This window comes from Podarcis melisellensis, assembly GCF_964234715.1.
Source record: "Podarcis melisellensis genome assembly, chromosome: 5".
NCBI lineage: Eukaryota > Metazoa > Chordata > Lepidosauria > Squamata > Lacertidae > Podarcis > Podarcis melisellensis.
This window is the reverse complement of record NC_138537.1, coordinates 26057225-26118172: the sequence shown is the minus strand read 5'-3', so window position 1 is coordinate 26118172 and position 60948 is coordinate 26057225. Positions and strand designations below refer to the sequence as shown.

General features: G+C 43.2%; 1 protein-coding gene across 3 annotated transcripts; it reads right to left on the bottom strand.

The window, feature by feature from the left end:
- Window positions 1-4890: 4890 nt before the first annotated feature.
- Window positions 4891-34274, bottom strand: PLSCR5 (phospholipid scramblase family member 5). 3 transcript variants are annotated; one of them, XM_081912248.1, is made up of 10 exons: window positions 34241-34274; window positions 24960-25199; window positions 17979-18010; window positions 14473-14624; window positions 10491-10533; window positions 9912-10132; window positions 9052-9213; window positions 7810-7971; window positions 5111-5193; window positions 4891-5022 (listed from the first exon to the last, which is right to left on the bottom strand). In XM_081912248.1, the coding sequence occupies exons 2-9, from the start codon at window positions 25160-25162 to the stop codon at window positions 5155-5157; spliced, it is 1014 nt and encodes a 337-aa protein (XP_081768374.1). In that variant the 5' UTR covers window positions 25163-25199; window positions 34241-34274; the 3' UTR covers window positions 4891-5022; window positions 5111-5154. The 3 variants fall into 3 exon arrangements, with proteins under 3 accessions (XP_081768374.1, XP_081768375.1, XP_081768376.1); XM_081912249.1 differs by lacking the exon at window positions 34241-34274 and having other exon boundaries at window positions 17979-18045; window positions 24960-25032; XM_081912250.1 differs by lacking the exons at window positions 17979-18010; window positions 24960-25199; window positions 34241-34274 and adding an exon at window positions 18315-18403.
- Between the last annotated feature and the right edge of the window lie 26674 nt (window positions 34275-60948).

The following is a 60948-nucleotide window of genomic DNA, read 5'->3' as shown; positions in this document are numbered from 1 at the left end:
TTCCACAGCCTATTCAAACTTCAAAAATATACACAACAAATTATGTAAATCTTACATCCTGTTTTCAACTGCTGGGTGGATCTGGTATCCACAGTTTGCTGGAAATGTGTGGAAGTATTCCTATTTAATACTCTCACACTGCCACCTCGTGGTGCCTTTAAGCTATTTCTCATGTTTTACATTCCTTTGGTACTTCAAAGCTTTTATTCAAGGCCACTTACAGTGCAGTCCTACACACGTCTACTCAGTTGGTAAATAACCCAGTGAGTTATATTATGCATACTCCCAGGTAAGTGAATGCCTAGGATTGCAGCCTAGATATGTTTTGTAACACAGCCTTGGGCAGTTCCAGACTGTTTGCCATTTTCGAGTGGGATTCAGTCAGATACCAGCAAATTCAGGACCCACATTTATAGTGAATTGGGAGGCCTTGTGTAGCAGACCCACTTCCTTCCAAAAGACTGAGCTTTGCATGGTAATGGAAGTAACGGGGGGGGGGGGGGGGATGACTGGAAATTGTGGGGTGACACTTCGATACAACGTCATCTAACTCCCCTCCAAACAAATCAAAGTGGATGTGCATGAAACAGCCCAAACCATCTAATCTTCCTGAAAACAAATTAGGATGAATACTCAGTGAGCAGATCAACTGGACATTTCCCTTTGCCAACCAGCCCCAGCCAGTCAGCTCAAACACTTTTTTCTGTAAGGTAAAAAGTGACCAGTCACGGCGACTCTGGGGTTGCGGCGCTCATCTCGCTTTATTGGCCGAGGGAGCCGACATACAGCTTCCGGGTCATGTGGCCAGCATGACTAAGTCGCTTCTGGCGAACCAGAGGAGCGCACGGAAACGCCGTTTACCTTCCCTCTGGAGCGGTACCTATTTATCTACTTGCATTTCATGCTTTTGAACTGCTAGGTTGGCAAGAGCATGGACCAAGCAATGGGAGCTCACCCTGTCGTGGGGATTCGAACCGCTGACCTTCTGATTGACAAGTCCTAGGCTCTGTGGTTTAAACCACAGTGCCACCCGCGTCCCTGTACTGCAGGGATAACTATAGAAACCTCAGGGACTCCAGTTACCCGGTCCATATTTCCATTGTGTCCATGGAGGGATGAAAATAAAATGAATTGTTTAGCCATCTTCAGAGGAGAAGCAGCCAGCTACAGTTCATACCATGTACACACACAGTGCACTTTGTGGCTGAGCTGGGAGGTTCCTGGTTGAGGCAGGCTACGCTGGCATACTTCCCTCATTCTGCAAACTGCATAAGCCCTGAAAAAGGGGCTGAACTCTGGCTCCTCTCACCCTGACCCTTGGCCATGTTGTCTGAGGCTGATGGGAATTGCAGTCCAACAACATCTAGGGGGCTACAGGTTCCCCCATCCCTGATCTGTAGCAGTCATAAGCTATCACAGCTCTATTTTTTCATTTATTGGTTCTCCTCCCCTTTCTCTACCTTTCTGTCCTGCTCTCCTCTTCTTTGTTGAAGCAGGTTCTGGAGGAATTTTACCCTTATGCTTTTCATATAATCAGTTATCTGTTATCAATATATTCACATATAACCAGAGATTTTAATATGATTTTATAATCCATGTTTGAATCATGAAAGCCTCTGCTTAGCCTAACAGCAAATTGCCTGAATCTGCAAAGTCTTAAAAGAACTTTGCCCTAGTATTTTCTTGCTCTCTCTACAAGAGAGGAAGCGATAAATCTGGTATGCTGGTACATATCCCGCCCCCCCACCCCGTCCAGACTAAGTCTGTACAGAGAAACAGGAAGGTGCTAACCGCAAATGTCCTTAAATGAACAGATGGTCACTGGGAGTACAGTTAGAGTTACTCCTTGCTTTAAGTTTCTATTCTTCTTGCAGTAAATCTAGGAGAAAGGTCAAGTCTGCCTCAAAACTGCATGTTCAAACTAGAAAAAGCAGAAGTTGGGAGAAGAACTCTTAGTATGGCCAGGAGCAAGGCTTGAATGCGCTCATTAGCTTATTTTGCTGCTGTTTGCATTTGCATCCTATTATGTCATGATCTGTGATGTATGTACTCAGGTATAAAAGCCCCTGGGCAATAGGGCTCGAGACCCAGTCTTTTGGAAAGGATTCCAGCTGGGTCAATTACTGCTCATCAATAAAACCTCACCTTCTTTTTCTCCAATTGCTGCGTCTGTCAATTCTTGGACTCTATTTGAGTTGGTCACTGGTACCTTTATCAAAATCTTTGCAACATTCTGACTGTTGCTGTGTTGCAGAAGTACATGCAACTAGTTGGCTCTGGAGAAGGACTTTTATCAGCTATCGTAGCAAATGTTCTGTGCCTAAGCACTGCCTTAGGAAAAGGCTAGGGTCACTTGGCTAACTGTTGGCTGGATCTCCTTTTCTTCAGCAAACAGTGGAATTGCGTAAAGGTCAGGTATACACAATGATAACTGATGAATCAGGAAGAGCTTTTCAGACACTCCAAAACCTGTGCCAAAATTTCAGTATAAAGCAGCGATAAAACAATTTCACATTTTCCCGCCAGCTTTGTATGAATTCCGGACCCCATATTGATAAGAACCAAATTTAGGTTGACACTGGGTTTTTGCTGCTGTTTCTTAACGCTGCTAGCAGAGATCCAAGTGTACTGACATAGACAATATTGCAGTCATGAAGGTAAGCTGCCGCCTGGTGGTCATGCTCAGAAATGCACACCACACTGTTAGATAAACATATGGTTATAGATTTGAACCTTTGGGTTGTTTCTGTGTGTTTATTTGCAAAGACAATTCTCTGTCATGTTTTCAGAAGTCATTGTTAAATAAATAAATGCCTTGACTATTTTAAGGCTTTTTCCCCTGAATTTTGTTGAAATTGTCAGTCATACTATTTCTAGCTGCATTTTAGTTTTTGAGGTGATGGGACAATAATTAATTGGCATGCAAACCATGTCCAATATTTTTATACATATTTAAAATCTTCTGAGGCCTTTATCTGGGTAGACTCTTTATCAGCAGTGTGCTATTTAGTTTAGGGCTGGGGGAGAAATTTGGTGTAGTTCGCCTTTCTGAAACAAAATGGGAAGTGAAATTCAGCCTTTGAAATTCGTACAGATGTGAATTTTGTAATGTAGTTCTCCAGTCAAGTAATGTGCCCAAAATTGCATATATATACAAAAGTATACATAAAAATGCATATCCCATTGAAAAGACCATACAAAATACATTACATTAGAACTGTGTAAAAATGTGTGTATTAGGGAAGTTCCCTGCCAATATATATGTATCTGTGGATGTATGTCATATGAGGAGAAATTTTCACTGAAATGACTTTTAGGAGCACTTTTTTAAAAAAGAAAAATCAAACTGATGCAGAAATGTGGAGAACTGAGCAAGATTGGAAAAATGAGAGACTGAGAGAAACCATAATTGACCAATTTGCCCATCCTTAATTCAATCACAAGGGAGAGGGTTGTTGTTTTTCTAAAGTACTTGAGCCTCATATATAGAAGACCTTCCCTCAGATCACCTGCAGTTCAATCTTCCTGGAGCCAGGCATCCCCCCCCCTTACCCAGGCATTTTTGTTTACATTTTAAACTCTGCTTGTATTTTCATAAAGGAAATAAATGCCTACAGGGAGCACACAAGAAGGATGTGAGGGCAAAATCCCTCTACCACCATCACTGTCCATTAACTGGTAATTCAGAGGTCTGCTGTCTACATAATACGGTTTAGAATTTGGTCACTTGTTATCACTATATATCTCTGTTCTTCAAACTCCCTTTTTGAGGAGGTCAGGCCCAGGGATCTAGCCTGCATCTTCCACAATGGAAGGAATTTACCCAGCCAGATGGGCGAGGTATAAATAATAAATTATTCTTATTATCAGTGCTTTTTTCAGGGGGGGATGCAGGGGTACACATACCCCTAAACATTTTGTGAATCTAATGAGAGAAGAAACTAAAACATTTAAAATTTCTTCTCTACCACAGTGAATTGTCAGTTCTGTTGCTACCCCCAATGGCAGCCGCATTTCATGTCATGGTGTTTCCTGAGTCTCAGGTGGAAGAGAGAGTTTAATGAGAGTACCCCTAAACATTTTTAAAAAGAAAAAAGCACAGATTGTTATTGTAATATTATCATCACTCAGCTTTTCTGCAATCTCCTTATTCTCCTTTAGCAAAACTTTAATGCCTTTGCCATAGTCACTGGAAGGAAATCTGTAAGGTGAAGCCCAGCTAGCCGTTAACCATAGCTAACCTCTTTCATAATGAGGGAAGAGCTGCCCCCCTAACTTCAGAGGGCCTAATCCAGCCATAAATATCACGTGCAGGTAGCCCATGAATGCAAGTGGAAGCTTATTTCAGACTCCCAGCTTTAAAATCAATCACGGCTGTATGCATTTCAAAGGATTTGGCTTGGTATGTTCTGATACATCACCTGTTGCAGGAAACAGACAATTGCCATCAGTGAGCCCATAAATTTTAACTATGTTGTTTAAGTACCTCTTAAATCTGAACAATTAACACCATCACCCACAAGCGTCCCTTCAGACATCTCTCTTTAGCTTTCCCAGTGGATGATGTCTCTGTTAGTTACTGTTAATTGAACTCTAAATCTGAAAGCTTCTTGGGATATAATAATAAACCTCGTTCTTTCGCTTTTTCCTTTTCAGCTAATAGCTGGGGCCAGCGTTTCCCAAACTTCAAAGGGCTCTGTAAGTAAAGACTTTTCATCAGTGGCACTGCAAGTCTTAGTTCTAATCTTTCATGCTTTCTGACGCAAAGACATCAAACGAGTCCAAAGAGAACTGCAATACTCCAAAGCAATGTTGAGTGTGCGCGCCCTCTTTCTCTCTCTGTAAACAGTATATTTAGCAATCATCTACACAATAAAAATGAGAAAATAATTATTTACGTAACTTATAGTTTAATAAACATTGGTCATTGCCTCCCCCGCTTTTTTCTTCTTACAAAAAATCCCCCCAAACAAAACATAGGATTGTACAGTTCAAAAGTAATATCCAGAGCTCAAGGGACTGCTGGAAGAAAATGAAAAAGAATTAGAAAGTGTCTTATGTATAAGTCTTCAAAGCAAAGGCGACCAATTTATGTTTCGTTCTTACTTACTGAACTGTAGTTTGCATATTTTATTGTTCCTATCATCTTCCTTCTTACAATCCATCCAAGGAGTTCTCAAAGAACATTAAGTCCTACAAATAAATAAACTGTGAATGATGAGGAAGATACAAAAAGGCAACAATTAATATCAAAAGGCTGACTTGTAGGGTTTCATTAAAGCCTTTTTAAAGCCGTTCTTCTGAGGAAAGGCAGTTTTGCATCAGAAGAAATCAGACGGCTTTAGAGTATGAAGATAATTTTATTTCTTGCCTTGTCGGACTAAAGGGTTAGGCTAACAACTGAATCATTAGGCACCTTTACAATTTTTATAACATGCTAGTTAGCTTTTACCTTTAAAGCACTGAATGGCTTGGTACCATCTGCACTCATATGGTCCTCTCTGTACCTTAAGATCTAGTTCAGGGGGCTTGTTTCAGGAGTGGTCAGTGAAAGCAATTGGACAAACCACTTAGCCTCTTGTGTTTGCCAATCAGAAGGTCAGCAGTTTGAATCCCCATGACAGGGTGAGCTCCCGTTGCTCTGTCCCAGTTCCTGCCAGCCTAGCAGTTCAAAAGTATGCCAATGCAAGTAGATAAATAGGTGGCGGGAAAGTAAACGGCATTTCTGTGCGCTATGGCTTCCATCACAGTGTTCTTTTGCACCAGAAGTGGTTTAGTCATGCTAGCAACATGACCCAGAAAGCTGTCTGTGGACAATCGCTGGCTCCCTCAGCCTAAAGCGAGACGAGCACCACAACCCCATAGTCGCCTTTGACTGGACTTAACCATCCAAGGGTCCTTTACCTTTTTTTAAAGCAATGTTTTAAAAGCATGTCTTTTATCTAAGGCTTTTAATGTTTCATGGAGTATACACGAGAGTAGTTCGCTGGCCTATATCTACATTTTATGTAACTTGCTTAGAGATTTATTTATTAAGCAGCCTATAAATTTTGTCAGATAAATAAATTGGGTGAACCTCAACAACATTTCAGTTGAATTTTCCCTCTCCTCCCCACACACATGCCCCCAAATCTGTTCTAGAGGGTTGGGGGAATTACCCCAAAACAGAATTAAGGGCTGTGTAGGGGGAGAAGAGGGGGAGATTGTTTCTGTTGAGGAAGGGGAAATTTTCGCACAGATGCAACTATCGGTTTATCCCTATGTTGAATCCAACATCCATTTTATGCTGGTTTTGAGATTAAAGCGTGGTTTATATTGCTGGTGCTTTTGCTTATCATTGGATGTGTTTATACCCTTCCTCCCTAATTGGAGCACAGGATGTCCACAAAGGGGAAGCCTTCCTGTACATACAGGAAGACTCCCCTTGGCAGATGTCTGTGTCAATACATGGAAATGGAAGTTGGGTCAGCATGGGGTGGAACATGGAGGCATGGCTAACTAGCATGGTCCCACTGCCAGCTCAAGCACTGATTGGGCACTTGTGAGTTCATGTATGAAGGGTTCGCATTTAGGGCAAACCTGTACAAACATGCATGTGAGAACTAACTCCAATGGACTGCAAGTTCTCATCAGAAGTTGCCTAATAAATGGTCTGGAGCCACTATGCTAGCATCTAAGGAGGTGGGCTGTGGTTGCTTATCAGAAGGAAGAGCAAAGGCAATGAGGAGGTTAAAGGTAAATGGACCCCTGACCATTAGGTCCAGTCGTGGCCGACTCTGGAGTTGCGGCACTTATCTCGCTTACTGGCCGAGGGAGCCTGCGTACAGCTTCCAGGTCATGTGGCCAGCATGACTAAGCCGCTTCTGGTGAACCAGAGCAGTGCACGGAAACATCATTTACCTTCCCGCCGGAGCAGAATTTATTTATCTACTTGTATTTATCTACTTGTACTTTGATGTGGTTTCGAACTGCTAGGTTGGCAGGAGCAGGGACTGAGCAACGGGAGCTCACCCCATCGCGGGTATTCGAACTGCTAACCTTCCGATTGGCAAGCTCTAGGCTCTGTTGTTTAACCCACAGTGCCACCCGTGTTGGTGCAGGGCAAATGATGCTCTGCCTCCCTCAGCAAGCTGCTTCTGCCTCATACGATTCTTTAGATCAAAAGATACTATGACTACCCAACACAATCCAGAATGAGGTAAGGTCTGAATTTAAGATAATGAAAATCCTTGGCAAATTATACAACATACTAAGAGCAGGTGAGTGTTGCCTTAGGCTTTCAGTAGGTTCTGGGTGTGTGGTGGTGCCACTTGTGGGAACTACCCAGAGAGCACTGACTCATGACAAGGTCTTTTTGGTGTTGGCTCCCCATTTATGAAATGCCCTCCCTGGTGAGGTGTCTCTGTCTCCATTACTAGCGTTCAGGGGGGATTTAAGAGCATTCCTGTTCAACCAGACTTTGATAGCTAACAGATACTGTTCCCAGCAACCTTGAAATGATTAGCTAGGAAGATACTTGACTGGTTTTAGACGTTTTTAATGCAATTAGTATCTAAATAAATGTGTTGCATTTTGCTGCTCTGGGTTCCTTTGGGAGGAAATAATTGTTTTTCAATGCAGTTGTGTGCCATACACAGAATTGCCTGTGTGAGTAGAGAATTTGATGAATCATAAACAAATGTGGCATGGTGCAAGATTCAAGTTTCCGTTCAGCCCAGTCTCACAGGACTGCTTCTAAAATGTAGGCATTTAAGGAAAGAAGGATTGGACTGAGGAAAGAGAGGGCTTTGCCTTTGCTGGTATACTTACTAGGAGGAAACAAGCACCAATCATTACAGCCTTGATTTTTACGTCAAGGTCTACAGGAACCTGAATACCAAAGTTGGCTGTATTGGTAAAGATGTTATTGACAAATCCAGACCAATACTTGGAAATCTTGCCAATAGTTGACATTCCGTTTAGAGATTTTACCTGCAGGAAAGGAAAAGAACATATGAGAACTGAAAGGAATGCAGGGAGAACATTCCTCAAATATTTGGAAGTGTGGGTGAGTGGGATTAAGTGGTGGTTAACTATGACACTGGAGCTATTTAAGAGAGCAAATGAATTTCAGAAATGAGAAGCTGCGTATAACCGAACATCAGAAAAGGAGAGTTCAGTTAAATGTCTAGTGTTTAATCGCCAGCTGGCTTAAATTCAATATAGGTATTTTATCTCCAATGAAACCTTATCAAGTAATACAAACCACATTTTAATCTGGGCTGAAACTGACATAGCCATTTAATACAATAAATACATTGATTCTAGTGAGTAAGAGAGAGAGAGGGGGGGGAGGGAGGGAGGAAGAAAAACTTCCTTCTATCTGCTTTCTTCAAATCAATGCACAAAATTCTTTTTTATTGACAGAGCTGATGGCGCTGATCATGTAATGCATTTGTGGTGTGAATACCATGGAACCCTTATCCAGTTGTCACCACTACCTGCCCCCTGCAAGAGCCGCTTATGGAAGCAGTAGAAAACAAGGCATATAAGGGAGTGAAGCACAAGCCAATAATTTAAGTGACATTCAGAGGCTGCAAACTGCAGTCAGCTTAGTTTAAATATTTTGAAAATGTGAACATTAAAAAAAGCAAACCTCATAGATAGTTTTATAGCAGATTTTAAATGTGTTTTTGTTCTGCTTGGCACTTGATTGATAGCTTTCATGATTTTAATTGCTGCTGCTTTAGTTCTTAATTTACTGGTCTTATTTTTAATGCTTTTCTGAAATATGGGTCTTACAGCACGTTCAGAGTTCAGTGGCGCTCAGGCACAGGACTGAAGTCTTACTGACTTTTGTGAACTGCTTTTATAGTCCTAAAAGGTGGACTAGAAAATCATTACATAAATAAATAACATTATTTTGACGTGGACATTTTCCCCTCCCTCTGAAAATGCAGCACACAAGACGAATAAATTGGTTTAGTGAGGGCTGTCATTTTAATTCATTCCACCTCTCCCCGTATTTTGCAAACTGAAAACACACAAAAATCACAATGTTATCAAAAGTACCTCAAAGTCAACATCTCCAAAACAACCGCATGTTGCACAAGGGCCAATTATCTTCAACACATCTTCATTGCTTTCATTCCTGATAGTGAACTTGGGCAGGAGAGGGTCCCATTTCTGCACCACGTAGCCAACTGTAGTCCCAGGAGGAGACTGAACTTCTAACTATTGGACAGTGAAAATAAAAAAGTTAATGTAATCAGTGGCTTTTGAAGATAATTGCTGAAGGTTTTTAATAAAATGACATCTGATGGGTTAGTGCAGGGGCAACCAATATGGTGCCCTATAGATGTTGTTGGACTACAACTCCCATAAGCCTCTGCCAGCATGGCCAATACTCAGGGATTGTGGGAGCTTAGTCCAGCAATATTTGGCTATCCCGGGGATGGCTACCCCTGGGTTAGCTCTCCCAGCCCCCTGCTCTGGTCCCAATGCAAATCATCCCTCCCCATGCCCATAATTATAGGAAGGAATATATATTGGTGTGCTTCCTAGCTATGCAATTGAAGCTATGCCTAGTTTGAACATGAATCCTGTCACCAACACCAAAGGAACCCGGAAACTGCAAGTGAGGCTGCCCCTTCTGAGTCTGAAAGACCATGGAGGAAGAAAAAAGCACACTTAGTAAAAGCACAATCTCATGCACCCATTCCCTGTGCACGATCCCCTTCTGCAGGATTCCTTTAAAGAAGGGCAAATGCAATATAAAGGGAATAAATGTGGTGCTTATTCTGAAGCACATTCTGTCTTTCAGATGAATGCACACTCAGGTGCAGTTCTAAACCGTCGCCATCAGAATGCGCATACAGATGTAAAGGAAACGTGCAAACGGATAAAAGGGGTTGCTACTAGGATTAACTAACCTTTTGCAGGTAACATGGAAAGCAGCAGCTATTACACCTTAAAGGTCTGTTCACTGTGATCACCTCTTGACCTGTGTTGTCTGTAATCCTTATGGTAAAAGACCTGAGCGGCGAGCAGAAGTTACGATCAAAGCAACCATTTTCTTCCACTGCAAAGTAAACTCTTTGTCCCAGGTGGTTTTTAATCTCATACTTGCTGCAGGTCTCTGTCCCAAGTATAACTAAATAAAGCCAAACAGGTAGAAATCCATTTAGCCTAAAAAAGAGATATTTTTGATGACCGTTTTGATTCAGCAGTGTTACATTTGAATTTGATCCAAGGCTAATTCCTTCCGGATTAGATTTTTATTTTTATTAAAAACAACAACAGAAAATACGTTTTATAAGGCGTGTTGTTTTGAGAGAGAATGTCTTCAAGAATATTGCTACATGCGGTTTTTATAGAGGTAGAAATAGACACTGCATCTTGGTGCATAAATGAGGGACCAGGTGGATGGGTCAACATAAGCAAAAGTGATATGGTTTAGAAGTAAATGGATCTGGCATCTCTAACAAGGGCTGAGCTGGAATGTGCAGTACCTTGGAGAAGCTCCACTTGCTGGTGAATAATGATCTGGTCCAACTGTTCAGAAATGAAAATAAATAAGAAAACGTGAGAATTGTGGAACATTGAAAATATCTGGAGATTTTCATACTCAACAGCATCAAACACTGATAAATAATAGTGTGTTGCATAAAATACTAGATGCAGTATAGTATAGTATTTATTTGTATCTGGCATTTATACAGCACCCAATTAAACCACAGTATGTCCTCTGGGCTGTTAATACCTTTATGTATTTAATTTTTAAAACCCAACAAAATTCAAAGACAAGCAAGACTTAAACAGTCACAACAAAAACAAATGAGTATAACCAGTACATACATCAGCAGTGTAAAACCATAATAAACTCTACATATGGCTGCAGTGTTGCTTAACTCAATCTCATTCATGTTGGGTTTCTGCTTTTAAATTTGGGCTGAAAGTAAAGGTAAAGGTACCCCTGCCCGTACGGGCCAGTCTTGACAGACTCTGGGGTTGTGCGCCCATCTCACTCAAGAGGCCAGGGGCCAGCGCTGTCCGAAGACACTTCCGGGTCACGTGGCCAGCGTGACATCGCTGCTCTGGCGAGCCAGAGCCGCACACGGAAACGGCGTTTACCTTCCCGCTGGTAAGCGGTCCCTATTTATCTACTTGCACCTGGAGGTGTTTTCGAACTGCTAGGTTGGCAGGCGCTGGGACCGAGCAGCGGGAGCGCACCCCGCTGCAGGGATTCGAACTGCCGACCTTTCGATCGGCAAGTCCTAGGCGCTGAGGCTTTAACCCACAGCGCCACCTGCGTCCCATCGGGCTGAAAGTACTTGTAGGGTAATATTACAGTTTGCTCAAGCAGGGGTGGAGAATAGAGGGCTGTGTGTGTGTGTGTGTGTGTGTGTGTGTGTGTGTGTGTGTGTAAACTGGCCTACTGTACAATTTTTTTTATTAAACAAATAAATGCTAATATGATCAAGGAAATGGAATAACTCCCCTACCAGGAAAGGATGGTCAATTGGGATATTCTTAGTTTAGATGAAAGGAGAGTACGAGGGGACATGATAGAAGTTTATAAAATTATACATGGCATGGAGAATGCACCACAGCTATGGAGAACAGAGAGGCTGCAACTGGTGCGAACTGACCTGGAGCAGCACCCCTGAGGCCAATCCTAAAGTCCAGGCACGTTCACATGGAAGCAGGGCATCCTATGCCTCTCATGGAGATAGTGGGTAGAGTTTTTCTCCTTCCCTCATAACACTACAACTTCATGGACATCCCATGAAGCTGAACGTTGGAAGATTCCAGACAGATAAAACAAGGCACTTCTTCATGTGCAATGGAATTTGCTCCCCAAAAGAGGCAGTGATGGCCACCAACTTGAATGGCTTTTTTAAAAGGATTATATAAATTCAGGAAGGACAAGGCTATTGTCCATGATGCCTATGTTCTGCCTCCTCTGCCAGAGGCAGTTTACCCCTGGATGCCAGCTTCTGGAAATAGCAGGTGGGCAGAGTGCTCTTCCACTTATGCATATTTCCCAAGTCCCCTGGGAAAAAATGAGACATCCCAGGATCTTAGCGGCTGTCTTGGGTGCCACAATCTCATGCTCTCTTGCACGACACTCTCACCCTTTAAAAAGTGCTTTGTTAGAACCACGATCTTGTGTGGTGCCGAAAGCACAAATGGGCGTTTGTGGGTGCTGTGCAAGTTCTTGCCCCCCAAAAGCAGTTTTGGGGGGCAGGAGCAAGGTGCATGTCTACATGACTCACCCCGGAGTGCGTCCCAGAAGAAGCAAGTCTTGGTTTCTCATTGGAAAAAGTTGGAATGTATGCTTTTGTCCTGTTTGTGGGCGTTCCACAGGAATCTGGCTGCTCATTGTGAGAGTAGGGTGTTGGATTACATGGGCCACTGGGATGATCCAGCAAGCTGTTCCTTTAAAAAGTCCTTTGAAATTTACATTCCTTGTCTAATTAAAATATACTTTTGCCTCTCGCACTGCCCACCATTGGCACTTGACTCCAGTAATGTTGCCCAGAAGGGAATGTGGTCTTCAGGCTGAAGAATGTTGCCCACTCCTGCCTTAAGACCTGAAGTTCTTCCTCAATGCAGTCTGAGAAGCAGGGAACTGAATTCTATCCCATTCTAACCACATATGGGACATATGAGAATTGAAAAAACACCACCACAAAAATAAGGAATTTGATGTACAGTGGTACCTCGGGTTACATATGCTTCGGGTTACAGTCGCTTCAGGTTACAGACTCTGCTAACCCAGAAATAGTACCTTGGGTTAAGCACTTTGCTTCAGGATGAGAACAGAAATCATGTGGCAGCAGCGGGAGGCTCCATTACTAAAGTAGTGCTTCAGGTTAAGAGCAGTTTTAGGTTAAGAACGGACCTCCGGAACAAATTAAGTTCTTAACCCGAGGTACCACTGTATGTCCACATCAGAACCACATCAGAATCAAACACATGGTTACAAAGAATAGCAATTCCTTTTCCAGTAATGCCCTTGGCACAAGCACTTTTGACAAGATGCAAGTTTGTGCCTTTTGTTGTCTCTAGGTTCACCCCCTGTTTCATGATACAGAAAAGGCAGGAGAAAAATTGGGGCAACCTCCAATTGCAATTCTAAAAATTTGCTCTCTGAAGCAGCTCTTGCCCTTGTTGTTGAACAGGCTTTCTATTAACAATTTTCATGGAGTATTTGGAAGTGTTTGATCACATATGATATTTCCAGGCAAGAAGCCTCAGATCTAAGTACAGTGATGGTGTGACAGGAGTTCTAAGGCTCCGTAATTTAGATTTGATTTCACCAGAGTTAGGGTCCAGCTAGAAATCAAAAGTTTTGCTTTTCAGAAAACCTCAAAGCTGACTTCTTTCATTCTACAAATCTGAGCCTGCAGCAGAATATCAGATGGAATAAGTGGGTCCTTTGCAAGACTAGCTAGACAACAGCAAAATACCTAAGAAAGATGGTTCCCTAAACGTTTGCTCAGCTCAAAACATCAAGCAAAAAGACACAAATGTAGGTAGTGGTGTTGGTTCATTAGGGGAGGGGCGAATCCTAAAATCTACAGGATTGTAATATCTTTATTAGATCAACCAAGAGCTTTCAATTTATTCAGAGTTCTTCATCAGACTAGCTGTTCAGCAAAATTGGGGAGAGAGAAAAAACAGAGCACAATCTATACCTCAAAAGTCTGCAGGTGGATTGCAGAAGGCTTGCAGACAAGCTTCAAGAGCAATCCAGGTCTTCAGGTGTTTGTGAGGTGGGGAGAGGGATAGGGAATCTGTGCCCCTCCAGACATTGATGGACATTTCCCATCAGTTCTTATTTCCCATCATACCTGACCACTGGCTATGCTGGCTTCAGCAGATGGGAATCTGGAGAGCCACAGTTCCTCTGTCCCTGGTTTGGCAACTCTAGAAAAAGTCGTATTTCAGAAAAGAAATAAAACAAAAATTTTGCATGCATCTGCACAACCTACCTACGACACTTCATCATACCAAGAAATGAGAGCGAGTGTTTAGTTACCTACTGTAGAGGAAAGGTCAAGCAGAGGATGGGATTGTCCAATAGCAAAAACACCACTCCATCCCCAGTGGAGGAAGCAACACCGGCCAACACAGTGTTCATGCTGTGTTGATGTGTGGCATCCCTGAGGCACTTGCAAAGGTAATTCATAACTACCCCAAAGGGGGGGAAATGCACCATCTGGAATTGCTATGCTTCGGAGGAGAGAAAAAAATGTTTTGAGCAGATCTGGAGTGAAATGTGGAGTAAATTCAAGGGAAGACAGATCATCTCAGGGAATCCCAAAGTGAAAATTATTATAATCTGTTGCTGCATTTTACGGAAGCACAAAAAGATAAAGGCACAACAGATCATTTTGGAAAGGTGGAAGTAAATCTAAAAGGGGACCCTTCAAACACATCTAATATATAATCTTAAAGTTACAGTAGTTGGAAGTGGAACAGGACCTGGCTGAGGTATTCCAGACCAGGAGGCAAACCGGCAGGAGGCTGGGCTTGTTTCCAGACAGCGGTAGTTTCTGAAGTCTTTGTTTGAGCTGGAGGCTCTGGAGAACCGGGAAGAGGATCTTGCATTGGTTTCTGAATTTGGCCTGAAATAGCTGCATGAAAACATTATAAAAGTTTTTAATGAAAATAGGTCCTAGTTTGGTCAACAACAACAGCCTGATTGAGACCACCTACATCATGTGAGACTCACATCCACTGATCACACACCCTCTGTGACATCTTCAATGCCCTTCTGTTCAGTTCACCTCACGCCACATTGTAGCTTTGTTGCTGAAAAGTCTGAAGCAGGGAGCATGGTCAATAGCACAGGCTGGTCCATTAGAGGGAAAGGGGCACTGCTCCGCAAACCTCAGCCAACCCCCAACTGCCTGCCTTCTTACTTACATCCACTCCAGGATGTACAGCAGTCAACTTCCTTCTCCTTAGTCTCACTGTTGCCCTCGTTGAACTTAGCAAGGAAGAGGATGGGGACAAAACCAAAAATTATTTGACTCTGCCTGTCATTTGCTCTTGCTCCATCTGCCTTTGGCCTCTCTGCCTTCTGCCCTACTAGTCAAAGGCGGGCAAAGAATCCTGTGAATCCCAGCGTTCCCTGGGAAAAGGCATTGCATACCCTCCAACATTTCTCTGATGAAAATAGGGATGTCCTATTCCATCATCATCATCAACAACAACCTATTTATACTTCACCCATCTGGCTGGGTTTCCCCACGCACTCTGGGCAGCTTCCAACATATATAAAAAACATAACAAAGCATTAAACATTTTAAAAATTCCCTATACAGGGCTGCCTTCAACCAGTGGCGTGGGAAGGGAGGTGTGGTGGGTGCAGGCAGCCCTGGGTGTAATCACTGAGGAGGGTGACAAAATGCCAAAAATGTGTTTTTGAAAAAATAACTCCTGCACCCACCACATGCCCCTTCCTATGCCACTGCAGAAGCACTCTCCTCTTGAGTGATTTCCAGAAACCAGAAGTATTGCTGCCTCCAACTTTGTAGGCAGAGCACAGCCTTTAAGGCTAGTAGCCTTTGACAGCTCTCTCCTCCATGAATCTGCCTAATCCAGAGGTGTAGCTAGGTGAGGCAGGGGGCACTGGGTGTGACATCATGGGGCCTGCAGCATGCCTGAGCCACATGTCTCTCCTGAGGGGGAGGCGGCGGGCGGACTGCCTGCAAGCTCCGCACTGCTTTTTCAAACAGCCTTGGCTTGCCCTGCCCCCATGGGTGATTCGCTCCTCCCCCAGCTGCAGGGCACTCACGCTGCCCCGAACACCCGAGCAGCTAGCTACGCCACTGCCTTTGGCTCGAGGGTTGGATAACTCCATACCTTCTAACATTTCTCCCATGGAAATAGGGATGTCCTGAGGAAAAGCGGGACATTCCAGGGTCAAATCAGAAACCAGGATAGCTTCTTTAAATCTGGGACTGCCCATGGAAAATAGGGACACTGGGTGGGTCTGGCGTTTACCACTATGAGGACTGTAGCTCTTTGATGGAAATAGGGGTTTCCTAACAACTCTCAGACCCTTACCTTGCTACAGTTCCCAGAATTCTTTAGGGGCAGTCATCAAAGTGGTATGATACTGTTTTAACTGTATAGTGCAGATGGTGCTGAATACAACCTGCATACCCTGTAAAGGATCTTTATCTTTGCCAGCCCTGCTTCATTCTATTTTCACGGCTTGACCAACTCTCTTCTATCTCCTTTCATGTCAGAGGAAGCTTCATCTCTGCCTTCTCTGATCATGCTCAGCTCGCTTTTTAGAGACGGAAGGTAGCCCATCTGAAGAAACCTTGTGTGACAATGATGTGTCTTTTACAATTTGGACATAAACCACCAAGTTACAGTTTTCGGCTGTTGTGGGTTTAGAAGAGGCCCCTTTGCGTTATTTTCCATTGTGAGCATGCCTGTTTCATCGTGTAATTGTATTTTGATCTTAATTTATCATTGCAGCCACAGCTTTCCTTCAAAAGCTCGAGACCCCAGGAAGAAGGAGGAATCCCTTTGAATTTCTATCTGGCTTTTGAAAAATGCATAACCGAGGCATAAATATTTCATATGCTCTCCTGCATCATTTTACCTCACAGAATCCTGTCGTTGGCCAAACTTGTGTTTCCTGAAATGCCGTGAAGTTTTATTGGCCAAGTACAGGTGTCATTTTTAAAGAAGGGGCTGGTGGGGGAAAGTGAAGTCTGCCCTGTCACTCAGACTTAAGCTAGAGAAAATCAAGCAGCAGGTGCACTAAATATTCGTGGAAATCTAAGGCAATTTGAGGAGTGGTATACATTATTCTGTGCATCTGCAAAGGTGGTACATGAAGGGATCCCTATTCCAGTAGTTTTCCACACACTTATCTATGCTGTAGATAAAGCATATAAATTGCAATATTTCAAACCACTGGCTGCTGATTAGATGTAGATTTATGCTTTATGTTCCTTTTCTTTTGGGATACTTTGCTCCAAATGATTTTGCTAACTCCATTAAACACCATTCTACTCCTTATCATTTAAACAGAATGTTACATTTTGCACAGTGTTTTCCTCTTGTCTTCACAATAACAATGCATTCCCCCCTCCCACTTTACAGATGGGACAACTGACTTTTTCTACTGCATCAGAAGGTACCTACATTCACACACCCCAAGATATGCACCTACTTAATTGTATGTGACAAGAAGTGCCATAAAAATTAGCCAGAAATTAAAACTATCCATATTAAAATAGCATTTCATGTATAATTTTTTGGCGTGTGATCTTGTTAGTACTTCCAGAGAACCCTCGTGCCAAATTTTTTAACACCTGTGCTATTTGAAGAGACGGGCTGGTAGATGTGAGAGAAGAATTTGACTTCATTTTTAAGTATAACATTTCATTTTTATTCTTTTTAAAGGGAAACGGTTTGAAAGGATTTCCAGTTGCTGGCAATTTTCACCTTTAATGAGGAGTTAGCTGTCTCAAACTAAAGGGAAGACATGGCACGAACTAGCCCCTTCAGTCTGATTGCACTCAATTGTCCTTCAGACGCTTGTTAGTGGGGATTTTGTCAACCATGTTTCAAATGATCAGTACTTGCTGACGCAATAATTCTCTGGTGAAGTGTGCTTGAAGGATGTGAAACTTTGAATGGAAGCACGACCTTTCTATGTTCCCTATTGTTTAATCAATAGCATGTATGCAAAAGCAGACAGGTGCCGGTGTAAGGATACAACCAACATCGCACATCTGTGAAGAAATGCATGCTGAAGTTTATATATTATAGCTGACATTCAATTTTATTCCGCCTCAGTTGCAGCATAGTCAGAGCAGAAATTACCACTCCTTGGAGTTGTCACTTTCCCATTTAATCAGGTGGCTGATTGCTATATACCATTAGGGGTGGGTTTCTTTTTTATTTCTCCCCCCTTTTTTTAGTAAACATCCTTTTATGGGTTATATATAATCACTTACCTTGAGAGGCCATGAAGCTGCCTGATTCACTTCTTCAAAGGAAGCCAGGTTAAAAGAAAAGGCTTTTCTTGTTGCAGCAAGGGAGGGGGGAAAGCACAGCATGCACAAACTTCAGAAGGTGTCTGTCTACTTCATGTCAGGTTACAAAAGAACGGCAAAGAAACACATCGCCTTTCTCGTATTTCTGATCACTGCATTTTATGGGTATGGACAACAGGGGGAGATGATGCTTGCAATCAAGATACACACACACACGAGCAAGAAAAATAAACAGAGGACATAAAGAAATTAAATTGGCCGGTTCTGTACTTTTATTCGCCTGGAATTCAAACCAACCTTTTGATTCCGTATGTTGTTTGTTTTTAGATCTCAGTAGTCTACCTCCAGAAGGAGCATCAGCAAAAGAAGCATGGTTGGTGACTTGATGTCTACCCAAAGCTAAACACAATGTTTTCAATAGTACAGAAGCATGTGGCACATATGTGCAAGATGGGAGGTTTCATCCTCCTGTCATCCTTTACGGAATGAAATTGTTTTCCAAGGTAAAAATGCCCTGCACACTGGAATTCAAGAAACTGCTATGGAAATGGCATTTAAGTATGGAGATCTGGCTTCACAATAGAGACCAAATCAAAAAGCTAATGGTAGCTCTAAAAGCATTGGGAGAGAGTAACCTTGAGTTGTGCCAGCTCGTATTTCTAACTCAAGTGACCAAGTTGCCATGGAGATTGTATCGTATCTATGTGTGAATCACACAGGCATGATTCACAACTGTTAAGTGACCACAAAAAGGGCAACGCAGGAAAAGGCTGTCATGTAATACCTGGCAGACTGAAAGCCACAGTAATTATCATTCATAGTTATCTATCCTCATATCTCTTTGTACCTTTAGCTCCCTCTCAGGGTCATTATATCTAAACTGAAGTCCCATTGCAGATGATAAGGCAAGCTCATATTGCTCTCCCCTCTTCCCGTTTATTCATAAAATAGTATGGAATTCATCTTTCTCTCATTTGCACTCAAAAGTCCAGTGCATAATTTATTTAACCTACTGAACTCATTGGCACAAGATGCCCGCTAGCTTAGGATAACAGAATGGCACATTCCTTTTTATTATTATTCACCATTCTAAGAAACAAACAAACAAACAAACAAACAAACAAAATCAGTGCAGTTTTGAAATGTTCATGCTACCATCGTGATTCAAAATGGCACCCAGTTGTGTCCCAATATAGATTAAAACTTGCTCCTTGATATCAGGAAGTACTGTGCAAAATATGGTTACGATATCTTTAGAGGTTTGCACAGCAAACAGAAGCTTCCCAAAATATTCAGCATTTCTGAATGGCCTCCATGTGATAAAAATGATGTGTAGACCAACCTGCAGCTGCCCTCCAGACAGTAGCAGCTGGTGGGGTGGTCTGGGCAGAGGCAGGGAGGTAAAGGTCCCCTGGATGGTTAAGACCTGTCAAAGGCAACTATGAGGTTGCAGCGCTCATCTCGCTTTCAGGGTTGAGGGAGCCAGCGTTTGTCCACGGAGAGCTTTCTGGATCATGTGGTCAGCATGATTAAACTGCTTCTGGCACTATGGAACACTTTAACAGAAACCAGAGTGCATAGAAATGCCCTTTACCTTCAGACTGCAGCGGTACCTATTTATATACTTGCACTGGCATGGTTTCAAACTACTAGGTTGGCAGGAGCAGGGACAGAGCAATGGGAGCTCACCCCGTCATGGGGATTCGAGGACTCTGTTGCTGACCCACTCCAAGATGTTTCAATATCATTTAACTGAAGCCTTAGTAATGGAAGATTAGCTAGAAACAGCCTTTCAGATGCTGTTGGATTGCAACCTCCATCACCCTTGACCATTGGCCACGCTGGCTGAGACAGAGCTGTTCAACCATGGAGCAGACTCCCTTGGTAAGTGGTGAACTCTCTTTCGTTTGAGGCTTTTATCAGATGGCCATCTGTCAGTGATTATTTAGTTGTGATTCCTACATTGCAAGGGGCTGGACTAGGTGACCCTTGGGGTCCCTTTCAACTCTACACTTCTATGATTTATTGGAGTAAGAGAGCTAGAATGTATACTGCAGATCAGGAAGGATATCAGCACATCTCAGATGGTGTCATTGTAGTTATGCAGCTGAGTTAAGGAAGTTGTATAAAGCAAGAGGTGTTTTTTTTTTTTAAAAAAAATGGAAGTTCTTTATGAAGAAAATTCTCAAATGAGGAAAATGCCCCAGAACTTCACTTCCTGCACAACGCAATGCCATCCATGGAATACACTCACGGTGACTTTGATAAAGTGGCTTCATCAAACAAGAAGTTGTATATGAACTTGTATAGGCTTAACAAAAACACCCAGTTCAAAATCCGACCTTAGTTTCATTACTATAATTCAAGGAACATCAGTAAGTTTGGTAAGCTTTGTTGCTAAGGCCTTTCAGCTATCAAACCATTCAGCACTGACACAGAATACTTATATCTACAAAATTTGCAGTTCAAACATGTTTTACTAATGGAGTGATTTGCTCTTGAAGTGTCAATATGATTTGTTATCATTTGTGGCTAATGTTCATTTGATTGTTTGGAAACTTGGTTTCTTTTTTTCCAGCAAAAAATAATAATGTAAAAATGAAAGCCAGCATGGAAATGAGTAATAAGAATTTAGCTTTTGCATATTTTTGCATTATTTTAGTAAGCAAAATTTGAAGCACCGGGTGCTCATTCTTTCCTACAAAATGTGCTTATTTTCTTCCTTAATGCTCACATTACCACCATACTAGGCTTGATCCTAAAAGGGACAGGGGTGGCGTTGTGGGTTAAACCACCAAGCCTAGAGCTTGCCGATCAGAAGGTCGGCAGTTCAAATCCCTGTGACAGGGTGAGCTCCCGTTGCTAGGTTCCTGCTCCTGCCAACCTAGCAGTTTGAAAGAATGTCAAAGTGCAAGTAGATAAATAGGCACCGCTCCAGCGGGAAGGTAAGCGGCATTTCCATGCACTGTTCTGGTTCACCAGAAGCGGTTTAGTCATGCTGGCCACATGACCCAGAAGCTGTACGCCGGCTCCCTCGGCCAATAAAGCAAGATGAGCGCCGCAACCCCAGAGTTGTCCGCGACTGGACCTAACGGTTAGGGGTCCCTTTATCTTTAGGCTTGATCCTGAAAAAGCAGCAGAGGATGTGGAAGCCAAGCAATATCCAAGTGGCAGATTTCTATGCATCTGTGACTGATCACTAGGTTCTACCTTTGTGCTCATGGTTGTATTAATAGGAAAAGATTCCAGGTCCCATAATGGGACTCTGTTAATGATAAAGCATGCTGTTTGTCATGTGAGCAAGAACACAGGAAGTACAATGGGAAGAACATCTGCTATGCATGTAGCTGCAACATCATGGGAAGGATGTTTTAGTACCCCACCCTTTGCCCTTGGAAGCCTTATAAGAAGCTACTGAGGGCGAGAGACTGTGAGCAACATTGTTGGAGGGGTGTTTCTAGGATTAAGGTGAAACTGTGAAGCTCCCTTGTAATTTTTGTCATTGGATGGTGCATGTTATACTTACAGTATGGAAATGTGGGCTTTATGCTATTATATTTTGGTATTGCTGTTATTCTGAAATTGTATAGTGTTTGAAATGCATCTGTGTTTCTTTGTTATAAGCCACTTTGAACATGATTTTTTTTTTGGTGGGAAAGTGACATACAAAAAATGAATGAATGAATGAATGAATGAATGAATGAAGTGACCATTGCTCAATTGAAGAGCATACAGAAGGTCCCATATTTAACCCCTGGCATCTTCAGGTAGAGCCAGAGATTGTAGGTTCAGCTTTGTGGGTTTAAGACCCACATTGGGCAAAAGATTCCTGCATTGCAGGAGGTTGGACTAGATGATCCTTGTTGTCCCTTCCAACTCTACACTTCTATAATTCTGTGATTCAGGTAGCAGGTGATGGGAAAGATCTATGACTGAAGTCCCAGAGAGCTGCTGTCAATTAGACAAGGGCTGGGTCAACAAATTATCTGACTATCTACAAGGCAGTTTTCTGGGTATGTTCCCACATAGTTCTGCACAGGATACACAATTCATTTATGGAATTCACTCGGGGAGAAAGGTTATTATGGCTATGAGATTAATATCCTTTCTAAACACAAAGGTAGCCAGCATCACAGAGGACAGAGCAGACAAGGGCTATCTGGCATGGTAGTTAAATGGAATGGCTGTTGTCAGGGAACTGCCATCGGAGCCATGAGGAGAGGTAAGGCTCCCCAATGATGCCGGAGAGGGAACTAGCAAGGAGAGAGGGAGAGCTTCCACTGGGGAAGGAAATCAAGGTGACACCAGGAAGAAAGGGGAGGCTGAGAGTAATTCAGAGGGAAGGCTCCGAGACTCTTCCAGTGAGATCAGCGGGGAGAGCAAGGGCCTCCGCTTGGCACGCCTACTCTGCGCAGAAAGCTTCCGTGCAGAGAAGCTAGGCGGAGACTTGGAGTCAAAGAATTTTTATGTTGGAAGAAGTTCAGGAAACGCCCACTGACAGATTCTGCCAGGGACTGAGACAGCCAAGTTGTAAGGGCTGTCAAGCCAGGGAAAGGTTTAGCCATACAACCATCTTGGAGCAGTTTGTGGCTTACGCACAAGCAACCCCAATTCCCATTACAGCTGTGTTCAAAGAAAGACATGTTTGGAACAAGAAAAGGCTATTGCCATCATGCCTTGCTTGTGGACTTTCCAGAGCAATCAGGATTGGTAGCATTGGAGACAAAATATTTGGCTAAATAGGACTTTGGTGAATCAGATAGGCCTTTGGATTGACCAGACTGGAAATCCTTGGCTGCCCTGTGTAAGAACCTTTTCCTTTTCCTCAGGTCTTTCTCATGGTCATCAAAGAATGCCACATCTCTTTTTATCTCCTGCTGGTTTTCCCCCATGCTCCTTATAAACAGTAGAAACAGCATGAGATTAATACATAGCACATAGTCCTCCATACTGGAACAATGTGCACAGGATGTTTATCCGCTAAAGCAAATTCTGTTATTACAGTAAGGGCAGTTTGGTCAATTTGTACTTGCACACACAAAATAATATAACTAATTTCTATACACTTTGTTACCCTAGTAGTTAATTGCATTGATTTTGATGAATGACAAGCCAAACATTGCTGGTGTGTGTGTTGCAGTTTATTATTATTATTATTATTATTATTATTATTATTATTAATAATAATAATAATAATAATAATCCTTTGATAATTATTAACAATAATAAACAGGGGAAATACTTTAAATCATAATATTCTGCAAGAAAATATGACTTGGTATAAAATTACAATATTTCTTCTATTTAAAAAGCCCCCCTCAAAACCTACTTGAATTTTCTTTTGTGGAAGATAATTATTTTTATTGACAATAATGTCAGTTTCCCCAGAATTTATTTTTATAGTCATGCCAAATATTATCATATTTAGTAAGCTAGAACTAGTGACTTGCCATTGTTCATGAAACTGATTACAGACGGATCAGTTATTTTGTTATTTGATTAATTTAAATGGTCTGGACCATTCAAATAACAGTGTCCCTCTGAAATCTGTGGCATATAACAGAACCGTGCACTTAGTTATTTTGTAAATCATGAAGATGATATGCTGGGGAAAATACCTAAGGCAAAAACAATCCAAGAAGCTCTGTGTGATGACAATAATGATGCAGCTTTCAAGGGCAACAGCTACCTCTAGAGAGAGGGCAGGTCAAAAATGACACAAACTTCACAGATGGGAACAATGCCTCAGATCTTAGTGAACTGATGGGAGGAGTTTGCTCCTTGGTGCCTGGGATGCAGGGCTTCTGGATGAACCTCTCTGCCACAGGCATGAATGTTGGCAAGAGGAAATGCTGTTGGCCTGGACCATGGATGGGGAACCTCTGGCCCACAGGCTAAACTTGGCCTGCTAGGCCTCCCAATTTGGCCCATGAGGCCATTTTGGGGAAGCCACACCACCCATCCTCCTAATGGAAGCTTTTTTTTAGATCACCATTTCTGTTTTGTAAGAATCATAGGGCCAGATTCAGCTAACACATGGGGTTAGTGCAAGGATTCTTGCTAGTGCTGTGGTGCTTTGTTTCCTAATGTGCCCCCTGCACCCCCACAGTTCTGCTCTGGAGGGCTGGGAGAACTCCAGAATGGCATGCATAGGGAGGAGAAGGGAGTTTGTTCCATCTGGCAAGCAGAAACGCTTGCATTGGTGGGGCAACTGTATTAGTCTGACATTTCATTCCACCCATAGTTTGCTGTCATGTCCAAACTTGGCAAACTGGGGTTTGTTCAGACCAGTTAACAAAGCTTTGCTGTCAGTTCACAATTTGCCTTGCCAATGAACAAGGGTAAAGCTGAAAACTGAGAGGAGTATCTGTTTAGAAAATGTATAATCTTATGCTTGGGAGAGGACCTCCCCAGTTCTTCCTTCCCCCTAACAACTCTGCTTTAGAGTGCCATCAATTCCTACGTCATATCAGCAAGAAATGCTCCAATCCCCAGCTTCCATTCATATCGATCTGCAGGCCTAGCAACCAACACCCCACTTACCCTGCTTCACAAGGCCTGATCATGAATGTTTTGGGCATGCAGACGTGAACATCAGTGAGCCCAACCACTATCTGGAAACAAAACTATTTGGCTTTTCAGGACACGGGGGAAGAAGGAATGCATCCACTAATATTTGAGTCAAGCAAATAAAGATATAAGATCAGCTCAAGAGGCATCACCTACCCATATGCCACATTATAGTCATCTCATTTTAAAGGCTTCTCTGCTGCTGAAAATGCAGAGTACGAACTGAATCTAAGAATCAACATGCAAGTTGGAAGCTTCTTTCTTTTATTCCTAGAGATCTTAAACAACCTCCCCTCCCTCTGCATCTAATCCTCGCCTTTCTGTCAAAAACATCAATGTACCAAAAACGTGACATTTGCTTTTGTGACTCACCTTGAATTTTGGTTTGTCTGATGTGTCTTGCTACAGCTGGTAGCCACACAGTAACTCCACTGATGTGAGCCTGTTTGCAGAGATACTGCAGTTAGCCCAGTAATAGCTAAAGATGCGGCACCGCTATGCTGACTCTCCTTCAGCTGCATTTCAACTACACAAGTCACACACACTGCTTGTGCAGCAAGTCCTGGGTAGTTCATCACGGGGAGAAAAAGTCTGCCTTGCTCTTCTTCGGCACTGAAATCAGGAGTTTTTGCAAAACATAAAGCAGAAAATCTTTAAAATAACAATTAACAGTTTATTGCAAATTTTCTCAGTAGCTAATTCACTATTTATGTTAGCAATTAACTGAAATGAAGAACTAGGTCATGACGATAATTTAACCATAGATTTCAAATGGCAAGGCAGGAAAAAGAGAGAGCGAGAGCAAATGTTTAAATCCTATATCCTATAGTAATGAGTTTTAGATAAGGGAAACTTTTTGCAAGCTTTGTTTTCCATCTTCTGTAATGGCCTGGGAGGGTTGCAAACTGAAAATGGCTTTGCGTGCTGAGGTCCCCAAAACATCCCTAACCCAATAACTCACACATCACACATAATTTTTGTTTAAGGTTTTTTTTTTTTTAAATAATTTTTATTAAGGTTTTCCAAATTAAAACAAATAAAATCCAATTCATAAACTTTTTCCAATATCCAGGACTTCCCCTCCCCACCCCCTCTTGTGTTCCAAATCTTCCAAAAAAGCAATAATATTCAACAAATTCTTATTCCCAAAATACACTCATCATCAATAACTCAATTTATCCAAATTTCCATCCCCTAAGGTCGACCTATTCCCTTCCACGAGTTCCCCCCTTTCAAATATAGTACAGATGAAAATAGAATAAAAACAAACAATAATTTTACAACCTTTGGATTCCAAATTTCCCTCCCCTCTTTCCCTGTTGCGTTCCTCCTATCCCTCCACTTCTAATGTCTTCCTGATGAACCCACATTTCACTAAACCCACATCCCTCTGGTTCTTTACCGGTCTTTTTTTTTTTTTTTTAAATTACAGATGTCCAATCATAGAAGGAGTCTATCAAAGGGGGCCCATTTCTTCTATCCAGATTTTTATATCCAGGAGTATAAACTCCAATTTTATATCCATAAGCTTGTCAAATCTGGATATCCCAAATGTTCCCACTCCAGTTCTGTCCAGTTCTTGTTGTTTCCTTGTTCTTGTCAATCACTCTCCTCCTTTTTACTTCCCTGTTCCCTCACAGAAATGTTCTTTTTCCAAAGGCTTCTAGTGTCTCTACAGAGGCTTGTTATTCAGGAGCAAAACATTACATCATGTTCCTTTCATTTTTCAACAGATTAATCCATTGTTTCCAGTAAAGTGTAGGCCTCTGTAGACAAAATAATGTTCCATTTCTGCAGTTTCCCAGGAGATTAAAAGTTCTATCCAACTGTTCAAGTTTCCCATCGAAAACACATGCAATGTCCCTCAGCTCCTCTAGGTGGATTACAATAACAAAGTTCCCTTCCAGATCACATCCGCCAGTCCAAATAACTTATAAATCCTTATTTGAAACAATTTATCTCCAATTTATAACAAATGTAACCGGCAAAGTCCTCATAACAAAGTCTCAATTTCATTCTTCCGTTTTGACAGCTCTTTGACAGCTGTCAAAACCTCCGTTATTCTTCTCCAGGCATTTTCACGAATCGCTCCAGGGATTCCGGGGGGGTTGCTTTTTAATACGAATTCCACTTTTCTCCTCCAGCTCAATCTTATAAATTTCCCTCGCGAAGTTGCTAGTTCGGCAAGATAAGGTTCCTCTCGATCTTAGTTATCCAGTCCTTTGTTTTGGCTCTTCTACAATTTGGGGGGGGGCTGACTTCCTTTTTTCCACCTCCCCCGTTCGCTCCAAATTCTAAAAATTTATCCCTCTTTTTAGTCCATATTCCAATTACTCACGGGTTCTTCTTTTGGGTCCAAATTTTCAATAGAAGAAGTCAGCGCTCTCCGCCGGATGGCATGCGGCTGCGCTCGGCAGGGATAGCAGAGGACTCAAAGCACCACGCTCCTCCCCGGCACCCGATCCGTAGCCTTTAAAAAGGCTCCTTCACGAATCGAGAGGGCGCTGACGGTGCCAGCCGAGTCTCCATGTCCACGGCCTCCGTGGCCGTGGTTTTTAAGGGTCCCCGCATCGCCGGTGCGGTAGGACCCAGCCCCTGCCGAGCAGGCTCCCTCCGGAGCTCGGAGGGAGCCCGCCATTCGGCGATGGCGCCGACCCGGAATTCCTACCAGGCCCCCGCACCAAGGCGAACGACCCCATGACAGGCATAGCAAGGTCAAGCGAAGCCCTATCAAGGGAGGGCGGGCGGGTGATCCGGTGTCCACAGCGAAAGAGAAAGGAACAAGCTGTGGACCCAGAATAAATAACCTCTGATCCCACCCCTAAATTGGCAACATCCAAATTAGCCCAGTAATAACAGCTAACCAATCAAACCCAATTCCCTTGCAACAGCCTGGCTGCTAACTAAGGATGTTTTCCTGGCCCCATCCGCAACACGTGCTCTCTCTTACTGAGAACACGCTTTGCGTGCTGAGGTCCCCAAAACATCCCTAACCCAATAACTCACACATCACACATAATTTTTGTTTAAGGTTTTTGGCATAATTTTGGCCACAACTTTATTATCATACAAAATTGTGAGTGGTTGCGTAGGCATTGGTTATGACTAGCTATCCCCCCCGCCTTGGGGGATAGCACTGACTCCCGGATTCCAGCGTGAGTCAGTGTGGAGGAACAAGACCAGGGCAACCGGGGCTGAGACACAGACCCTTCAGTTCCTCCCCGCTTGCTCCTTGGGGTCTTACGCGGCCCGCACCCGATTCCAGGGGTTTGGACAAGGGGATGGTAAGCCCCAGAATTCCTTTAACGGAATTCCCAAGCAGCAGCAGCATTGGAGGGGTAGGCACAGCCAATCCATACCCCTCCACCAACCAAATTAACCAATGCCTAACCGCCACCCGAGCCCTTACGCTCGCCGCCAACCACTCACAGACCAAACCACACCCTCAACTTGGACACCACTGCCTCCAACCAAACATCATTTCCGACCATGGAAAGATGCACCCCATCATCTCTGTATAAGGCAGCATCCTTAAAGGAAATAAGAGGGTGAGGAATCACCATTCCGCCCAAGCACACCACCAACTTGCCCACCGCGGAATTAATCCGCTTCCTAACCTTCTCGGTGAACGCTGTGCCGGGACCACCACGCCAAATGCGGCGTTGAAGCAGCTGGGACCAAATCAAAGTGGTACTAGGCACCAGGGCCGCCAGATCCCTTAAGTCCTGCAAAATAGCCATACGCAGCGCATAGCAGGAGGAGGAAACCAAATCATTCTCCCCAAGCTGCACCACAATTGCCGAAGGAGGGCCGAGCCGGAGGACACGCCTTTGCACAAGTGGTAAGAACTCCCTCCATCGCATTCCCCTTCTGCAAATCCAGGACACCTGCACGTGCTGTGGAAGGCCCAGACCGTCTCCCAATCCAGCCTGACGAGCTCTGTCAGCGGCCCAATGCACGATACTGTGTCCCACTATCCAGATGTGGATAGTTTTCAGACCTAAAATTAAAAGAAATAGTACACAAACCACATTATTTCCGCACATAAGCTTTGAATGCAGCCGATCTCCACCGTCCCAAGTCTTTTATCCTCCTAGCCGATAAACCCCAATGTGCCGCTGTCGTTGCAGCGCCAATCCGAAAAGAGTGAGGGGCAAACTTCGATGCATCAAGTCCACAGGCTGCCACGGCCTTTCGCAACACCTTGGTGAACTGATGCCGTACCAATGGGCGCCCATCTTCATGAATAAACAGGGGCCCCTCACCCACAGGCCGCAAGGCCAGATATTTCCCAAGATCCTTTACCGGACAAGGGCCACCTTCCCCCGTCACCGGGAGCCTGATAACGGCTCCCCTCCCCAGCTGATCCGTCTTTGAATTTCTGATATTAACTTGTAGCTCAGATGGCGACATGCTCACATCTTGTAATAACAAGCCCCTGGAACTACCGTCCCGCTTAGGTTCAAGGACCACTTCCCCGACTCTCAGGGCCCCAAAGAAGGCTAATGAGAAGGCTGCAGAGAATAAACGAGCCTCAAACGTAGACCAACAGACGCTACGCAATTTCTTGTGCATCTGTGTCAGCAACTCAAATGTGATAGGCTGTCTGGAAACAGGCCTAGAAGGGGTGAGTGGCCCCCAACCCTCTAAAGCTTTGCGCACCACGAACTTCCCACACGGATCCTTGTTAAAATATGCCCTGCTAAAAAAGGAAATCGCTGCCGAATGCAGACGCAGCGTCCTGGCCGCTCGGCGCATCTGGAAAAGATGTGCCAAGTACCTGAGCACCTGAGAGGTGGAATGGGGGGCAGTAACCTCCCCAGCGACCTCCTGCCCATTGAATAATAAGAAGTCTGCCCAGGCCTTTTTATAGGACCGCAAAGTAGATGGGGCAACAGATGCAGCTACTCCCTGTAAAACTAAGTGCTGCCAAGGTTCCAGAGATGATCCGGGAAAATCTCCGGACGGTCTCGAGCCCGTGGCGCCAGGGACCTGAATCGCTCCATCTGAAAATGGGACAGAGCATCAGCAATCTCGTTAGATATGCCCAGTACAAAACGTGCAGAAAATACAATATTATGACGCAAACAATGCAAGACAAAAACCCGTAACAGGGCAGATACCCTAGGTGATCGCGAAGACTGCTTGGCGAGTATATTCACCACCGCCTGGTTATCGGACCAAAAACAAACTCGATGGTCCTTGAAATGCTGAACCCACAGGTGCACGGCCACTACAATGGGAAAAAACTCAAGAAAAGTTAAGTCCCGGGTAATAGCTTCCCCACACCAACCAGGAGGCCAGCGTTCAGCGCACCACCTACCGTCCCAGAACAGACCAAAACCAAGGGAACCCGCTGCATCAGAGTGCACCTGGAAATCATTATGAAGGTTCAAAGTGTCCTGCCACAAGGACACCCCATTGAATCCCTCAAGGAACTCCAACCAGATGTGCAAGTCATCCCGCACCTGACTAGACAGGCGCACCCTATGCTGAGGGGCCTGCAAACCAGACGTAAGTCTGGCCAAACGGGAGCAAAACGGTCGCCCAGGGGCGACCACCCTACACGCAAAATTCAAATGGCCCAGCAGTGACTGCAGCTGCCGTAAAGTGACCTTCTTTAATGGCAGCAATTCTTCAATGACCTTTTTTAAATTAAAAATCTTATCTGCAGGCAAACAGGAGGTTTGTGTCACAGTATCCAACCAAATACCTAAATAGGACAATTGCGTAGAGGGACCTTCAGTCTTCTCTGCCGCCAGCGGAACACCTAGCTCTTCCAGTAAAGAAGCAAAGGTCTGTAACAACTTAACGCAGTCCCCCGTATCATACTCTGAGGCTACCAAAAAATCATCCAAATAATGAGTGACTCCGCCCAGACCAGTTTTATTACGCAGGGCCCACTCCAAAAAAGTACTAAAACGCTCAAAAGCTGCACAGGCCACAGAACAACCCATGGGCATGGCCTTGTCAAAGTAAAACCCTCCTTCGAACTGAAAACCAAGCAACCAAAAATCCTCAGGGTGGATCGGAAGCAGCCGGAATGCCGACTCAATGTCGCATTTGGCCAATAGGGCACCAGGCCCAAACCTCCGAATCATCTTGATCGCGTGATCAAGAGAAGCATATTTCACCGAGCAAAGCTCCGGGGGAATCACGTCATTTACTGACGTGCCTCTAGGATGAGAAAGATTATGAATGAGGCGGAATTCCCCAGGGGCTTTTTTAGGGACTATACCCAAGGGTGAAACATGGAAGTTAGGAAAAGGAGGAACAGAAAAGGGGCCAGCCATGCGATGCAAGGCCAGTTCCTTTTGAATTTTCTTACGCGCCACCTCTGGCATATCTTTGACGGATTTCTGGTTAACTAGGTTACCAGCTATAGGAGTTGAAGCCACAGGGATCCTGAAACCCAAAGAAAAACCATCGCGCAAATAAGCTGCTGATACTCTATCAGGGTATATATCCAACAAGGATAACAACGGCTGTAACCTTACCGGGGTGTAAGCCAGGGAAGATAGGGCACTACTTGCCTGCTCCCGCGGCTGGCACCTGGGGAGCGGCTTTTGGGGACTGCTGAGAGCCCCCTCCTTTACGAAAAGGGCGCCGCCCCCCGGCACACACGGATGCCGAATGGTTTCCTGAGCACTTCTCGCATAGGTGAGAGAACCTACAGGATAGGCGTTGGCAAACACTCTTATTAAAGTCCCAACAGAACAACTTGCGACCTGTTCTTTGCGGGAGGACCTTGAGCTTCTGCGAGTCAAGGACCTTTTTGTCAATACGAGGGGCCACGTAAGTGGACCAAACATCTAGGTCCTTCCGATCCCAACGGGCTGTGGGGATCTTGGCTGCTCTACGTCTAAAATTCTGATCGTATGCCAACGCAGCGGCCTCTCCCGCCATCGTGAAGGCCGAACGAACTATGGACAGGTAAACCCATAAATGCAAAGATCTCCGAGGATAAGCCGCGGAAACCACACCTGCAAAAACTTGAAAACTATCCAGCCAGCGTTCGAAATTCCTATCCGCCTTCGCTACGAACGCTCGCCTCTTAGATGGCGAAGGGCCTCTATCCGAAGGCTCCAAACCATCAGGCGGGGGGGGGGGGCCAAACTAAAAATATCAATGTAGCGACCATCCAGTATCCGAGACCGCACTTTAGAGGACAAGTGAGCACCCTGGCCGAGTTAGTGGAAACTCTTACATCAGGCACCAAGACCCCATCTTGACATTCTAGGACCGCACCATACCTAGCTCTATGGGAATTCGCCCTCCGTTCCCAAACCCACTTCGGGAGGCCTGAGGATTCACCAAATCCCCAATAAAGCTTAAGGGGAGCCTCCTCGTCACCACTAGAACTCTGGGACGAAGTACCTGAAGAAGAGGACGAGGTATCTCTTCGTCTCCTCTTGGCTCTCCTTCTGGAGCCCCTCTTGCGGCGACGGTGCCCACCCGACGATGTCCTTGGAGGTACAGGAAGGTTGTCTTCCACTGAAGACTCCGATACATCGCCTGGTTGCACTAGATCTGGAATTGACTGAAAAGACACTACTTGTGAATTAGCTGGCGCCGAACCACCCGCTACGGAAGACTGCGCAGGTGTACCCCGCGCAGCCCGGCTCCGGAGTGATTCTCTCCTCCTGGCCCCGACCCTGGTTCGATCCCGCCCTCTTGCCATAGCAACCTGCGACACAGGTAAGACCGGGGGGCGCGCTGATAGCGCGTCAGGTAAGAAAACCCCAGGTAACGATGCTTCTCTCTCGTCTTCGCTAGATGACGCCGGCGGGGACGAGGCGGCCAGAGGAGGAACCATCCTAGCAGTAGAGGACGAAGGGGTCGAGCGACGATGCATCAGATCACCCATCTCAGCCTCCACCCTAGCCAGGGCTACCGGGTCACCGGCCAAACTAGAAACCATAGATTGGATACGTTGCAGTGACTGGCCAGGAGCCGGGGAACGTAAGGCCTGAGACGGGCCTTTTATGGGCCGCTTTGCAGAGAGGGCAGGACCAGCCTTCTTTGTAGCTTTCTTAGGGGCCATGCCTACAGCTGGCGTAAAAGCAAGGGTAAAAGGAACAAATTTACTCTGAAAATAAAATTAAATAAAATTAACGAGAATCAAATATACTGTACTGAATAGCGAGAATAATAGAAATCAAAGCAAAATTAAGAAAGAAAAGAAAAGTGAATGACCAGCCTGCAAGCCGACCAACAGCCACTAACTGCAGTAGTTGTCAATAAAATATAAGGGCTGTAATAGCCGCAACACCAATAGCAAGAAGCAATCCTATAGACTTGCAATACCAAAGCGGCCACTAGAGGCCTCCACCTAGGGTGAAACCCTAGATGCTGGAAAACACCCTGTAATTACAAGGTCTGGCCGCAAGAGGGCGCCAAACAAATGATAGACGCAAGCAAAATGGCGCTCCCGCCAAGTTGCATAAAATGGAGGATAAAGCCACCAAAGGCCCAAGCCAGGCTTAAGCGCCACCCAAGGCCGCCAGCGCCGACGGGGAGGCCCAACAGGGCGCGACAAGGGGCTCCAGGGCCCGCACGGCCCCCCAGCGACTCCCGGGGCTCGGGTAGGCAGGGGGGAGGGTACGGCTGCCGATGGCCCCCCCCAACCCCAGCCCAGCGGCCTGCGGCAGAGCCGGCGCCCGGAGGCAAATGAGAAGGTAAGCAACCCGGCCGCGCCGCACCCAGCCGGGCCGCCCAGCTAAGGGACGGACCCGGCGCAGAAGAGCCGGTCCCGCTCACTCGCGAGGGGGGGAGGAGGAGGGAAGGCCACCCCCGCGGCCAGCCACGCCGCCGCGCCGCGTCCCGCGACCCACCCCACGGCCGGACCACGGCCCGATGACACGCTAGCCGATGTCGGGCCGAGCCGAGCCGTGGGCCTACGGACCCGCCGGCTCACGCGGGGGGGGGCGACGAACCAAGCAGCCGGAAGGGGGGGCAGACGCAACCGGGCCGCACCCTACCACCGGGTGGACCCGACACCCTGCGCCGCCGCCTCGAAAGAAGGAAAAAACGGGGGGGCAGCCGCGGATATAAACGGCCCCAAGCTGGGCCGAGCTAGGCCGGCAGCAGCGCCGACAAAGGGGTCTGACTTACACTGCCTTCCAGGCCCACCCCAAGCCCGCAAGGGGCGAAACCACCAGGCCTGGTCCAAAAAGGTTCGGCCAAGGACCGGGCCTCAAACCACCCGGGGCGGGAGGCCCTGCCCCCCCCAGGAACGGCAGGGATCGGTTAGCACGACAGGGTAAGAGACAGTAATAAAGAGGGGTAAATTACCGCAAGGAAATACAAATTAAAATACTAATGAGAGAGGGAGGAAAAGAGAAAGAGGGGTATACAACCCAATCCTCTCGCAGCTTCAACCAGTGCTGACGATCCGGTGTCCACAGCGAAAGAGAAAGGAACAAGCTGTGGACCCAGAATAAATAACCTCTGATCCCACCCCTAAATTGGCAACATCCAAATTAGCCCAGTAATAACAGCTAACCAATCAAACCCAATTCCCTTGCAACAGCCTGGCTGCTAACTAAGGATGTTTTCCTGGCCCCATCCGCAACACGTGCTCTCTCTTGCTGAGAACACGCTTTGTCAGAGCTTCTAGAGTTTCCAGGGCAATTTATCAATTGTCCATTTACTTTTATTCCACACAGAATACCCAGCAAATCAGACCTGGCGCCAGGGGTTGGAATGATCAGGAATGGAATGGTCAATGACTCAAGCCCTGAGTGAGGTCACAAACCTAGGTCACCTGAGCTTGTCAGCAATACTTTCCCTGGAGGATGGGCAGCTGTGAACACAAGAAGGCCAAAGACCCATTTTCTCCAGAATCTTGTTCTTACAGTGGCAAACCAGATGCCTATGGGATGCCTGCAAACAGGATCTGAGTACAACAACACTCTCCTCACTTGTTATTCTCAGCAACTTGTATTCAGAGGGATGCCACCTCTGATGCTGAAGGAAAGACATAGTCATCGTGGCTAGTAAACATTGATAGACTTTTCCTCCATGTGGTTGTGTGGTTGATACACACTCTTTTACTTTCCTTTGGGGCGCTAAACTAGTGTCACTCCGGAGCGACTCCATAGGCATTGTGGGAATATTAAAATGGTGGGTGACACGGGTAGCACTGGTTGTCTAGACAAGTCTTTTTTGCTGCTGCTGTGCATGCCTGAGGATAGTAAGGTAAGGGGAGGAAGGGGGGCACTCTGATGGGGTCCCTGCCAAACCAAGTGCCCACCTTGCGTCCAATTCTTGCAGAAGTGAAAAGGGCCTTTCTGTCAGCATCACCCCTGAGCCAGTGCCACCAACTGGACTCATCCACTTCAGCCCCGACTGGGCTAGGCGAGCTGGGTAGCACTTCCAGAGACCACCTTCTGCACAGGAACAGGTCAAAGTGCTGTGGACTCACAGCTTAGAGTTGTGAGCACCGGATTCACTTCCACAAGAAGACAGTCGTCGCACAGCAGAGTATAGCAGAGCATAAACGACTCGGAGAGCAGCTCTGTAGAATATCTTCTTTATTCTATCTACAACTATAATACAAACTATATACAGAGCTAAATGAGGTCTAAACGAAAATGCTGAACTGCACTGAGTGTCTGCAGCTGCTCTTAGCAGCAACTTATCTAAAGAGATCACACACAGTCTCTCTCTAACACTCAGTCTCTCTCTCTCTTTGATGTGAGGCGAGAGCAGAAACCGCCCCCTCCTCTCTGGAAAATCAGCAGAGAACATCAGCAGATTCTTGGAATGGGAGGGGTGAAATCTCCTCATTTTCCTCCTTCATCCAGTTAAACACCAGCACTATTCTACCAGCACAGCAGATTAGCACTGACCACAAGAAAGCCCTCTGTTGTGTTGTAGCAACTTCTCCTTTATATTCAGAATCCACTAAGTTGCCAACTGAGGAGAAACTAGGAGGAGGAAGTGAGCCACAAGTCAGGGATGACGAGCAAGAGTCAGGACCAGATGACAAATCAGGAAGCAGAATTAAGGAGCAAGATGGCAGCCAGAACCAAAGGATGCAGGTGCCTGCCAGATCTCAGGAAGGCCTTATTGCCTCAAGCAAGTTTTAGTTGGAAGAGGACACCCACTTGCTTTCTGTGCTGTCTAGGGGGAGCCAATGACCAGCCTTGGTGGATGAGGACATTCCAGGAGCCTAAGAAACCTAGTTATCATAAGAACATAAGAAAAACCTATTGGGTCAGAACAAGGGTCCATCTAGTCCAGCATCCTTTACTCACACTGGCCACCCAAATACCTTTGTGTCAGCTTCGTTCTGGAGCTGACAGAGGCTGGGAATCTAAGCAAGCCAAGGGAGATAAGGACACTGGAATGTGAACTGGAATGTGAGAGAGAAGAGGGGAAGCCGAGTGGCATAGCTTCAGAAAAATTCAGAGAGCAAGCAGAAGATAGCTCAGAGATAGAAGGGGAGAGGCCGGGAAGAGCCAGCCCCAAAACTCGAAGGCGCGAAAAGGTCAGTGAGAGGAGGGGAAAAGAGCAGAAGCGAAAGGGTTTTTTCCTCTCTTGAAAGAAGAGGAAGGGGCGGAGTTTAGACTCGGCAACTGCTAACTTGGAGTCAGACACAGAGTGAAGGAGCTCCGGAGTGATTTATGTGGTTGAGCAATAAACCTGAGATAATTACTGCCGGTGTCTTGCTTCTGTGGGAGAGCCAAGCCATTACACTTTGGGAAGCCCACAGGCAAGACCTGAGCACAACTGCACTCTCTCCTCTTGTGGTTTCCGGCGACTAGTCCTCATATTCTCCTATAACCACTATTTTATTTTATTTTTTAAAAAAACTGCACTGGTTGCCAGTTCATTTCCAGGCCCAATTCAAGGCGCTCACACGAGAGCCTTAAACAATCCAGGCCCCAAATATCTGAAATACTGTTTCCTTTTCTGCAGACCCTCTTGGGTGCTGAGATGGGCAGAGATCCCCTTGATAGTTCCTCCACCCTCAAAGCCTTGGGGTTGATGGCCCAGGAGAGGGCATTCTCTGTGGCAGCCCCTACGCTGTGGAAATCCCTCTCCACAGCTTCTGGTGAACGCTGAAGATGGACCTCTTTGCTGTGGATACCTGGAATGTACGTTATTAGGAACCACCTTGCTTTTTGTGGTTTTTAAGCAGTTTTTAATATTGTGGCACCACCTGACAGATTCTGGAGAGCTGCTGCTAGTCAAAGTAGAGTTTACTGGGCTAGTGGGGAAACAGTCTGGCAAATGGTGGGCAAAGAGCCTGACAGCTTTCCATGAGCTGTTTCTACCTCAAGACCTGTCAGAACTGTTATATGCAGGGTGTTGTTTTTTTAAGATGGAACTCACCGTAACTCATGGTGTAGTGGTTAAGAGCGGTAGATTTGTAGTCTGGGGAACTGGGTTCGCGTCTCCGCTCCTCCACATGCAGCTGCTGGGTGACCTTGGGCCAGTCACGCTTCTCTGAAGTCTCTCAGCCCCACTCACCTCACAGAGTGTTTGTTGTGGGGGAGGAAGGGAAAGGAGAATGTTAGCCACTTTGAGACTCCTTAGGGTAGTGATAAAGCAGGATATCAAATCCAAACTACTACTACTACTACTACTACTACTACTACTACTACTACTATTCTTCTTCTTCTTCTTCTTCTTCTTCTTCTTCTTCTTCTTCTTCTTCTTCTTCTTCTTCTTCTTCTTCAGCTCCTCTCAGGTGGGCACCATTGCCATTCTTAGAGAACAAGTGAGCCATTCATGGTGAGTTCTGGCACCCCCTTTTCTAGAAAAATAGCATTGATTATATCTATCCAACCAGTATCCTTGAGTGGGAACGCTCCTTAAAACATTGGCACTATATGGAGCATGGAGATGAAGCAACAACGGGACAAGAATCTGCCAAGAGTGGATTATGGTCCCTGAATTATCCAGATTTCTTTTCTTGCAATTCTCCTGACTCATCACATTTGCACAGATTGCAGTGGTGTCATTCCACAAATCTATTAGAAATGCAAACTAAATAAAAACATTTACTCTCTCTTTAAAAAAAAAGAAAAAGAAAGAAACAACAACCCACAAACATAAAGTATTGGGGAAGATTTAATCACATAATGGTAGCTCTATTAGGACATCAAAATTAATTTCAGTTTCCCTGAGGTATCGTATTTTAATTAAGAAATCCATGCTTTTACTCTATTAATTAGCATACTGAAAGAATAATAAGTTTCAGATGAGTTTAATTGTAATAAAGCATTTCATCTCCTAAAATAATAATAATAAAAGGAAGTAAGGGTCTCAATCCAATTTATTTTCTACATTTAATAGCAATGTTTAGAGACGCTATTCAGTATAGCTGCCGAGTAATCTTTTTTAAAATTCATGTAAGTTTTTTGTGTGTACTTAATTCCTTTTGAATATCTTGCTCATGGATGCAGACATTATTCTGTCCCCCCCAGCAGTCGTTATTTCTGCTAGGCATCAAATCAGTTCATTCTTCATATTGTTTTCCTTGCTGTTAACATAGATAACCAAAAAGAAGGTTGTTAAAAAAACCTTTTGCACTGATCAACTCAAGTGGCTGTTTCCCATTAACATTCCATTAGAATGAATAGCAGGTTTGGATGAAGCAGATGCATTCCCTGCACAGCATGTTCTCTACGTCTGATGATACCTGGTAAATTCAGTGGTCAGTAAGCAATTGATAAATTACCGGACAAATCCCAGAACATTTTTTTTTAAAAAAGGCTTGCCCATTAAATACTGTGCAATGCACAAGAGGCAAGCCTATCTCCTTAATTTATCTTTGAATGCATCCAGTTTTTCTTTTCCCCATGTGTAACCCACAGGGAATACTTGCTGTACTCAGCAATATTTTCAAATGCGATCGGTAATTTTCAAACATCCAAGCTGAAACACAGCAGCTTCTCCTATGATTCTGATTATTTATCAGGCTTTACCAACAAGGTCTCCGCAGAGTGCAACGAAAACACCTCCCCAGTTTGGTGGGCCGTCAATGGGGCTGCCGAAGATGTTTTCAGCACAAAATTCATCCAAGTGCCATTGATAGGCAGGCCAAGAGCATAATCTCCACAGAAAGAAATATCCACTGGAAAGAGAAAAACTGGTTAAGTTGCCAAATGGGGCAAAAGTTGCATCTCTGGGAGGGGGCATTTAAATTAGTGTGGTGCTGAAGACTGTTCTGAATAATTCTCTGAATTTGAGTCTGTGTCTGTGTGTTAGGTATGGGTTGAAAGGGAATCCCATTTGGGGGGACGTATTTAAATAGATGTGGGAAAGCTTTAACCCTCCAGATATTGTTTAAAATCAGCACCCATAATCACATTTGCTGAGGCTGATGGGAGTTGTAGTTCAGTGACATCTGGAGGGTCAAAGCTTCTTCACCCCATTTTAAATTGTAGTGTTAGTTGACTATTCATTTCCACCATCTTCTTTCTTCCATGTCATTGAGCCACTGATGCAAGTAGCTGTACTTGTTCCCCCCAAATTGCCCGTTAGTCATAGCTGTCAACTTTTCCCTTTCCTTGCAAGGAATCCTATTCGGCATAAGGAAATTTCCCTTAAAAAAAGGAAAACATTGACAACTATGCTTTAGTCTGATGTTCTAACATGGGTATGCAATTTAAAGCACATGGCTTCCCCCAAAAGATCCTGGGAACTGTAGTTTGTGAAACATGCTGGGAATTGTAGCTTCCCTGTATGAAGTTTACAACGTGTTTAATTGAATCACTTTTTTGATGTGTCTAGATCCAGCCATAGACAGTGTGATCTGCCTCTGTGAAATATACTCAGAGTCGCAAAGTGATTTCATGCTCTTTATTCAGCTCATAGTGGTGAGGAGGAATGAATGAATGTCCCCTCAAAGTATCTGCTTTATATACATTATTTACATAATGGGATGCACATGATTGGCTAATCCCAGAATTCTACTGTAAGCCAATCAGGTTGTGGATTCACTTCTATCTGGAGCATGATTGGGTGGTTCCTGCTAACCAATCATACTGCTGCATTGTTCTGGGACCAATCAGACTGCTGCCTTTTGGAGCCTATTGTTCTAGGACGAATCAGACTGCTGCAGTTTGGATCCTATTCAACTCAGTACATAACACTCTGGTTCTTCAAACCTCTGCTTGCTGTCTCTGGAATGTGACATGCTTCTCATTTTAGACCATGTGTCCTGCCTTTGGCATCTTTTCCCCCTCCCACCCACGAGAACTGTTCCTGCTACCCACCGGAAGAAAGAAGCTTGGAAGATCCCTCCACTCCAGTCTCTATTGCCCTGTCTGACTTCCTCAGAGAGTAATGAAGTGCAGGAGATATGGGAAATGGCGTTCTCCTAAGTTCTTCTGCCATCAACCTGATTTGTAAAGCTTGGATCCTAACTCGGCATCTGCAAACAAGGGTTCTTCCATGCATGGACTGAGGTACAAAAGAGGATCCTTCCAGCGGAAGTGGGAAAGCCAATTTATTGCTGATTATTCTTTCTCCCTGCAGGCACCTCTACTCTCTCTCATGCCATTCTCTCATGAAAGCAGAAGTCTGTTTAGGGCAGCCTTTCTCAACCTTGGGTCCCCAGATGTTTTGGGCCTACAACTCCCATCATCCCTGACCACTGGTCCTGTGAGCTAGGGATCATGGGAGTTGTAGGCCAAAAACATCTGGGGACCCAAGGCTGAGAACCACTGGATTAGGGGAAGCTCTCATTAAGAGAAGTCTAGATAGGTCAAAACCTGTCTGTCTATTCCAGGAGCGGCTAATCTGTGACCCTGCAATGTTGTTAGATTCCAACTCCCATCTGCCTCCAAAACCATGACCAGTGATCAGAGATGATGTGAGCTGGAGTCAATCCGGAGAGCCAGAGTTTAGAAAACCCAATCTAGTCCCTCAATCCAGCTACAAGCTTTACATGCAGAAGATTCTACGTTCCAGCCCTGTCATCTCCAGTGAGGGCTGAGCTGGGAGTCCTGCCTGAAACCTCATAGAACTACTGTCAGTCAGTATAGACAAGTACTGAGCTGGACAGACCAAGGCCTGACTCAGTTTAAGGCAGCTTCCTATGTTCCTATATACCTGCTGTGCTGGTATATGTAGCTGCAGCACCTGTGCTGTGTATTAAGTTGCCGAGGCTGGAAAGCAAACCCTGAGGAAAAGAATTGCCTTTGTGCACCATGGCACCTGCAGAATACTTTCTCCCCGCCTTCATCTGGCGTGTTGTATTTCTCACAGCAGCGCTCAGTGGAATTCTACACTGCCCATCTGCTAACAATGCCATCAATTATAAGTGAGCCAAAAGCACCATCCAAGGCTGGCCTCACCCGGCCTCTGTGCCCCGTTTCCATCCTCCACATTTAATCGTGATCAAATTTTATATTCATCATCGAGAGAGAAAACCTTCACATGCTGCCATGTCACACTAGCAACACAAGGCTGCATTCGCATGGCAGTTTATTCCATTGCCATGACTTTCCCCCTAACTGTTAACATAATAACTCAGCTGGTGTAAAAGCCTTTTCTGGAACTATAATAGAATATATTGTCGTAGAATTCTACTCAGTATTGATCCAGAGCAGATTCCAATGTATAGTTAGCAGAATAAAAACTGAAACATGTTGCAGGATTCCCAGAGGCAATTGTATTTCATCCAGCATAGCTTTACTGCTGCTGAAGGCAAATGAGCATAATGGTCACAAATCCAATACAGTGGTACCTTGGGTTACATACGCTTCAGGTTACAGACTCCACTAACCCAGAAATAGTACTTCGGGTTAAGAACTTTGCTTCAGGATGAGAACAGAAATCATGCTCCGGCCTCGCAGCGGCCGTGGGAGGCCCCATTAGCTAAAGTGGTGCTTAAGGTTAAGAACAGTTTCAGGTTAAGAATGGACCTCCGGAACGAATTAAGTACTTAGCCACTGTACATTCAGGATTGGCACTGTCCATAAGTAATCCAGTTGCAGCAGACTTAACTTAAACTTACAATAACTTATAATAATTCTAAACCTTAACACTAAGCACATTATGTACAGAACACCACACCAGAATGAAAAGAAATAGAAAGATAAAGTGAAACCCAGGCTCCTTCTGGCCTTACTTTTATAGTCAGCATGACCTTGACAAAACAAAAAAAAATTCCTTCCAGTAGCACCTTAAAGACCAACTAAGTTAGTTCTTGGTATGAGCTTTCGTGTGCATGCACACTTCTTCAGATACCATAGCCAAGAACTAACTTAGTTGGTCTTTAAGGTGCTACTGGAAGGAATTTTTTGTTTTGTTTTGACTATGGCAGACCAACACGGCTACCTATCTGTAACATTACCTTGACAGAAAGAGAAGCTTAAGTCAGCTGTACTCAACTTCTCTGAAGGAATAACCCAAATATCACGAACCTTTTGCTTGTTTCTTTCACACAGAGAAGCTTCCAGAACCCTATTGAATTAATTAGAATAGGAAAGATCTCTACACATCAGATCAATACTTTCTGTACTAAGAAATGCAAACGGACATATATTACAAATTTAGGGTTCATTTCCATGCTCCTTGCTTCCAGAATAAATCCATTCACAAATAATATGGGAAAGGAGTGCTGCCAGTGGGCGCTTCTAGACTTTTGCTATTTTGGGTGGGATTCAATCACATCCCTGCAAATGTGGGTAACTCAACTGTTGTTGATTTGGATCTCCTGTGCAACAAACTCAGTTCTCCCCAAAGATCGGGGTATTTGCAATAAGGAAAGTGATGAGGACGTGCACTGGAAAGCATGGAGTAGCACTAACGACCTCGCAAACAAATATTATTGTTCATTAAATAGTTGATGCCATTTCCAGAGTTCAGGATGAACATCAGCAATGGCTTGTGCCTATTGGAAGGCAGGCAGAGCAGCAGTAGGTGGCGCCAGAGCCAATGACAGGCAAAGCCAACAAATTCTTGTTTTGTCCCCATCTTCCTCCTCCCTTCTGAATTCTACAAGTTGCAACACAGAGACTCACAGCCAGGGCCACCTCCTGGACTTGCTTGTAAGTAAGGGATGCGGGTGGTGCTGTGGTCTAAACCACTGAGCCTCTTGGGCTTGCTGATCAGAAGGTCGGCAGTTTGATTCCCCGCAATGGAACGGGGTGAGCTTTCATTGGTCGGTCCCAGCTCCTGCCAACCTAGCAGTTTGAAAGCACGCCAAAAGTGCAAGTAGATAAATAGATACTGCTCCGTCGGGAAAGTAAACGGTTTTTCCGTGCGCTGCTCTGGTTTCAGTGTTCCACTGCGCCAGAAGCGGCTTAGTCATGCTCGCCACATGACCTGGAAAACTGTCTGTGGACTAACCCCAGCTCCCTCAGCCTGTAAAGCAAGATGAGCGCCACAACCCCAGAGTCGTCTGCGACTGGACTTAACTGCCAGGGGTCCTTTACCTTTACCTTTTTAAGAAGGCAGGCAGACGGGGGCTGGCTGAGGACGACAAAGGTTGTATGAACCAGCCTCCACGGATGCATGCTCAATAAACAAGTTGCCTGGGAATGTCCAGTGAGTGAGATTTCTCCACTGGCTTCCAAGCCAGGGGGGAGAGTGGGAGAATCTCACTCACTGGCAGCCAGACTCCAATCATACCGGTGTCCTTCTCACTGCATCCTCCCTTAATAGCCAGTCATGATCAGTTTCCTTTCTGCCTCATCCTCAGGACACACACCCCGCAGGGAAAACATGGTGTGAAATTGATGACATCTTTAATAGTATCTTAAGCAATGCAAAAAAGATCAGGTGGTTGAGTGCAGCCATGACGTCAAAGTCCTCTCTAACACCTTCCTTTTTGTGAAAAATTGAATTCCATGTGTGCTCGTGTGACATTGGAGAGAGACTGAGTTGAGAAATAAGATATAGGAATGTATTAGATAAAATGTAAAGAAATATACAATAATAAGAGTACATTCATTTGTAAAAAAGGAATATACAATGTGATAGGCAGGAAGTCCAAAGTGTTGGTACATATATGATTTTGGAATAGTTTTTGTCCTTTTCTTTAGGTATATAAACTTTGTATATAAACTTTGTATACATGCTGAAAATTATATTATTATAAGCCTTGTGATGTAATATGATAATATTTACCGATGTAACATAAGAACATTAATAAATAAATAAAACTCCAAAAAGAAAAAAGGAAAAAAAGAAAAAAAGAATTCCATGTGTGCTTATTATTATTATTTTTAAAAGAAAGAAATACACCTCTGCATACCTTAGGGTTCCCTTGGATATGCAGAAATCTCTTTCTTGCTTCTCAATGAGCTCATTTTGTATCCAAAGCAGTTGGCAGAGGACTTCTAACTTTTAGAGGTGATGATCAGAAAACAGAGCAGCTCCCATTTTTACCAAAGAATGGCCCAAATTCTACCACCCGTCAAGCCAATTCAAAAGCAGTCATAACGTTTGGATTTACTTGGATAATTCAGACATAAATATATATTCCAAAGAACAATAGATTGTTTAGGGTCTAGCATTTGGTAAATGGTTATTAAATCTAGGCATTTACAAAAGCATTAGGGAAACATCCTTGGTATTTATGTGCCATTTTATTTCCTTCTAAGTGAAATGCCGAATCCATACAGTTTTACAATGAAGATGATTATGGCTACTAGACAAGGAGGCCTCCTGGGAAACAAAAATATCAATAGCATGTTTAACTACATGAACTTTTTTTTTTTTTTACATTATTAGTTCTGCTGTGCAATACCCTCAGAAAGCTAATGGCATGATTTTGAAGAAGCTTCCTAGAAAAGCAAATAAGCTTCAGGGCTCCCATTGACCACACAACTCATCTCAGAACTCTGGCATTATAGCTATGGAAACTGCTTTTTTGCAACTTTGAAATCCTAGGTGGTATGCAAATATATTAATATGGCATTTTCCTCCTCCTCAGATCTGGAGCTCCGTAGGCACTCTGGGGGTCTATGGTAGACCAATAGGATGGTATTGCTCCCTCCATTGATGTAAAAGGAGAATGAAAGGCAGCACAGTTTTGTTTTTGTATTTTTAGGCTCCTGCACCTATATACAAGGATGTGATGACTTATTTGATTTAATTTAGTTCATACACTTACATGTCAGCTAGTTTTGGTTCCCTCAGTTTCTCATTTTTCCATTCTTAATTTCAGTTCTTCATATTTTGCAGAAATTATTACTTTAGTTTTAAGGAAAAAATTATCCAAATTAACACATTTCTATATGCAGTGTTGACTAATGTACACATTTTCCCCAAGAGTATGCATTTTTGTGTTATTTTGAAGGATGGTTGTGTTTTGGCATATTGTTCTGGAAAGTGCAAATTTGATAAATCTGGCTTCACATTTCTCCCCCAACCTTATACAAGATATCAAGGCAGTTTACAATCACTGCAGCAACCACTTAAAATATTGTGATATTTTGTGAGAGGAAGAGAATAATTCTGCACAGTGCTGTTTTCTAGAAAAAGAGGGGCCAGAACTCACTATGAACACTGCCTTCGTTCTCTTAGAATGGCAATGTCAGTCACCTGAGAGATGCTGGAACTGAGTTTCAGTGAGTACCAGATGGGGGAAAAAGCCCTGATTCTGCACATCATCTTCCTTTTAAGCTTCTCATTGCACTGACATGGATGGGAAAGGCATTGTTGGCAGAGAGCATCTCCTTGAGGCAAGAAACTGTTAATTAAGCTGAGGACTTGCAAAACACTGCACTAATATTTATTTACTTTTATTTAACAAAATTTAGATAGTGCTTAAAAACCTGTAAGCAATTTGCATCAACAATATGTAATATTTATAACTAAAAAATATCGACAATATGTAATATTCATAGCTAACCTGTGAAAACAAGTTGACAAATAAAATTGATCAAGATGCAGATAAAAACAGCCATTTTAAAACAAACGTACTGTATTTTCCCATGTATAAGATGCCCCCATGTATAAGATGACCCCAATTTTTTTAATTCCAAATTAAGAAATTAAGTTGTTTGGCTTTTTGGGGGGTGGGTCACTTCCGCCAATTGCTCACCTACCTGCCCGCCACTGCCAATCGTTTGCCATAACCAATTGTCTGCCCACTCGCCTCCACAACAGCCCACCCGCCCACTTGCTGCAGCTGCCAATTGCCTGCCCGCCTCACCACAGCTGCCATTTGCCTTTTGAACTGCCACAGCCACAGCCAATCACCAGCAGGCCTTGCCACAGCCACCAATCACAGGCCACCAATCTCCTGCTTGCTGATGCCATTAATTGCATGTCCCCCTCTGCATTCACTATCTGTGTACAGTGGTACCTCAGGTTAAGTACTTAATTCATTCCGGAGGTCTGTTCTTAACCTGAAACTGTTCTTAACCTGAAGCACCACTTTAGCTAATGGGGCCTCCTGCTGCCGCGCCGCCGGAGCCCAATTTCTGTTCATATCCTGAAGCAAAGTTCTTAACCTGAAGCACTTTTTCTGGGTTAGCGGAGTGTGTAACCTGAAGCGTATGTAACCTGAAGCGTAGGTAACACGAGGTACCACTGTATAAGGCAACACCCAATTTTTGTTAGCAAAAAGCATTGTCGTATACACGAAAAAATACAGTAATAACTAGATTAATAAATTATATGTCTGGGAAGGCTTTTCTACACAAATAAGTTTTTCACAGTTACCCAAAACAATGAATTGCGGGCACCTGTCTAATATGAATGGGCAGGGCATCTCAGACAGCAGGTGCTGCCACACGCACGGATCAATTACTTGCAAGTGCAGAACGAACATTGTAAACGTGCCAGTTCCACAGTCTGAAACTATCAGATGCACCCATGTAACGTAAGGCGATACCTTCAGTGAAGTGGTCCCAAGCTCTAACACTTTGCATTTGCATACCCTCCGACATTTCTTTGATGAAAACAGAGACATCCTATTGGCCCAGTACTTAAAAGTGCTGCATCGGAATTCTCAATTTTAATGCTCTAGGCTGCTCTGTAGTGTTGCATGTGACAGGGCAGAGCTGCTCTCTCGGCATCTTACCTGGATGGTTTTGGAGTGGAGCAGGGTGCACTGGCTGGAGTACCAGGTTGGTGGCAGAACTCCAACCAGTGCAACTGTGTGCTCCCCATCCCTTGTCTATTGACTTTTTAAAGGTACAGAAGCCCTGCCCACTTTTATCTCCAGTCAACCCGCTGCCCTGCTTTCTCAGACAATATAGGAATACAAAATATTGCAATTTTTATTTATTCATTTATTTTAGTTTTCAAGAAAGGCAAGACTGTTTATGGGCAGAGCACATGGGAGAAAAACGAGGGGAAGAGCGGAAGCCTAGACATGAGTAAGGCACAAAATAGTATCCTGTTCTGGAATGCCCTGAGATACAAATATGTCTAAGCTTATCATTTGTCTTGAAATTTTAGAATTTCTACAGTCAAATACAGCTGTGGTTCCCATTCCCTAAGCAAAATGATGCCACCAAGTGGTTACTTTAAGATATCATGTCTGCTGTGTTGGAGGAGAATTAACAGGGTGGAAGGACCTGTAAGGGCCTGCATTTTTTTGACATAACCATGTTGAGTAGACTATGCTAATCCTTTGGTTAAAGCCCAGAAATCATATCGTCAGAAATCAACTGGAACAATGGAACATTTTAACTTAACAATGCTAAGGTAGACAGGATGCTAGGACATATAGATTTGCAGGACATAGAAATTTGATTGACCTAAAAGAGTCAAAGCACAACACATATAAAAAGTATACTGTGGTTGCCAGATCTAATTGTATATATGCCATCTTAAACCATATGGGGCATTAAGAGGTCATTTTTAATAAGAGGTTTTTTTAAATAATCCATTTCTCTCTCACACACCCATTGTAGTGACTGAATCTTATTTTCAAGGCTTCCAAAGTCCAACATGGCCAAGGAAAACGTTCAGAGCATGCTCACAAAAAGCACCATTGATTATATTTAGATTTGATTTTCTGGTCCATAGAGCTCATCCGTTCTGTATACTCGCTGTGAATCCAGTTTTGTGGTTCATATTTGGCCGCAGTAGTCCCTATATGTGCACATTTGAATATGACCCAATTCACTGTTGCCCCTCCCTATGAATGTTTCCTTGTCTGTCTGCACTTTGCGCGTTTGCCAACACCTTCTCATTAGTTAATTCCACTCCTTCTGTTGCAGCGCAAAATGGGAGTGCATGTAGGCTTTTGCTTACCTGCTTACACACATCTTTTTTAATGTTTCTGCCCAATACCAGACTTCCATTTTATTAATCCCCTTTGAGCATGCACAAGTGGCTATTTTTCTCTGTGTGCTTGAATTGTAAAGAAATTTCCTGCTTCAGATTAGTGCTAAAGTACGTATCTGCTCATAGATCATCTTGAATCTACACCCCATGCTATTTTGAATCAGCAGTAATCTTTGGTATGGACAAGCTCTTGCTCTTCTCCCAGATGTGTGAACACAGAGTATGGGGAATAGTCAAGTTTCTATTGTGTTGCTAGTGAATATGCTTACTGGTATCTTCCATGTTAGTTTCACTTCACATTCATCAAGGAGCTAACTTTCTTATATATCTTTTGAGCCTATTTATTCCCACCAACAGAGCTTGGCTGACTCTTTTTGGCAAGGAAATGTCAGCGCAAGATGATAGTTCACTGCTATTCTTCTGTGGTTACTCATACTTGTGCCTGCCCCCTCTGTGATAAAATTGAAATTTGGCTGTCTAAAATGCAGTTTATGATAATTCCATTTCTCGAATCTTGACTATACCAGACTCAAAGACTAACCATGGAACAGTCAGTTTGTTGCCTAGCTTTTAATGGAAAACATGATATTTATTTTATATTATTATATTACATTATATTATATTATACTATATTATAAACAAGCAGCTTGTGGGGAGGGCCAAAAAGTAAGGGGCTGTCTTTGTTGGACTCTATTATTTGCACCCTAGAATGAACATAAAACATGTTCAAAGAGATGAATTAGTAAGGGAATGCCATTCTCTAAATTGTTGTTTGACATTGGTAAAGGGAGAGTGAACACCCTCCCCTCCCCTCATCAAATAGCATTTTTGTCAGCAGTGGTAGAATCCAGCAAGACACTGGGTGTATTCCACTAATCCATAAGTGAGTGAACAAGTAGATAGTTCAGTGCTCTTGACACCTACGAAAACATTATCAACTGGAAGAAAGAGAGATGGGGCCATCTAATTGTATAATATTGGAAGAATACATGCATAATTATAGAGTTGCCGTGACAGCTGCTTACAATGTCCGCTATCATGCGCTGTGGGTGGTAATTTATCTTTGGGTTTCCCATTCATTTGTATAGGGAGCAGCAGGGGGTGGTCTCCTGGCATCCCATATAATGGCAGACATTTTAAGAAAGTACTATTGTAGATGCTCCTGTTTTAGACAGATTTCACACGTGCCACTTAAAACACTTTTGAGCCTCTCTCCTGCTGCTGGTGTGCATGTGTGAAAGAAAGAAATGCAATTTTAAATGCACTTTCTGTTTTCTAAATCAGTTGATGGAAAAGGTGCATTTGCAATCACATTTTAACTTTCCTGAGCACTGTGTGTGTTTGTGTGCACACTTATGAACACATGCGTTCTACTGAAAACACATTTATTCCATTCTTCCCCTATGGAGTTGCATATATTTTTCCCCACAACAATGCCTACCATATTTGTGCATTGCCTTCCAACTTTAATGGTGCTCATTGTCCTTGACCATGACTAGAGAAGACAAAATGCCTTAGACCCTCCCACAGTCCCTCTGAACTCAGTGCAATTTACTTTTGAGAAGACATGTGTAGGATTGCACTGTTTAACCTGCCATCCCTAGGGAAGGGTGGGCAGGCACTTGCCAGGGTCCTTAAGAGAGGGAATTCTATAGACATGGATCCATTGCGGAGGAAACCAAGTTTCAAGCAGCTGCTGAAGATACATCAGATATAAACCATGAACACTAGATGGCTTTACAGGGGGATAAGACAATAAGGAAATCTGGCTACTAGTCACAATGGTTATATAGTTCCTTTCAGAAGAAGAAGAAGAAGAAGAGTTTGGATTTGATATCCTGCTTTATCACTACCCGAAGGAGTCTCAAAACGGCTAACATTCTTCTTTCTTTTCCTTCCCCACAAAAAACACTCTGTGAGGTGAGTGAGGCTGAGAGACTTCAGAGAAGTGTGACTAGCCCAAGGTCACCCAGCAGCTGCATGTGGAGGAGCGGAGACGTGAACCCAGTTCCCCAGATTACGAGTCTACCACTCTTAACCACTACACCACACTGGCTCTCAGAGGCAGTATGCCTCGGAATACCAGTTGTTGGGTATCTTGAGAGGGCAAAGGTTCTTGTTCTTATGTTCTGCTTGTGGCTTCCAGTTGCATCTGGCAGGTCACTATGATAACTGAATGCTGAACTTGATTGAAAGCAGCCCTATATTGGGAAGTTTTTAATGTCTGATGTTTTACTGTGCTGTTATTATGCCCAGAGTATCTGGGTCAACCCATTCAGATGTGTGTGTGTGGGGGGGGAGGAATAAGTAATATATGATGACGTTGTTGATAAGGATGATAATGTCTGATCTAGCAGCATTCTTCGTAGGTCCTTATGTAGTATCTCAAGCTAGCAACACCTTTTAGATATGTGCAGAAATTTTTTCATAGAATGCAATGCCCAGTCACTATCAAGTAGCATCCAAAGTGCTCTGGGAACTCCACTGACTTCAAAAGTAACTTGAACTGCAACATTATGTTGTTGACTACTCCTGAGGGGGCTGGTCTAGCCATATTCATACTGAACATGATGCACACATATTCTTCCTTACAGCCCATCCTCCTGATACAGTTATTTCTCACAGGTATGAAATCTCTGGTATGCACATGGCATTCCCAGATATAAAAGGGCTGCGCCATTCACATTTCAGTAAAGGAAATGATCCTCACTTTCAGTCCTATTCTTTCTCTCCCCCCCACCCCCACACCCCAGGCTCTGTTCACAGATGGTTCTGGAATGAGGTTATGTGCAGATCAAAAGCTGTCTAAAACAGCATATTTGCTGAATATGCTTTCACAAAGAGCTATTCCAACGGAAAACCTTATTTTTGAATCAATGATCAATACATTAATGAGCCACCCTGAGCAATTAATTCATCAGACCTTTTAAAATTCAAACCACAACATTGTTGAGTGTACAGACCACCTGTTTGTAGTTTGACTTTAAAATAAATTCTTCTCCCCAATTCACATATATTTTCCCCCCTTCTCTCAATTAAGACTCCTCTACAAATATAACTTCGTACGCCAGTGCATGTGTCAGAGCGTCTCCTTTTGCTTCCTTAATACATAGGGGTATACAAAATGAACCACAGGGTAGGCAAACAAATAGTGATTATAGCTTCAGAAATGACATCTCCTATATAATGCCTCATGGTGCCTCACAATATATACTCTTTATCTCTTCAATTTCCATCCACTTCTTTGTTAATAAGCACTGAGCACAAAGCAGAACAAAGCCTTAACCCTAGAATTATTCTGAGCCTACTGTGGGCTGCTCTCACTCATTCAACCTTTACTGTCGTAGTAGCAGCATCTACAGGGTCAAGTATTGTTTCAAGTCCTATCCACTCTCATTTAAGTTGCTGGGTGTCAGCACACTGAGTGTTCTTTCTTTTTTAAAAAAATAATAATAAATCTATATTTTCCTCTAGATTTGTTCATTATTTATGGAGCTTTAAATCAAAGTCCCTGTTCTATCTGTGCTACAGAGACGTGTGTGTGTGTGTGTGTGTTTGGTGCTTCAGTGAAACAAATGATATTTTAAAAAACATTTTGGTATGTTTTATATACGGCAGAATCTAATCAAAATAAACTAATTTATCAAGAGTCCTATTAATTTGTAAACCTTTGCAAGGAACTAGGAGACGGGCTTTTTGTCAATTTATTTATTTATTATTTATTTATTTAGCATCTGGGGCAACATTGGTGTTTTGTTGTTTTTGCTGTATTTCCCAAAAAACCCCCCTGAAAACTCACGCTTTAATTGTAGACATGTTACAATTCTTTATTGTATAGTACATAAAGTTAATGAAATGCTCATGAACAGATAGATCATGGTGTTCAGGCTGATTCATTATAAACTGCATGCCTCATTTACATGGGCTTCAGTCTATTTTTCTGAGAGATGGAGAAGCGTGGGTCTCTTCTGCAATCAGATGCACTCGTTCCTCTTGCATGCAACTAATCATTTGCATGATGCCAGCAGAAGAATTAGATAAAAGAAAGCTTCAAGATGGATGGAGTAAAGCATAAATGAATAAAATGAATAGGCAGCGCTTCCTAAGTGTTGTTCATATTTTCTGATCAAACTGGAGCAGAACAGGAGGAAATGATGCTTTTCAAGACAAGACTCTGGTTCCCACCTTTGCTCATATGTGCTTACCTTGTGCGTACATAACATGGCTTCCCTTCCCAAGACCATGTGCAGCCATATGGGTACCTGGAACATTGGAATGAGCAAACATCCTCACTGAATGGGAGCTGCTAGTTGTGATGTCTATAGCATCTCCAGTCTCTGAATACCAGTTGTTGGGGATCATGAGCAGTGCTTTTGTGCTCATGTCCTGCTTGTGGGCTTCCCATAGGCATCTGGTTGGATACTGTGAGAATGGAATGTTAAACTAGATAGGCCTTTGATCTGATCCAGGAGGGCTTTTCTTAAAACTTTGTGTTCACATCACCTTCTGCATATGGAGCTGCTATCCTATTGAAGAGAATGCAAATATCCTTGTAGGTAGGGGAGTTTGAGATGTGCAGCAGAGCTCTCCCATTTGGGGAGACAGAAAACAATCTCTGTGAGTGGTTGGGTATGAGCCATTAATGGTTTTCAGTCTGGTTCAGCACCTGAATTTTATTAACTGTACAACATAGTTTCAGCACAGATTCTGCAGCTAGCATTATCAGAAATTCCACAAAAAGCCAGTTTGGTATCAGTTTTATGAAACTCCTAAAGCTCTCTTACCATTCTTTGGTAACATGAACTTCAACTGCACAAGCACACATCCCTGGCGTTCCCTCTCTTGGCATATAACATTTATTTGAAGAGATATTAAGATAGAAAATGCACACCTGAAAGTTCAAAGCTAGGGGAAAGTTAATGAAGTAGCACATACTTCTCATTATCCATGTAGTAAAAGACATTTTTGATTTTATGGTTTAATAGTATTTCTATTTCCCATTTCTGGAAATTGTGAACATGTATATGAATAAAGCAACAACAATGTCAGAAATGTCTGCTCCCTTATGCTATGTTTGCTACTAATATCATTTCCCAAACTTTTAAGGTTACACAGTTTAGAATATAAAAAATCTTCTTTAAGGGAGGGGGAATTTTCATGTGCTTTTCTTAGTCCACATTCCTTTTATCAATCCAGCTGAACATTCCTCTTCAGCCCAGAACATATTTCTTAACTTTTACCTGATATAGCCACAAGTGAATTGCATGTGTGAGCCTCAGACCTGGCCATTTCAGAAACAGGAATAAATCTCCTAGGCTCCCTCCCCATTTGGTTTTGATCCCTGGGGCCAAAAGCTGAGCTATTTGGAGACTCCAATCTTTCTTTTTCTTTTGTCTCATTTTTGCCTTTTCCCAGAGGGCTGTTAGACAGTAAGGTCAATATTTAGGCAAGGAACTAAAATGTATTACCATCTGTGCATAATGGCATATTTATAAGCTGTATAGGTCCTCAGTTTTCTTCCACCTATGTTCTTCAACTATTTTTTGGAGGACTGTGTATCAATAAGGATCAGCTCTTTTTAGGAGGACTTTCTGTAAACAAACAGTGGTGAAGCTTACTATGGTGACTGATTGCAGCAGCCTTTGGCTATAAGCAATAAATTTGACTGACTGACTGACTGACTATGGTGACTGTAACATCCAGGAGGTAAATTTTCAGGGCCTGAGGAGCTGCACCTAAGGGTACTTAGGGAGTGTGTGGATGTAATTTTAGAGCCTCTGTCTAGAATATTTGAGAATTATAAGCAAACAGCTGAGGTCCTTGTGGGCTGGAAATGAGCAAATATTGCCCCCATCATCAAAAAAGAGGGACAAGGGAAACCCGGGTACCTATTGACTGGTGAGCGTGAAATCAATAGCATGAAAAGTCATAGAGCAGATCATTAAGCAGTCAGTCTGTGAGCACTTAGAAAAGGATGGTGTGGTTACAAAGACCCAGCATGGGCTTCTCAAAAACAAGTCATGCCAGAAAATGTGTTTTTCTTCTTCTTTTTATATAGAGTTCCAAGGTTGGTGGGTCAGGGGAATGCTGTGGGCACAGTGTACCGTATTTTGATTTCAGAAAGGCTTTTGACAATGATATTCTTCTGGAGAAGCTGGTAAAATGTGGGTTGGATGAGATAACTGTTAGGTGGATTTGTAGCTGGTTGACTGACTGAACCCAAATAGCACTCTCTAACGGTTCCTTATTATCCTAGGAAGAAGTGACAAGTGGGGTGCCACAGGGTTCTGTCCTGGGTCCGTTGTTGTTCAACATCTTTATAAACAAATTGGAGCAAGGTATTGAGGAGGTGCTCATCAAATTTGCAGATGATACTAAACTGGGAGGGGTAGCCAATGCTGCTGAAGACTGTATTGGGATTCATGATGACCTTAACAAGTTGGAGAACTGGGCCCAAACTAACAAAATGAATTTAAATAGAGACAAATGTAAGGTTCTGCACTTGGGCGGGAATAACCACCTACACTAATAAAAGATGGGGGACACCTGGCTTGCCAGTAGTACATATGGAAACAATCTATGCGTCTTAGTAGGCCACAAGCGTAACATGAGTCACCAGTGTGATGCAGCAGCCAAAGAAAGCTAACACTATTCTAGGATACATCTAGTGTCCAAATCAAGGGAACCAATAATACCACTCCATTCTGCCTTGGTCAGTCCACACCTGGAGGTATATTGATAAGTTTGAGCACATGCAGAGTAGGGCGATCAATATGATCAAGGGTCTGGAAACCAAGTCTTATGAAGAACAGTTGCGGGAACTGGGTACGTTTTCCAGCTTATCAGGTAATCTCCAGTGAGAAGACCAATCACCATGGATGAACTTATCTGAAGAAAGGCTTTCCCATTATGACCAACCATCACTGAAGGTGTTCTGTGTCTTCTTTAGGTTTCCCTTTCAGTTTGCACAGAACAATTGTGAAGCCCCATAAACTTGGCCAGCTCCCTGTGTGAGCTGAATGCACAAACTTCCAGACTCATGCCTAGAAGACAAATCATGACCCCGTAGTTGGGAAGTTTGAAAACCACTTGCTTAGACAAGTATTACCTGCCAATTTTAATGCACAGGATTCATTTCCAAGTACATGTATTTAGTATCAAATCCCTAGTCAAAACCTATTTGTTTAGATATACATCTCAGCATCACATGAATCATAGTTTCATGCAAATACGATAAGAAAGGTCAGGGGCTTCCTTCTCTTTAATGCAAGGTGACCTACAGAGGCTGATGGGATATTATTGTCTGTTCCAAAACATTGAGGGTTCCAGTGACTAGCGTTATTTGGCAAACACATATGGATGCATTGCCAGTGATGTTATTCTAAAAACTCTCCTGTCTTTAAGACAAAATACCATCTCTGAAGAATCAGGTGTCAGCACACCCTGACTTCTACTGATCAATTACAGCTGTAGACTAGCAGCAAATTTACAAAGAATTTTTTTATTCCTTAACAGTGCAATGTCTCTGTGGCTGCAAAGTAAGGGGAGAGGCAAGTGGTTGCATGAGAAATTAAAATAAGCAGAATAAAAGAATAAACAATGAAAACTATCTTTTCCATCTTCGGAAAGAATTGAAAGCAAGAAGATCAAAGCAGACCTGCTTGTTTTAGTAGTTGTCCGGCCAATCAGTTCCATTTCCCTGCAACAACTGTATAAACACATATCCCTCCAAATGAATGCTTTGTAGAACCACCTGCACTCAACTCAACACTGAACCTCGTGACATTTCAAACATTCTCATGAGAAGTCTCTGTCTTTCTCATAAAACAGGATATAGCGTTGCTCAACAGACTAATAGAACACTATTTTCCTAATGGGTTATTGCAGTTCAAGCTACATATTTTTACAAGCCATGTTTTCAGAGTTTCTTAAAGACCCATCTACAAGTCAGACCAACTCATGTAGTTTAAAAGGAAAAGAAACTTTAGGGGTGTTCCCCCCCTTTCATGGTGTCTACTCCCCATGAGTAACATAGTGCAAAGAAAATGTATTGCACACACTGTTGATGCACACATTCACACTGTGAAGATTTCAATGGCTCCAGCTTCTCCAAAATATCCCACTGCGGTTCTGAAAATGTACAAAATACTTTGCCATGTACTCCTATGCATGAGAATGGGGACTGTGTGGAGAAACTAGCTATATTTTAATGTTGAATCAGTCTGTAAAGCATGTGCTGTACCTCTGGATCTTTCCCCATTGTCCATAAGCTTGTGTTCAAGAGGAACCATCACTCAATCCACAATTTTGCCATGTTTGGGATGACCTACAAATGATGACTTTGACATGGAGGTGGCCAAATGAATTTCATATTGCATTTTCTTTGTGAAGGGGCACATCACGTTTCTTCACTTTTACTATGCTAAAGTGTGTGTGTAAATGCATGTATTAATGGAAAAAAACATACAAAAATGTCACTTTGCAAAAAGATGTAGATTGGGCAAGGTTGCGTAGAACATTGTGAAGATTGGAGAAATTCACACTAAAATGCAGATTAATTTTCATGAGGACTTTCTTTTTTACTAAGCAGAAACTGATATGGAAATATGGAGAACTGGACGTAAGAATGGGAAAAAAATTATTCTGTGAACTGCTCTGAGACCTCCAGATATAGGGTGGTTATATAAAGTCAATAAATAATAAAATAATAAAAATTTAAAAATGGGAAGCTCAAATTGTCAGATTCTTATATCCCTATGACAACAGTATCATTGGACTCTGAGAACGATCATTTCTCAGTGGGCTGTGCTTAGCCTGTCCCCTGATTTTGGATTTTTTAATCAAAATTATATTTGTACTTCTGCAAACCTTGGAGTTTTCCCCAAGTTTGCTAATTCCTCTTTCTTGTGTAGTGGTGGTACTCTTTTGACCGCATAAGTATCCACACTCCTATACAGTGGTACCTCAGGTTAAGTACTTAATTCGTTCCAGAGATCCGTTCTTAACCTGAAACTGTTCTTAACCTACAGCACCACTTTAGCTAATGGGGCCTCCTGCTGCCACCGCACCGCTGGAGCACGATTTCTGTTCTTATCCTGAAGCAAAGTTCTTAACCTGAAGCACTATTTCTGGGTTAGTGGAGTCTGTAACCTGAAGCATATGTAACCTGAAGCGTATGTAACTTGAGGTACCACTGTATGTACCTTGGAAATAAAGGGGATGATAAATACTTCCTATGTGGTGTCTTGGAACCAATGGAGTTCTTTCCTCACAGGGCTATGATTTCAGAATTTCATCTTGCCGGCAGTTTAATAGCCATTAGTTTTTATCTCCAAAATCTTATTTAACTATAACAGCTCCCAACACAGAGATACAACCTCTTCTGATGAGCTATTGAATGTATTAAGGGTACAATACTATGCACACTTACTTGGAACTAAGTCACATTAAACACAGTGGGACTTGCTTCTGAGTAAGCTTCAGCAAGATTGCATCGTCAAGATGCCTTTTGTTGACACAGTTAGAACGTTTGTTTGTCTGCCTATATTTTATAGTTGTCAAGTCCCTTTTGCTGCTTCCATCATTTTAATCATCTTTCTCCTTTGCTGTTTCTGAAATGAAAAGCTCTTCTGGGGGTTTTTTTTGCACATGAGTGTCACACACACACTTCTTGTATAAGGATTGGGTATGCAAAACTTCTACATCATAAATGCATTGATTCTCTCTTCCTTCTCAGCAGCTCTACCTCACCAGTCACCCATAGTCTATATTTCTGACAACAATTCTCCGGAAACTAGATGGTGTGGAAAGGATTCCCTGAAACAGAGAAAAAACACAAAACTATGGATATAGAGTAATTACTATCACACTGAAAGAGGGGAGGTACAATATCGTTTGTGAGGATTTAACTCTTTTTGAACAGCACCAGTGATAGAAAACTAATTTAGGGTTTTCTTTCTAAGAATTTTAAACAATATGTACATGGAAACAAAACAAAAAAGTGGAGTAGACAAGAAAGAGACTTGTTAATCCAATGTGTTTAGCATCAGGAAAAATCAGAGAACAGTGACTATAAATCCAAATATGCTACCTCTTCTGTTTGTGATGTTTCCCTTTTTTGTCTGTTCCATTTTATTTTATGCTTTTGCATTGTCTCCAGTTTCACTTTTGGTTTCCCATTTTTGTTGTACTTGAGAATGAAGCCTGAATTGATGGATCGGCCAACATTTTGTTGCATTTATGGTGAAAGACATTAATCCTGATATATTTCTCTTTTTCCCTCTGCAGAAGGAAAAAAAAATGCATACTGTCAAGATGCACTTTGAAAGTAGAGAGCGATTCTCAGTATTTAATGAATTTATATATATATATATATATATATATATATATATATATATATATATATATGTAGAAAAAGCTAAGGATTGCTGCTTGGAAGATTACATATTTCTGGACAAAATCAATGATCATATCCCAAATACATTTTTAAAGCATCTTTCTCCTTCCATCACCTTGCTTGACAAGCTTCATGTATTTTATTTGTATGCAAGTGAAAGGCATTTTATTGTGTCTCAGAGGATATGGTATTAATGATCATTTGCTTCCTGCTGTGTGGCCTGTCATAATTTTGCAGAAGTAAGACTGACAGGAATAACAGCCAATCAGTATGTTAATATACCATTTGACAGTGGATAGTCAAGTCCATTTTATGCAAGGTTATCCCACTAAACCCTTAATGTAATTTTCATTGGGAATGGGGTGGGGGGAATCCGCTTTTGAGAAGATCTGCAAATTGCTAGCTAGAAGTCATATATGGCAGTCAGATGTGTCTCTCAGCAGGTGTCTTCTGGGATTGGGGTAGTGATGAGGAAAGGCGTGGGTTTTTCCCCCTCACTGAAAGCCCAACAATCAATCTTTTTTAAATAAAAAATCTCCCAGCAATTTGTTATATCAATATCTTAACATGGAAAAACTCCTTGCAGAACCTAAGAATTAAACCCACTCACTGACAAGTAAATAGAAGGCAGAATCTTTAAAAATGATGGTGGAAAAGTCAAATGTCAAAAACCCCTACAGATTTCTCCAATGGGATGCCATTCATTCCCTCTTCAGCATTTCATTGTCTGCATCATTTTGCTCTGAGGCTGGCGGAAGGGAGGAGAAGAAAAAAAAAACCTAGCTAAAGACAGTTGTTACCAGCTCTGACATATAAATAGCCTAACATTTTGTTAGTCATTTTGTATCATGCAGCCCTTTGCTATACGTGCTCCGAGCCATACAAAGTGGGTTGTGGAAATTATTTCTGAGTGTTTGCACAGCACGCCAAGGCATGATTACAGAGAGGATTAGTGGATTTAGGTATTGATGGTCAGCTGCTGTCAGACAGCATGCAAAACATGCTGGAATCCTCTCCATAAAACCATTTTGTTGTTTGTTGTTGTTGTTATTGTTGTTGTTTAAAAAAGACTTCTTTTCCAACCAGAGAAATTATGGAGAGCCCCAATATTCCTGGTACAGATTTGGTAAACAAAAACCTTTGGTAGCTCAAGCTATCCACTTAAAGAAATAAACAAGTGAAGAGGAAGCAGAAGACATCTGTTTAATGTCCGGAATCCGACAAATAGGCCTGGACAAAATTGTTTCTGTTGGGCAAGCCATGGGTGTTTCACTGTAGCTGAGAAAATTGCTGTTCTCACCAATGAGATGCTGATCAACGATGTGTGATGTCTGCAGAATGGCCCAACTAGCCTGGATGGTTGGCCAACTTGCATGATGTCCCAACAACCTGTAACTCTGCATTGAGACGGACTTTTCCTTACTGCTGTTCCAAGAGTAATGGAACATCTCAGGGGTACAACCCAGTTGAAATGCACAGATTCCACCCCCCAATGCAGTCTTATTGCCTTCCCATCCCTTTCAGCTTTCTTCTGGCAGTTCTCTCCTGCTAATGGTTGGCCAAGCAGTTCAGGGACACAGAGGCAGACATGCAGACAGACATCTGGCATGTTGTTATAGCCTCCCATAGTACAGTAGCACTACATTCATGATTTGAATGACAATTCACCTGCAGGGGTTAACACAAGCCTATAGCTAGGGATGAAGAATCACTTGTAAATGGATTTATATACACAATTTGGTGGTTTTCACCTGATTGAACTTTAGAATGTCTCTTGCATTGAGGGCCTGTTTATGGTTCAGCTGTGCATTTTTTTTTTAAAAAGTTCAGTTGTTTGCAAAATTATGCACATCCCATGCAGTACTGTATTTCTGCAGAATAAATATTAATTATACATTGTTGCATATATCTGCTTATGTGCTGGGGTGTATGTGCATAAAAATTATATGTATGATAATGAATACTATAACAAATATAATATGTGAAAATTGTCTTTTAGCAAACCTGGTACAAAAGAGCTAATTTCTCATCAAGATCAGGAGAATGGAATTAGAAAATAATTCTATGCAGATAGGATTGAAAGCAAGATTTTCAGAAAATCCCATTAGTTTTTGTACCAAAAGTCATAGGGAGTGGATGCTTGGGGGCAGTTATCCAATATCAGTGATATTCCACCTTCTATAAAAAAGAAGAAGATATGGTTTAGATTCTTGTTGGATGCCTGGAGCTTGGCAGTACAGCAGATGTCTGCACACGGAAAAGGTCCCAAGTTCAATATATGGCATCTCCATGTAGGACTGAGAAAGGTTTCTCTTGCCAGGAAACACTGGGCTAGATGAGTCAATGGTCTGTATTTCCATCATCCTGGATGTTGTACTGTACCTGGTTATGCACACGCCCAAGTTCAAAAGAAAACCCCCCACTATTGATAAAGTTTCTATATGATGAAGTGATGCTACTAAAGCATTTCCTACATATATTGTTTTGGGTCCTCTCCTGGAGAAGAAAAGAGAAGAGTAGTTTGAGAAAGTGAAGCTGCAATCCCAAGCACATCTCCTGCAATCCAACCCCTACAGGACATTGTGGGACTTCTGTCATGGCCTAAGCATGAATAGGACTGGGATTCACATCAACAATGTTGTGTGCTGAGGTCCCCAAGACACCCTTAACCCCAATAACTCACACATCACACATAATTTTTGTTTAAGGTTTTTGGCATAATTTTGGCCACAACTTTATTAGCATACAAAT

Coding starts and splice junctions, on each gene's coding strand:
- PLSCR5 (XM_081912248.1), bottom strand. CDS start 25,162: ATGAACTACCCAGGACTTGCTGCACAAGCAGTGTGTGTGACTTGTGTA. Junction 18,011..24,959: donor CAGACAAACCAAAATTCAAG/GTGAGTCACAAA, acceptor CTTCCTTTGAAG/AAGTGAATCAGGCAGCTTCA. Junction 10,534..14,472: donor GTCTGGAATACCTCAGCCAG/GTCCTGTTCCAC, acceptor ATTTCTGAACAG/TTGGACCAGATCATTATTCA.